The sequence below is a fragment of the Lissotriton helveticus genome, chromosome 11 (assembly GCF_964261635.1).
Source record: "Lissotriton helveticus chromosome 11, aLisHel1.1, whole genome shotgun sequence".
NCBI classification, from domain to species: Eukaryota; Metazoa; Chordata; class Amphibia; order Caudata; family Salamandridae; genus Lissotriton; species Lissotriton helveticus.
The window spans coordinates 695,159,107-695,231,195 of record NC_136072.1 but is presented as its reverse complement, the minus strand read 5'-3'; positions in this window follow the sequence as shown (position 1 = coordinate 695,231,195).

The following is a 72,089-nucleotide window of genomic DNA, read 5'->3' as shown; positions in this document are numbered from 1 at the left end:
AGACATGGTCAATTAAAAGATCAAGGGCGTTAAGAAAAAAATTTGGATCTCATTTCACATGAATGGGCGTTCCCGTATGTTGAGGACAAGTATTACGAGACCCCTGTAGAATAGCCACGCCATCAGAGTTTCCAAAGTAGGGGTCAAAACTTTCATCGGGGTGGCCAAAAGCAGAGGAGACGTACACCAAATAATTGGGCTTTTGATAATACTAGTAGCGAGGAGGAGGAACCTTCTGATCGCCCACCAACTTTGAATCAAAACAGAGTTAATTTTGCACCTGAGACAAGGACTGACGAGGATCTAGGGGTGTTGCAGAGAGCTTTCTTAGGGCAAACCCAGAGAGGCACACGAGGGGGAGGAGGGCCGACCCACAGAGTAAGAGGCAGGGGCAGGACCCAGTTTCAACCAACATGGGAGACATACTCCCCCCGCATAACACGCAGCAGAGGCAGAACATACCAGTCCTATATCATGGAAATAACAAACAACACAATGGCACTAAGGATATTGTGGTGAATTTATCTTGCCACGAATTGACAGCCGCTGAGTTAAGAGTAATAAATAAGGGTCTTGGCTTTGTTCCGACCCCGAGGCATGATACTTTCACTTGCAGGACAGAATTGTTCGAAATGATGAGGAAGATCAAATTACATAAGTTCTTTGCAGATAAAGAAAGTGTTGTCCAATCTGTTTTTGCAACTAACTTACATCGCCCCTCTAGCTTCTGTCCACCCACCTCCTCACTAGGTCCTGAGGTGGCTGTTTTTGGACAGCGTGTGCTTCACGATATCGAAGTGTTAGAACAAACCCAGGAACAGAAACACACTAGTAATATGAGTAAGGAAAATTGGTCGGCTGTAAAATCGTTGCAGGATAACAACCTTGTGACGATAAAGCAGGCCGACAAAGGGGGGTACTGTAATTGTGCTCAACACATGTGACTATGAAGCTGAGGTGTTGAGACTATTGGGGGTACACACCAATTAGCATCCTCTGGTGCGGGACCACACGCCCAAACTCCTCGATATGATTAAGAGCATGGTGGCGGACGCTGTAGAAAAAAAGTGGATAACATCTAAGGAGGCTGATTTTATTGTAAACAAAAGATCACGGGTTCCGGCATTTTACATCTTGGCTAAAATCCATAAGCCTCAGTGTCTGCCTCCAGGACGCCTGATTGTCTCGGGCATCCAATCTGTGTTAGAGCCACTGTCTCAATTTGCAGATTTTTTCCTTAGGGAGGCAGTTATCACACAAGATTCATATGTGCAGGATACGACTGACATTTTGAACATCTTGAAAGACGTTGAGTTTGACCCTGAAAATCAATTGCTGGTGACTATTGATATTGAATCACTTTACACGAGCATCCCCAAGGACGCCACGCTGGTGGCAGCAGCGCGGGCACTGGGGGAACTAGAATGGTTTTATGACACACCCCAGTCTTTCGTTATGCAATGCATTGAATTGGCATTGACAAAAAATGTTTTTGAATATAAGAACCAGTTGTACCTACAGGTGTCGGGGACTTCTATGGGGGCCACATTCGCACCAAGTCTGGCCTGCATTTATGTGGGCCAGTTTGAGGAGAATAGCATCCACCACCCCGGGAACCCTTTAAAGAGAACATCTCCATGTGGCGGAGGTATATTGACGATGTCCTCTGTGTCTGAACAGGTACAGAGGACAACCTCCAGAGGTTTCTGACGTGGCTGAATCAGGCTGATGATTGCCTCCGATTCACCTGGTTCATCAGCAATACATCGACTGTATACTTGGATGTGGGCATTGTGGCTGTGGAATGGAGGCTGGCTACTAATGTCCATCACAAGATAACGGACAGGAATTCCTTGCTCCATTATTGGCCATTCCACCCCAGAGCCCTTAGGGATAATCTCCCTGTGGGCCAGTTTTTGCGCTATCGGCACAACTGTTCCTCGACTGGGACATTTTTGGAACAGTCAGAGGAACTGGTGAAGAGACTTGAGGTGAGGGAATACCCCATCAAAATCAAGCAAGCTTGTAAACGAGCCTAGAATACTCCACGGGAAGCCCTTTTGGAGAGGAACACTAAGGCAAGAATGGAGTGTATACAAGTGGTTACAACTTTCGATCCCCTCTCTACCAAGATGAGACAGATTGTGAGGAAACACTAGTCCCTTCTTGACACCGCCGTGAGCAGGATGCCTCTGCCCCGGTTTGAGTTCAAAAGAGCCCCTAATCTTAAAGATAAGTTGGTCCACACACCCAACATAATATCGCAAGCTATCTCACTTCCGGCTGGACACTATCCTTGTGGGGGCTGCCTTGTTTCTAACCTTACTCAAATGACCAAAGAGTTAATGTTACACGATGGCAGAACATGGTTCCTTACTAAATTTAGTAATTGTAAAACATCGAACGTGATTTACAGACTGACCTGCGGCTGTGGGTTACATTACATTGGGTTGACATCACGCAAGGTGAAGGTGCGAATACAAGAACATCTCAGCACAATCAAAGCCAAAAAATTGTCTACACGGCTGGTGCAACATTTTATTGAGAAGGGACATGAGGCTAAGAATCTGAGGTGGACTGTCTTAGAGAGGGTGCTGGGAGAAACATATAACATCGAGAGTATATTCGCAAGGAAAGAGGCCAGATGGATTTTTTCCGAATAAGCGGACCGGGTGGGTCTGAATGACTCCATTGAATGGAATAAGATCAGTAAATTTTTAGCTGGCGAGACAGATAAGCACATTCCTGATGGGGGACGGGATTCTTGACAGAATGGGGTATTCATACATCACCAGAGAGGTGGCTTAATCCTTGTCGGCATCACTAGGTTGTGACTTATTCTGGTTGGTCTATACTACTCCTCCTGTCGCAATGGATTGGGGCATCTGTGACATGTGTTGGCAATGTAAAATCTGATGGAGACAGGATGAAATGATGGCCACATATGCATGTTAGAATGGCTAAGATGTGTAGTTTCTTCAGTGCATGATCTGTTTGCCTATGCACATAGAATGAGGTTTGGTTGATGATGTGCATTGCACTTTTATTGAATTTTATTTGAAATCGATTAGATACATAGAAGTATACCTGTTTACACATTATGAGATTTATAATTGCCTTTACACTCTGGGATAGACAACCCGATGTGCATATCAACATTTGAACATCAAAAACTTTATGCAGTCTTCGTCCCGACTTAAGATGGAAGCCGCGGTGGCTTGAGAAAATGTGGGACGAAGGTATAAGTGAGGACTGTCTCATACGATTGATTTATTTAATTAACTGGAAGAGAACATTGGCGATTGCAGTGCCATGATCACTGTGTCAAATTGTAATATCTGAATCGGTGGCTGAATGAAAACATGATTCATGTTATAGATATGTGAGGGAACACGGCACTTGGTACCCTCTAAAATGCGCTGAGAAATAGGTTGGGGTTATGAGGAATGAGGATTTTTATGACACATGGGTAATGTGTACTGGAACATACTTTGTGCAGAATAACTCCTTTTAAAAGATGTCCACCATGAATGTAACGAACTTAGGACGCCAGAACGATGACGCAACGTCAGGGCAGGGTCATCGCACATGTAAAAACACACGGCGGTTGCAGCTCACAGCTGGAGTTTCTAACACGCCGGAGGGGCGCGGCAAGGGTAAGGTCGACCGACCCGGGCGGGAAGTTGACTTTGTGAATGGGTTTTTGAATACAGTGGATGCGAGCATGTCGCTTTAAAGACAACGCGAGGAGAGTGCGCTCTCTGATGGTTATGTGCGGCCCGGGTGAAATTAGTCTGCATGCGTTGTTGCCCTATTGCTGAAGTACATGAGAGGCATGGGCATTGTTTTAGAATGTCTTAATGAGGAACCAACTGACGCTCCAGTATTAGCAGGGGAGAAGACACCCACCCTTCTGTTTGCCGACGATACCCTCCTAATCTCTAAATCCCCAGGCGGACTACAGAAACTGCTCAATAGATTTGACCAATTCTTTAAGGTGCAGGGGTTAACCATCAACACCAATAAAACCAAGTTGATGACCATCAACCCATCCAAGCGCTTCAGAAATAACATCACCTTAAATGATGCCCCACTAGATATGGTTGATTCCTTCGACTATCTGGGGATCAGAATCATGAAAAGTATGAAGTGGGCCTCCCATCTATATAAGATGCTTCTAAATTACAGGTGGGTGTCTGGGTCTATCGTCAGAGAACAGAGCCTCTCTGTGAGTAGGCCGATTCCCCGGCGCTCGCCATTTATGAGGGGAAAGCATTATCTTCGGCCCTCTATGGAGCAGAATTGTGGGGTATGGAAAACTTGGGAGACTTATCTAGGTCTGAAAATAAATTTTTAAGAGCGCTTACCTCTCTTCCTGCCTCTACTCCCCTGAAGCCTTTGTTTTATGACACAGGAAGGAGGCACATACAGGACATTGCTAGGCTTCGTCCTTTGCTTTTTTGGGCTCGCCTCAAGAGGACCACCGAGTTGTCCAATTATGCCGCGGCTTTTGATGAGCTGCTGGCACTCGACACAGGACGTAGGATAAAATGGATAGATGACTTCAGACATTATACTGGCAGTATTGGACTAAGTGAGGCCTGGGCCAGGCAGACACCGCCATCCAAACAGGACGTAAAGCGTGCCTACTGGGACTGGGTGTCGAAACGTGACCTATCCATCCAACAGCCTGGGAAGCTTACCGAGGGGTTCTTCGAGCATAAAAACATCTGCAGACTGGAACCCTATCTCGACTTCATTCAGATCCCTAGGGATAGGTCCCTGTATATGAAGATGAGATTTGGAACTCTGCAAGTTAACACTGTAACATCGTTATCAAAAGGGTCAAATTTGGTACCGGCATCTTGTCGAAGCTGTGGACATCATGAGGAGTCTATCGCTCACTTTTTCCTAGTATGTCCGGCGTACACAAATGCCAGAGAAAAGTGGCTCAAGCCAGCATGTAAGGCTTTAGGCTTTATGAGCCACATTGCTGCCCTGCGTATCCTGAAAACTGACACCTCCTCTTTGACAATAGTCTGTGGAGTTGCCAAGTATCTAGGGTGCGCCTGGTTAATACGTCTAAAAGCCCTGGGGAAAAATGTAATGTGTTCCTAATTCTGTAAGATATGGGCGACGGACTTGTTTTAATATCTGGTTTTTATTCCTTTCTTATGTATCTGCGACACTAGTTATATGAAATTGATGTTTATCCTCAATTGTATAGTGTGGCTTTTTAATGTTTTTTATTCTTATGATCATTATGGTATCTGTGCTCCATTTCTTTAAAATGTATTCTTTTACCCTATGATATTATTTTTTTATTCTGTAAATGCTTTTATGATAAATCTTTTATCGAATAAAGCTTATCTACTACTACTAGAATGTATACAGTGGATGGTGAACCAGAGGAGTGTGTCATGAATACATAATCAGAATGAAAGGTCTGGAAGAAAAGGTACATGAATAACGGTTTACCGATGACCACCTATGTAAATCAGTGTACACTGTGACAAATCAGAGTGGTTGAATGGATCACACTCGAGGGAATTGAAAAAAAGAATTGAAAACCCTGGCCTTGTCATTTTTGTTAGGCCTAAGTGTATTTAGGTGAGGCCCCTAGTTGTTTGTAATGTTGTGAGTGGGGGGGCGGCCTCTCCTTTTCTTCCCCCTTGGCTCCGAGTAGATTGACCTATCCAGACTGGAAAAAGGCAATCCAAAATTCACATAGTGCCTGTAAAAGCGTCCCTACATATTGCCTGGAATGGTCTTATTAGTTTACCAGTATAAACACATTACTTCATTTCTGTCCGATAATGACTGGCTTCCTGTTGACGGGAGATCCATTTTCAAAGCTGCCTACTTAATTCACAAAGTCATTCACTCTGATCAATCATACAAACTAACCAAGAAACCAAAACTCTGGGATGAATCTAGGTAATTTCAGAGTACTGACTCTCTACTACTTGAAATCCCAGCCTTCAGGAAAAAATGAAGCTGTAATCAATCATTTTCAAGATATGCATCCAGAATCTGGAACTCGACACCCATAGAATTTGCAGGTTAACTTCTTTATCAGCGCTAACAAAACAACTCAAAGACTTTTCAATAAGTTCCTTCCCAGCTCCATCCTTGCTCAGCCTGGATATATGCTCCAATATATGTGAATGAATTTCCCTGTGTATGTAATAGATGTGTCTCCATCCTTGTGAGTGGAGCTGTTAGAGAAGGAATGACTGTGACCAGTTATGCGTTGCCGCTGGACATTTCTTGTATATTTATTGTTGATTTTTACTTCATGATGCGTACTTACAATTCTTCTCCCTAATTCCTATCTACATATCCTTGTTCTGTAATGTTTGTACCTATATATGTTCTCCAGTATTGTGCAAACTGCTCTTACGCCCTAGTGCCGAATACGAGATTGATAAAAACCTAATAAATAAATAATATATAGGGTGCACAGAATTGAAAGGCAGAGACTTAGCTATGTGAAGTTGTTAACGTCATCCTCAACACTGGGTGAAGTTCGCATTCCAGACCATGTTGGTTTTCTGGCATGTTTGGGATACGTTCTATAGCTGTGCCATTTTGTATAACTCAATGACCACTGTTTGCAATCTTGTGGCAGATGTATGGAATTTGTAATGGGTTTAGCTGACAGAGTGGCTCAATTGGTGGGAATGAGCATTTTATCCTTTGCCTGGCCCAAGTAAGTGAAGGTGTTGTGGTTGTACTATCAGTGTTTTTCCTATGACGGTGTTTTGGAGGGCAGGGACACATCCTGAGATCCAACAATCTGAACTGAAAGAGTGAGATTTATGTCATCGAGTATTCCTTTGATTATGGTTGTTCACCTATCCCATGTCATCTTTGGATATATTTTCATTTTTGGCTCCCCTTTTTCTGTAACAAACAAGGAATACATTGGTTGAGCAGGGGGGTGTTCTGATGTCAAAGTGAACACTTGTTCTGTTGCTCCTGTCCCTGGATGAGTTAAGAGTTGTATTCCTGTCTCATTGCAGGCGATGCTCTACCATAATACCAAGTGCATGATATTGTCCCATAAAGATATTAGCACCAGGATTTCTACTAATACTCTATAATCAATGTAAGTACACACAAGTAGGTAAGTATATAGTTATTTATTATAGAAAAATAATAAGTTAGGAAACATGTGCACTTGCCATGACAATATTTTGTCATTTGATATTGTGACATAAAATATGCTTGAGAGCTGTTCCCAAGAGGACAACATAGGCAGATGGACCTCGCTATACCTATTCGCTAATTGATACATTTACCTCCAGGCAAAGGCAGGTCTTGCTGCACCCCCTTCCTAATCAATAAACATGTCTGTAGAAACTAAAGTTGCTGGAGGTTGATAATAGGGAAATCTAGGGCATTAAATGTTGCTCATTTCACTAATCAGTCAGGGGTTTTGGGAAGATAAGAACTGCATTGGAGACAAAATTCATTGATGAGTTGTTATGAGACAAGTTTTGACCATATCTGATCTCAGGCTGCGGGGCCTACACACAGGCTGCCAATTTTTCTCCCTTATAAGTATAGGCTGGTGGGGTGACTAATACAGTAAATCAGCTGTTGTCTAGGCCCAACCAGGGTTTGGATATTTTGTGATGCCTTAGGGATACCGTTAGAGTTGTGATAAAGGCTGCAGGCTGCAGAAAGCTGTCTGTTTCCCACTACCATTTCTGAGCAAAGTAGACAGCAGTGTCAGCAGACACACAGTATCAAGTTCTAGAAACACAATCACACAGGCATAAATGCACATCTTCCTTATTACATTCCCGGCTTATACTTACTTACTTACTTACTTATACTTACTGACCAATTGTCCTGAGAATGCAGCATGTATGTCCTGGCACATGAGGTACCTAAAGAGATAACAGCAGCACCTACGCAGAGTCAGTGTGACCAATGAGGGACTAGCATTCTCTTAAAGCACCGAGGTGAGTAAGGGAAACTCTTCTGACAGGGATCACTGAATTTGAATGGAAGTGTGTGAAATTGTCATAAGTAGTGTGTGTTATAGGAGGGTCTGGAAAAGACTGATGGAACGAGAGGTGAAGGCATGTCAGTGCTTAGGGAGACTGGGACTCTAAGTGTAGTGTAGGGATAGAGGCACTTTATGTGATGTTAAATAAATATTACATATTATGCCATGTTAGTGAATGTGAAGGTAAATTGTACTGTGTTACATTATTTTGTTACTTTTAATGCCTTTATGTTTATTGGGCTAAAATGGAAAATATTCTTTGTTATTTCTTTAAATGTTGTGGCATGCTATGGCATGTGATGGTGTGATGCATTCTGATATGGTGTGTTTTGGTATGTCAGTTATGGCGTATCACTGGGTGGGATGGTGTGGAGTGGAAAGCTTTAGTGTGCTATGTTGTATTATTAGTGGAAAGTAATTGTAATGAAAGTCAAGTCAATGTAACTTTATTTGGTTTATGCAGACAATAAAAGATGAACATACATACATAGAACAGTAAAATAATTTCATGTCCAATTTATACAATACAATTACTAAGATCATTAAAAGCCCAGAACCAAAATATTTTATTCAATTTGCAATTTACAATTTAGTTTACAAAAACTGAATGTCCTGCTCCTGCGTACTCACAGCACTACACAACAGGCTTTTAGTGCCTCCTATCACATTTCATCATATCAGTATATGATAAAAATGTAAAACCAATTTATTTATTACACTTCATAAAGTTTTCTTATTGACAGTGCAATTCTTATATAATTAGATATGGCAGTGCAAATGGAAACGGTAGACAAGGAGTGTAAGGAATTACAACCCTTCTAGTAAGTACAAGGGCGGATTTCTATCAAGATTGGATTCAGGAACCATGCCCATGGCTCTTTATAGAGTGTGCAAAACAGCATAAAGTGCTACGTGCTCTGTGCTGCTAAATTGTCGCATGGACAAGCAGTGAGTTTATCACTCCAGCCTGACTGTTTAGGAAAAGCCACTAGAAAGTGCAATGTACAAGACAGAATCTAATCATAATGAAACGAATCTGTGCATTAATAGTAAACGATAAATAAAATTGCTGTTGTGTGGGGGACATGACTGAGTTACATTGCGTTCCCAAGTGCCGGCGATGCATATTTGCCTCAGCATAGTATGCTTCTTAAAAATCGTTTTCATATTTGTATGAATGCTAGCAGGGTTGTTGTAATAGTGCCCAGACCAATCGCATTGAATTTTTCTTTAACAAAATGAAACCATGGGATCGCCAAGGCATTATCAAGATACATACAGTCCCGGATGATTTCCCTTGAGAACACTAAGGGCCATATTATCAAGCAAGGGCGATACATTATTGCCGCTTTTATCGGCAGGAAACTGCAGCTAAAGCGGTGATAATGGGCTTGATATTAGGCCCTTGTGAATTCCCATAGAAGCCCAGGTTCTGGTGTTAACCTGGGCTTCTATGGGAATTCACAAGGTCCTATTATCAAGCCCATTATCTCCCCTTTAGCGGAAGTTTCCTGCCGATAAAAGTGGCGATAATGTATCGCCCTTGTTCGAAAATATGGCCCTAGGTCCTCAGATGCCCAGATTTTAGCCCAAGCAACCAATGGGGCAAAAATAATACTGTCCTTTATATATTCCAGCCCTATCTCAGAATGACAAAAGGCTGGGGGGCGCTTTTGGGGGTCATCAGCTGTCTTTTTATAAATTTATTTTCTAGAATTTGCGGTTGAGTGCTTTTATGATGTCCCCACACTCCTGCCCCATAGGATGCAACAGATAGGCATTTCGATTTGTATAAGGTAATCAATTCTGTTACCGGCTTATGACCTAATTTACAGGCGAAGCGGAATAGACCCTCCACTACCCGACTAGTATGCTCTGCCCTTGCTGTAACAAGAAGGTCCCAATTAAATTTTTTATTAAAAACATTCCCAAGTTTATAAAATTAGACACCTTGGCAATGGTCTTATCCTTTACAGTCAATTTTCTTGTTTTGGTTTGGTTAGGGCCGCACAGCATGATATAAGACTTAATAAAATGTACTTTTAGGTCCAGTCTGACATAAACTCAGTAAAACTGTTCAATGATTTTTGGAGGCTATTTGCTGTTAAAGCCATTAACACGGTATCGTCCACATATGACAGCAAAGGGACAGGGTTGTCTCCTATCCTGGGAAAGTCAAGTGTCTTTCTTCTCTGTTGGGAATGCCTCTAGGCCATTGGTATACAGTAAAAAATGAAATTGGGCCAGGATGCACCCTTGCCGATCACCTTCTGTGGAGGCAATGGGTTTAGTCTTCTCCCCCCTAAGGCATTATCGTATGGCAACAGTGGTGGACGCATGCAACCTATGCAGGAGGGAAATAAGAGCTTCTTCAATACCCATTTTCTCCAGCTGAGCCCACAATTTCTCCCGGTTGACCGTGTCAAAGCCACTGGATAAGTCCATGAAGGCCAGGTGGATAGACCCTTTCTAGCTTTCATGTACTTCCCTATAATCAAAAACAAATTAAGGTACTGTTCATTTGTCCCCATCCCCCTCCTAAAACCATATTCTGTTTGGGACATAATCCCAGAATTACCTGCTCAGGTCTCGAGGCGTGCAAGAATAACCCTCCCTAACACGTTTATAGTGGCATCAATTAAGGGGATAGGTCATTCCTATTACCCTTTTTGTATACTGGTAGCACTAGGGCCTCCTTCCAAGATGTTGGGATGGAGCCAGTTATCGCTGCCCTGAAAACGCTTGTCAGCAAAGGCGTCCCATGGTGAGGATTGCTTTTAAAGAGTTCTAAAGGAACCCCATCAGGGCCTGGGGCATTCAAACAGATGCCCTTCACCAGGGCATCAACAACCTCAATCACTGTAAGAGAAGCGCTAAGTTGGTAAGCCAAGATTGGATCTGTTGGAGCCTCTTCTCTTAACTCCTGGGGTAAAATACCAGTTGGGTTAAAAATGTTTGAGAAATGAAGTTCCCACACTTCCCCCAGTATAGTTGAGTCCATGCCCCTGATGTCTTCCGAGAATAGAGGGTGTTTAATGACCTCCCAAAAGCTCTTGGTGTCTTTAAGCATGCTAGCTCTCTCGAGGTCTTCCCAGGCTAACCTCCTCAGTTCATCTTTCCTTTGATTGATGGTATTTTTATAAACCTGTCTTGCATTTTTAATTTGGGTTTTGTCACAAGGGTTTGCATGCAGTGCCTTTTTTTAGATCCTTTTTGGGCTCTTCCACACTCAATGCTAAACCATCTTGTCTCCTGAACTTCCCTTCTCCATACTGATCTAGTTAAACTTTTGCTACCTCCATGCAAATTATTTGGCACCACTGTATAATCTTATCTGGTTGAGAGTCAGGTTGTAAGCATTTCAGAATAGAGCTTGGGGTTGCCTTGAGGATTTTTACTCAAATTCACTTGGATTTATTTTACCCCATTTCAATCTTAACCCTTGGTTGTTACTATACTGAATGGGGTAGTCATCACCTTTCCCCTCTTGGGATATTACACATAGGGAGGCAGTAAGGGGGTTATGGTCACTTGAATTATTCAGCTCCACCCCATAACTACCAACAAGGGAGGCAAACTTTCTTGATATCAACATGAAATCAATAACACTTTCCCTTCCGCCTCCCACATAGGTGGGGAACTGTGTTGTGGGGCTACTAACCAGAGTATCAATTTGGCACAGATCATTTACAATAATGATGTCATTTAAGGCCTCGCTCGGCGGTGTATGTATAAAATGCGGCAGCGGTTGGCCCTCTGTGTCCACCAGCCCAAACACTCGATTTGAACTATACAAACAAAAGGTGAAATTAAAATCCCCACCCAATCAATACACAGGTGCTGCCACTTCCCTGCTATCTTGTTAATTTCCGCCCTAATGGTTTCAATCACCTCACAACTGTTTTGATTAAAGATATTATAACACCAGGTGATCAGTAACAGCTTAACCTGAATCAGGTTGGAGATGAAAATGAGTTAATACCAGGTGGAATCTATTATAACCTCTGCTTTGACAGACCTATATTTAACTGAAATAAAGGCCACCAGCCCTCCTTTTGCCCTCCCTGATGGTGAAAGGGTCGCGTGGACAATAAGAGAGCAATAACCGTCCAAACCGATGTCATCCTTATGCCAAGTTTCCTGAATACAAATGACATCAAAGGCATTAACATATTTGAACCAAACCCTGTCCGATAATTTCAGGTGGATGCCTGCATTATTCCAGGAAATGATTCTGAAAGGACAGATTTTATGGCCCAGGATTACTGAGTCCGCCCTATTACGATTAATAGCAAGCCTAGCAGGCATGGTGACCGAGTCAAACCGCCCTCCTGGATTGTGGGTGGGAGGTGAAATAGGCAGGTAGATACCAGACTCAGATTCATTTGCATCATTGTACATATTAATAATGCTAAACAAAGAAGGACCCAGGGAATTATCGTCCAACCTATCCCCAGTTATACTAGCAACTGCATTAGGGTCTCTCCCTGGTTGGACGCTTGTTTTCTCCAGTTCAAATAGTCTGCTCGATTGAATATATATATATATATATATATTCTTGAGTGGCTGCCAGGCTCGTAAAAGACCCCTGTTGTCGAGGATAAATAAACACAAGTGATGAGCCTGTATCTGCTCAGTGAGAGAGTCTCTAAGTTGTTTCAAGGCAAGGACAGTGCACATCTGTGCGAAAGTGGCTCTATATATACTGGACTAGAAGGAAGTACAGTGTGTATAGAGTCCACCAACCCCAGAGGTATAACAGAGGTTAAAGTCAGAACTGACCTTACTCTCCAAAGTGGTAGTCGAGTAATAGACCCTCCACTACCCGACTAGTATGCTCTGCCCTTGCTGTAACAAGAAGGTCCCAATTAAATTTTTTATTAAAAACATTCCCAATTTTATAAAATTAGACACCTTGGCAATGGTCTTATCCTTTACAGTCAATTTTCTTGTTTTGGTTTGGTTAGGGCCGCACAGCATGATATAAGACTTAATAAAATGTACTTTTAGGTCCAGTCTGACATAAACTCAGTAAAACTGTTCAATGACTTTTGGAGGCTATTGGCTGTTAAAGCCATTAACACGGTATCGTCCACATATGACAGCAAAGGGACAGGGTTGTCTCCTATCCTGGGAAAGTCAAGTGTCTTTCTTCTCTGTTGGGAATGCCTCTAGGCCATTGGTATACAGTAAATATTGAAATTGGGCCAGGATGCACCCTTGCCGATCACCTTCTGTGGAGGCAATGGGTTTAGTCTTCTCCCCCCTAAGGCATTATCGTATTATCGCAACAGTGGTGGACGCATGCAACCTATGCAGGAGGGAAATAAGAGCTTCTTCAATACCTATTTTCTCCAGCTGGGCCCACAATTTCTCCCGGTTGACCGTGTCAAAGCCGCTGGATAAGTCCATGAAGGCCAGGTGGATAGACCCTTTCTAGCTTTCATGTACTTCCCTATAATCAAAAACAAATTAAGGTACTGTTCATTTGTCCCCATCCCCCTCCTAAAACCACATTCTGTTTGGGACATAATCCCAGAATTACCTGCTCAGGTCTCGAGGCGTGCAAGAATAACCCTCCCTAACACGTTTATAGTGGCATCAATTAAGGGCATAGGTCATTCCTATTACCCTTTTTGTATACTGGTAGCACTAGGGCCTCCTTCCAAGATGTTGGGATGGAGCCAGTTATCGCTGCCCTGAAAACGCTTGTCAGCAAAGGCGTCCAATGGTGAGGATTGCTTTTAAAGAGTTCTAAAGGAACCCCATCAGGGCCTGGGGCATTCAAACAGATGCCCTTCACCAGGGCATCAACAACCTCAATCACTGTAAGAGAAGCGCTAAGTTGGTAAGCCAAGATTGGATCTGTTGGAGCCTCTTCTCTTAACTCCTGGGGTAAAATACCAGTTGGGTTAAAAATGTTTGAGAAATGAAGTTCCCACACTTCCCCCAGTATAGTTGAGTCCATGCCCCTGATGTCTTCCGAGAATAGAGGGTGTTTAATGACCTCCCAAAAGCTCTTGGTGTCTTTAAGCATGCTAGCTCTCTCGAGGTCTTCCCAGGCTAACCTCCTCAGTTCATCTTTCCTTTGATTGATGGTATTTTTATAAACCTGTCTTGCATTTATTATTTGGGTTTTGTCACAAGGGTTTGCATGCAGTGCCTTTTTTTAGATCCTTTTTGGGCTCTTCCACACTCAATGCTAAACCATCTTGTCTCCTGAACTTCCCTTCTCCATACTGATCTAGTTAAACTTTTGCTACCTCCATGCAAATTATTTGGCACCACTGTATAATCTTATCTGGTTGAGAGTCAGGTTGTAAGCATTTCAGAATAGAGCTTGGGGTTGCCTTGAGGATTTTTACTCAAATTCACTTGGATTTATTTTACCCCATTTCAATCTTACCCCTTGGTTGTTACTATACTGAATGGGGTAGTCATCACCTTTCCCCTCTTGGGATATTACACATAGGGAGGCAGTAAGGGGGTTATGGTCACTTGAATTATTCAGCTCCACCCCATAACTACCAACAAGGGAGGCAAACTTTCTTGATATCAACATGAAATCAATAACACTTTCCCTTCCGCCTCCCACATAGGTGGGGAACTGTGTTGTGGGGCTACTAACCAGAGTATCAATTTGGCACAGATCATTTACAAAAATGATGCCATTTAAGGCCTCGCTCGGCGGTGTATGTATAAAATGCGGCAGCGGTTGGCCCTCTGTGTCCACCAGCCCAAACACTCGATTTGAACTATACAAACAAAAGGTGAAATTAAAATCCCCACCCAATCAATACACAGGTGCTGCCACTTCCCTGCTATCTTGTTAATTTCCGCCCTAATGGTTTCAATCACCTCACAACTGTTTTGATTAAAGATATTATAACACCAGGTGATCAGTAACAGCTTAACCTGAATCAGGTTGGAGATGAAAATGAGTTAATACCAGGTGGAATCTATTATAACCTCTGCTTTGACAGACCCATATTTAACTGAAATAAAGGCCACCAGCCCTCCTTTTGCCCTCCCTGATGGTAAAAGGGTCGCGTGGACAATAAGAGAGCAATAACCGTCCAAACCGATGTCATCCTTATGCCAAGTTTCCTGAATACAAATTACATCAAAGGCATTAACATATTCTAACCAAACCCTGTCCGATAATTTCAGGTGGATGCCTGCATTATTCCAGGAAATGATTCTGAAAGGACAGATTTTATGGCCCAGGATTACTGAGTCCGCCCTATTACGATTAATAGCAAGCCTAGCAGGCATGGTGACCTAGTCAAACCGCCCTCCTGGATTGTGGGTGGGAGGTGAAATAGGCAGGTAGATACCAGACTCAGATTCATTTGCATCATTGTACATATTAATAATGCTAAACAAAGAAGGACCCAGGGAATTATCGTCCAACCTATCCCCAGTTATACTAGCAACTGCATTAGGGTCTCTCCCTGGTTGGACGCTTGTTTTCTCCAGTTCAAATAGTCTGCTCGATTGAATATATATATATATATATATATTCTTGAGTGGCTGCCAGGCTCGTAAAAGACCCCTGTTGTCGAGGATAAATAAACACAAGTGATGAGCCTGTATCTGCTCAGTGGGAGAGTCTCTAAGTTGTTTCAAGGCAAGGACAGTGCACATCTGTGCGAAAGTGACTCTATATATACTGGACTAGAAGGAAGTACAGTGTGTATAGAGTCCACCAACCCCAGAGGTATAACAGAGGTTAAAGTCAGAACTGACCTTACTCTCCAAAGTGGTAGCTTGGTCGAGCAGTAAGGCAGTACCAGAGGACAGTGTAAAGCATTTGATGTACCCACTCAGTCAGCAAAAGGTTTCGCACATCAAGAACTGAACTCCAGGCCAATTGTTTGTATATCCAAAGATATGGTTGTCTTATTTTTGGAACCAACAGTTATAAAAATATACTTTTCACATTACGAGTACTCTCATGTAGATACTCTGCAGAGGAGCAACAAGTTTGTACACGCAATAATCACAGGTTAGCTAATAGCAATATAGTTCTGAAACACACTCTAGCATTGAGCTCAATGGGTTTTCATAGGAAAGTACAGTTGATTACTTTATGGCTTACTTTGGTAGTTCCAGGACTAGATCTTGGATTCAGTCCTGGGGTCTAAGCTGAAACCAGATTAGCAAAAACGTTTTAGTTACAGTGATGACTTTTCCTGAATATAAAGCTGTTTTAAAAGTTCACACTTAGAAACTTTTCGAGGTGCTTCTCACAATGTTATTCAATGGAAGGAAATTCAGGTTACAGGTAAAGTACGATCGCGTTACTTTTGTAACCCAGCACTAGTCTCCTAGGGCCAGCACTGGGGGCTTAAGTCGAAACAGGTAGGTAATTGCGTTTCAGTATTCCGTACGATTTTTAAAGAATATTTGCAGTTTTCAAAAGTAGACAGAAGAAATTTCATAGAAAAGCAGACAATGGGTTCCTATGGAGAAAATACAGGTTACTAGTAAACCCGCAAGGGATTACTTTTGTGGTTCATTACTGGGCTGAAAGGTACAGTACTGGCTTCTCTCCTGATCACAGGTGAGTATTTTCAAATTCGGGCTTTGGCTGATTTTATAGGAATATTTTCAGTTTTCAAAAGTTCACACAGAAAATTTTCGAGTCAAAAATGGGTCAATGTTATCCAAAGGCAGGTAAGTGAATTACCGGTTTCCAGGTGAGTACTTGGTTGGTCAAGTTAGGGTTCTGGGCATAGACTCAGAGGTCCCCCAGGGTCAGGTAAATACAGTTAGTTCAGTCCCAGCGACGCAGGGGCGGCCGGGTGCAGAGGTAGGTAGGCCCAATGTTATCCAATGAGGGAAAGAGCGCCTTCGGTTGGTGGCTGCTGGCTAGCAGGCCACGCGGCTCTGGGAGCTGGGCTCCTTGTCACTTTATCTGGGCAAGGGGGGAAGTAGGATAGGGCAAAGAGATCACAGCCAGCGGCACTCGGGCGGCTGGGTGCAGGGTGCTTTTGAGCCGTCGGGCACTCAATGTTATCCAATGAGGATCTTGAAAAAGGAACAAAGGCTGCAGGCTCGGGGACGGTGACTCTCCAGGGGCGACCAGCACTTCGAGAGGTAAGTTGGGATGTTGAAGCACAGGTAGGTACCCCAAAGGGAGGCACAAGGGGCTGTAGGGCGCCGGGTGCAGGGGTGTCTTTGGGTGTCGGAAAAGCTTACCCTCGGCTGGTCGAGGTTGGGGTGGCCCCTGGTTCTGAGTCTGCAGGCGTCGAGGAGGGTCTTTGGGCACTGGACTTTGGGTCCCAGTCGCTGGGGGGAAGTCCTCATGGTCTTGGTTCGGGTTGGCCAGGCCCGGGCTCGGCTGGTGCAGAGTGGGCTGGTCCAGAGCTTCCTGGAGGGCACCAGGTGGGTTGTTGCAGCAGAGCCTCTGCTGATGGGAGTCCCAATCATCGAGAGGGTCAAGGCAGGCAGGTCCTCTGGGTGTCCCAAGGTTGATGTCCGTGGAGGTCGCAGGGTTTAGGCAGGAGCAGGTTCCAGGATCAACAGGCCGGTATGGCTGGGGCCAAGTCAGTTGTTGTTGTCCTGTTGTTAGCAGCCGCACGGCGGGTCTGACGAAGGAAGGTTCAGGGATCCCCTAAATACTAAATTTAGGGGCGTTACAGGTAGGGCAAGGGCAGGGACCAATGGGTCTCTGTCCTGGGGTGAGTACACCCCCTAGCCTGCTCCTCTCCTGTGGGAGGGGGGCAGGAGCTTAGCTGGGATTGGGCAGGACTCCCCATCTACAAGATGGCCGGAGCCCGGGGTTGTGCTTCACCTCGCCTCCTCCACCTGAGGGGTGGAGTTGGCACAGGTTGGCACACCCCCTTTCCTGACGTAGTTTTTCCTGCCAGTCTTCCCTTCATAGGGGGGGTAGGACTGGTGGGGGGCTGGTTGTTGGGTACAGCAAATGGTCTGGAGAAGCTCTCAGTGGCGGTATGCCTTTGAAGCTTACCCCTGTCCATCCTGGGGGAGGAGACATAGCACCTCGCCCAGGATGTGCTTTGTTGCAGACCCAGGAGGGTGGGGGGCTCTCCACCCAGGGGTCCAGCAACATGTCTGCTGGGTGACAGCCCCTGCAGCCACTCAGCCCAGACATGGATTGTAGGTTCGGGTTTTTGAAGTGCTTCTCTAAGATGCCCTCTCGTGCATTTTACACTAATTCCCAAACTGGCATCAGTGCGGGTTTAATGTGCTGAGAAGTTTGGTACCAAACTTGTCAGTCTTCAGTGAAGCCATTATGGTGCTGTGGAGTTCGTGAATGACAACCTCCCAGCACCATATACTCTTAAATGGCAACACTGCACTTACAGTGCCCAGGAATAGCCTGGGTACTGTAGGGGCACAGGGCTCATGCACCTGGGCCCTCACCTCTGGCATAGGGCACCCAGCTAGAGGGGTGACTGAAGTATGCCAGGGCAGTGGGTTCTGTGGGAATGGCACACAGGGATGTGTGCCATGTCGACTCTTGCTTTAGTTTTGTACTCAGGCACTCAGCCTGCAAAGGCATTGTGTGGGAACCAGGTACAGGCCCCCTGAGCTGCAGCCCTCAGGTGTCTTCTCTGGTCACAATGCCCTGGGTACCTAGGGTACCATTTACTAGAGGCTGACAGGGGCCAGAGATGCCAATTGGGTATTTTGTTTCAGCATAGCTTTTCTTTGTAGGGAAGGAACACAGGCCCTGGGTACCTGATTGGCAGGGACCCAGGGCACACTCAGTCAAAGTACATCAGCAGTTCAGAAAAAAGTGGGAGCATACCAAGGCAAGAAAGATGGCATTTTCACACAACATCCTATCATTAAAATTCAGCACTACACAATACCCTTCTCTATTTTTGGGTGTTTTGCCCAGCCAACTCACCCACCTTGCCATAACAATGTGTTTGGGCCAATTTATTGGTGACTGGATTTTATTGGTGCACCAATGGGCTGATTTTCTAATGAGGGTCTGGCAGCTTTCCTGTTATCCAGCTTGGATAGTCGTGATCCCTGTCAGGATCAAGGTATAGGGTGTGCACTCCGGGGGTAGATTTAAGATGTTAAACTCACCCTATCTACTTAACGGACCAGGAGCAACACCATTTATGAGCGTGTTTCCTTTCAACTGATTTACCTCCCTATGGGGGTCAGTTCTCCCATGATTAGTGACCCCTTGCTCCCTGCTAGCAATCTCATCTTGTCCAGGTGCCCTCAATAATGATGCTGTTAAGTGATTAGTGCAATTGTCCCAGGTTGAAGGGAATGCATATGTTATTAGTGCACTATGAATGTTTATAGGCCCACTTATTGTGACCCGCCCACCCTCAAGGATGCTCGAGCAAGCGCCGGCTCCTGTACCACTAGGTGTGAATGTCTTACCGTTTCGCTTTTTTTGCACCACTGATTTTCCAATAGTCAGCCGTAGTCGATCAAGCTGCTCCTCTTTACACCCTAGGCGGGATAGAATGCGTTCCAAAGTTTCTAGCACCATTTTACTGATTTGGTTGGCCAATGTGTCCATTTCAGTCCATGACATAATATTTCCGCCTCCGCTACGGGATCTTTCAGCCGTTCCAGGTAGATTTTGCTTTGTTCTTTTTACCCCTAGGCAACTGGCCCCTTGCTTGATGGTCGATCCATGCCAATTCAATGTGTTTCCATTTACCCCTGCTGTGCTCTGGGCCCCTATTTTCCCCTTAGATGAGTGTGTGGCAAATTCCACTCCCTTTGACAATGCGCCTGGATCACCCTGGCTCGAAATTATGACAGTGGGTGAACGTGGGAGTGGGGTGGGGGTTGTGCCGCAGAATCAGAAGATGTTATCGGTGTGACTAGGTTGAGGACCCCAGTGGCAGACACAAGCTGAACAGTCAGACCAGCGGGTGGGAATAGTGGAACTAGTGAGAGTCTACATTTAGCAACTTTAATTTCGTTGTTAATAACCCACACTTCTTTCTGCAAAAAGCCATCCAGAGTAGCATCCGTGCTTTTAACAGCTGCCGTAACGTTTCTTTTCCCCATTATATAACAAATAAAAAGGTCTTATATGCACGAACTTAAAAACCTTAAATTAAAAAAGAGTTAATTTACTGTGACACCCCTCTTCCCGGTTGGGGCTTGACACTTTACCGAATGTGTCAACCGGTAAAACCAAGAGGGATGGCCCAGCCCAGCCTCCTCCGGGCTCGGGCAGACACAGACAGGGATACCCTTGGCCCAGGCTTATCCCGGGCACGGCACTGGCATGGCACGGGCCCGCAGCCGATTTTGTAGCACCTCCAGCCATGAAGTGGTGATGTGGATGGCTACGCGCCTCAAGGAGAGCAGGAAGTCATGGTGCTACCCCCGGTCTCCGAACCAGCAGGAGTGGAAAAGATCTTCAGACAGGCAGAAAGTGGGTCCCAGGATGCGGGAGCTCACGGCCGATTTTTTAGCGCCTCCTGGCACGAAGTGGTGACGTGGGCTACAACGCGCCGCAAAAAAAGCAGGAGGTCGTGGCCCTCCCCCAGTCTCCGGACCAGCAGGGATTGAACAGACATTCAGGCAGGAAGAAGGCAGGTCCTATGCTGCGGGTGCCTGTGGCCGATTTTGTAGCGCCTCCTGGCGTGACGTGGGGACGTGTGCGGCTACGCGCCGCAAGGAAAGCAGGAGGTCGTGGTGCTCCCCCGGTCTTCAGACCAGCAGGGGTGGAAAAGACCTTCAGGCTGACAGAAAGCGGTTCCCCCGCTGCAGGAGCATGTGGCCGATTTTATAGCACCTCCTGGCACGAAGTGGTGAACTGGGCAGCTACACGCCTCAAGGAAAGCAGGAGGTCATGGGGCTCCCCCTGGTCTCCGGACTAGCAGGGGTGGAAAAGACCTTCAGGCAGGCAGAAAGCGGGTCCCGTGCTGCGGGATCCCGTAGCCAATTTCGTAGCACCTCCTGTTGCTATGTGGTGACGTGGATGGCTACGCACCACAATGAAAGCAGGAGGTTGTGGGGCTCCCCCTGGTCTCCGGACCAGCAGGGGTGGAAAAGACCTTCAGGCAGGCAGAAAGCGAGTCTTAAGGTAATTACGTGGCTTGTTTGACTGTTATTTTATTATTATTTTTCTATGATGGTTTCTTTTAAGTCTATATAATTTACTATTATTGTTATTAGTACTTTGCTATGGTGTGGAATGGAATGATACAGTTTAATATGTTTTGGGACAGTGTGTCACTTCTGACGTGGAGTGGTTTAGAATGGTGTGGTGTGGAACACTGTGGTGTGTTGTATTACAGGGTGGAATTAAATATTATGTTATGTCATAGAGCAGTGTGGTATGTTGTGCTATGCTGTAGTCAGAAATCTGTAATGCGGCACCTTAAACTGTTATTTTATTTAGTATTGTTCCATTTTATATTTTTTGTTGTGTTATGCCATGTTGGGGGCGGCATGGTACGTTTTGCGCAATACAGTCAATATAAGCCACTTTTATTCACAGTGAAGAATGAAAAATAGATAGTCAAGATACGAGTCTGTTTTTACTCTATCAAGAAAAACAGCTCAAACATTGTATAAACCTTTGGCTTCATGGACAACTTTTTGACATTTTCGGTTAGTAGGCATGAAGGGCCATATTATCAAGAAAGGGAGATACATTATCGCCGCTTTTATCGGCAGGAAACTGCGGATAACGCAGCGATAATGGGCTTGATAATAGGCCCTTGTGAATTCCCATAGAATCCCAGGTTCAGGTGTTAACCTGAGCTTCTATGGGAATTCACAAGGGCCTATTATCAAGCCCATTATCTCCTCTTTATCGGCAGTTTCCTGCCGATAAAAGCGGCAATAATATATCGCCCTTTCTTGATAATATGGCCTGCAGAAATTAGTTGCCACTGGCTTCTGAAGCACAAGTTGATATTCCCTTACAACGCAGAACTATGTGCACTAACATAATTTAACGCGTTGCACTCTTGGAATTTTAAGAGAGGAAAAAATATATAACAGTAAATGAAACAGAGCATTAAATACATACACTACTGATGTAACAGTTCGGCAGTGTGAAAGTCAGCAATAGCACAAAGAATATTTTTTAATTTTGCATAGGAGCATTTTCAAGATTCTGGCTGCTTACTGCGGGAAACAACATTTACAACGCAACTTTTACAACGAACTACCATTACAACGAATTTTTTACAACGCAAAAACTTTTACAACGCATACCATTACAACGCAGGATTTTACAACGCAAGTACCTTTACAACGCATACCATTACAACGTAAGTATTGGTAAGTATATAATTATTTTTAAAATATTATATGTTTGGGTTTTTGGGTAAAGGGGTATTTTTAGGGTTCAGGGTCAGTTTTCAGTTTTTGGGTAAAGGGGTATTTTTAGGGTTCAGGGTCAGTTTTCAGTTTTTGGGTAAAGGGGTATTTTTAGGGTTCAGGGTAAGTTTTCAGTTTTTGGGTAAAGGGGTATTTTTAGGGTTCAGGGTCAGTTTTCAGTTTTTGGGTAAAGGGGTATTTTTAGGGTTCAGGGTCAGTTTTTAGTTTTTGGGTAAAGGGGTATTTTTAGGGTTCAGGGTCAGTTTTCAGTTTTTGGGTAAAGGGGTATTTTTAGGGTTCAGGGTCAGTTTTCAGTTTTTGGGTAAAGGGGTATTTTTAGGGTTCAGGGTCAGTTTTCAGTTTTTGGGTAAAGGGGTATTTTTAGGGTTCAGGGTCAGTTTTTAGTTTTTGGGTAAAGGGGTATTTTTAGGGTTCAGGGTCAGTTTTTAGTTTTTGGGTAAAGGGGTATTTTTAGGGTTCAGGGTCAGTTTTCAGTTTTTGGGTGAAGGGGTATTTTTAGGGTTCAGGGTAAGTTTTCAGTTTTTGGGTAAAGGGGTGTTTTTAGGGTTCAGGGTCAGTTTTCAGTTTTTGGGTAAAGGGGTATTTTTAGGGTTCAGGGTCAGTTTTGGGTTTTGGGGGTACAGGGTTAATTTGTAAAAATAAATTAAAAATATATTTAAGTTAAATTAATTAAATGTAATTAAATAAAAATTATTTATATTTTAATAATTTAAATTAATTTAAATTAAAAAAAATATTTTTAGGGTTCAAGGTCAGTTTTGGGTTTTTGGGGTACAGGGTTAATTTGTAAAAATAAATTAAAATTATATTTAAATTAAATTAATTAAATAAAATTACATAACATTTAATTATATTTTAATAATTTAAAATAATTTATATTAAAAAAAATATTATATACTTACCAATATTTACGTTGTAATGGTATGCGTTGTAAAAGTACTTGCGTTGTAAAATCTTGCGTTGTAATGGTATGCGTAGTAAAAGTTTTAGCGTTGTAAAAAATTTGTTGTAATGGTAGTCGTTGTAAAAGTATGCGTTGTAACGTCATACATCCGCTTACTGCGATGTCATTCATAATGCGTAAGCTTATTTCCTGTTAAAAAAACAGAAACAAAGATTAGCACGATTGTCATTATTAGCACATGTTTAAAAAGAATATAACAAATTAAACACATTTTTAGAACCAAAATATGAAATGCATAAATCACAAGTAAATTAATATTGAAGGCAACATGTAGTATGCAAACTTGGGAATTGACCCCCAACATTTCATGTCGAGTTTCCATAAAGAAAAAGCCAATGCAGAGTTTCAAGTTGTGATTAAGCTTACATTTCCCTAGCTCAGAAATGTAAGATTCAAAGTGAAACTTGATTTTTCAGTCATAAATACTTTAACTATAGTTTTAATGGAGCGATTTTAGGCACATTTCCTTTGCACATGTTTAAAAAGAATATAACAAATTAAACACATTTTTAGAACCAAAATATGAAATGCATAAATCACAAGTAAATTAATATTGAAGGCAACATGTAGTATGCAAACTTGGGAATTGACCCCCAACATTTCATGTCGAGTTTCCATAAAGAAAACGCCAATGCAGAGTTTCAAGTTGTGATTAAGCTTACATTTCCCTTGCTCAGAAATGTAAGATTCAAAGTGAAACTTTATTTTTCAGTCATAAATACTTTAACTATAGTTTTAATGGCGCGAATTTAGGCACATTTCCTTTGCTAAGTGCATTCATTCTTATTGTCCAGTTCAGTCAAAAAAAGTAGTGGATTTGTATAAACTATGTTAATGACAATATTAAACATTTATGCTACTTGAAGTGGGTTTTCTTTCCGCCACATAAAAATGGTATGACTTCTTTTCAGTAACTTGTAAATTGTGCATAATAGACTTAAACCTCAAAGCAGATTTTATCCAGTCGCTTCGACCTTCTACATTTCATTTAACATTACAAATGCATGATCTCTTAATGATAACAATAACCTACCGCCATTTTAAAATGAGTTTGTGAATATAGGGTAGAGAAAACGCATGAGAATCTGCAGGAAATGTAAAACACAAAATACAACTCTTGATATATTGCTTAGAGGCCATTCCATTAAAATGAAAATATAAAAAAAAAGTTTAAGCTGCCTTGCTGCATGAATGACAGCTGACATCCTGGAAAGGATCAACACTTTTCTCCCTTACGTCCCCTCATCCCTTGCTCCACTGACGTTTAAGAACATTAACTCTTAATGGAAACCGGGTCCTCGTGAGACTAGCAATACATCTCTCTTGACAGTAGGCCAAGCATTGATTCAGTTTTAGTGGATAGCACATAAATCATTTGTACCAAGGTCATATTCTATTGTCCTAATGGAGGGTCTGTGTCACTTAATTAGATATGGAATACGACACCAATGAGTAAAGGTCTTTTGAAAACATTCGGAGGTGGATAACCTGATTGTAGCATATGACTATGTAAGAAAATGTTTAACACAAGATTGCTATTGACCAATGTTAGGCAAGATTTACAATGCAGTAAAGTGTTCAATTTAGCAAAAAAAACTAGAGTTAACATTTATAAATGACTAATTGCCAGATTCTAACATTCACCTATGAGCAGCCTGTGTGGATGTATGACGTTAAAACGCATACTTTTACCACGCATGCCTTTACAACGCGGTATTTACAACGAATACCTTTACAACGCATAGTGCTTTGGGGCGCTGGATAGTGAATGGTTTAATTTACTATTCCAACTCCAGTCCCCGTGGATAGTAGGGAAGGTGTTGGATAGTAAATTAAATCTATTCCCTATCCTAGAGCGCCCCCCAGCGCAATACGTTGTAATGGTTTGCGTTGTAAAAGTTGCGCCGTAAAGGCACTGCATGGTAAAAATTGCGTTGTAAAGGATGTTTACCGCCTGTGTCCATCTACCTTACTGGAAATATAGATTCCTGCATCTTGTAAATTAAGATTGGTTTTCCATGATTGGCGTGTCAGATTTTCTGGTAAGTCCCTAGTAAAGTGTGCTATGTGTACCAAGTGCCTGGAAATCAAATTCTACTATTGGGCATGCAACACTGGCTATGCCACCCACATGAGTATCCCTGTAAACTTGTCTCAGGGTTGCCATTGCAGTGTCTGTGAGTGCAGTTTTAATCTGCCATGTCGACCTGGCAAGTGCAATCCCTTTCCAGGCCCAAACCTTCCCCTACACTACATCTAAGGCACCCCTAAGTTAGGCCTAAGGTACCCCCACCTCCCTCCAGGCAGGGTGCAGTGCATGCAAAAGGTAGGACATGTAATGGTGTGTTTTAAATGTCCTGATAGTGAAATGCTGCTAATTTCATTTTTCACTATTGCAAGGTTTATATCTCCTATAGGGCAACATGAGGATTGCCTTGAAATATCTCTTAAGTGTAATTTCCCTTGGGGAGCATATAGAGATTTGGAGTTTAGGTTCCCACAACTCAATATTTGAAAATACATCTTTTAGTGAATATGTTTTTTAAATTGTGTGATTGAAAATGCCACTTTTAGAAAAAGGGATAAACGACACAGGGTCTTGACTCCTACCCCAGCAAGGCTAAGTCAGATATAAGTAATAAACAACACAACTGCCAGCACTGGACTTTGACTTACAAAATTTTCTATTGGTACCTATATGAATAAAGCATAACGGTCCGTTTTTTTAAACGTCACTAGTTTATTTAATTATTTAGTTTCACTAGTCATTCTCTTTTTACTTTTTTTGTTTCTCAGAACCACTTTTGTGCATATACAAAATATACAATAAAAAACAATTACACTAACATGTATTCACTATACATATTTACAGCTAATTCAACTCATACACACCATACTTTGACTAGTCCATTCATCATACAATCAAACACACACCTGCATAAAACGAAAAAAAAATAAAGTATGGCCCTTTGCCAAACACAACAGTTAAAAAATACAATTTATGTACCCTAATAAACACCACTATTGTGACTATTTTGAATAGAAATGTATAGTCGGAACCTAATTTCTTAGTATCCTAACACAGTCATTCTAATTTTATTATTGACACAGGGCCAAAAAAGGGTCGACGCGTTTCAAACCCCTGATTGCGGGGTTCTCCTCAGGACCTTTACGTTCTACAAAAAAACAAAAGACAAATGTACCACATTAAGACACCTAATTCATAAAGCTACCTTTTTGTATCAACATATAGCCACCAGCCTACTCACTTACGCCTACCTTATTTCTGTGGAAATTGGAGTCCCTTATGTGATCATATGGTGTAGTCACAATGTTCTAGACAAAAAACAATTACAAAGAGACATGTAATTATACATCAGCGAGTCCTCCATGTATATTTCCCAATGGGTCGACTCGTGGAAAAAGGCCATTACTACTCACCTAATTCACGATGAGAGAAGCGGTGGCACTAGATGGAAAAGAACTGGGCATTAATGGAGGGGCGGGCGACACAGAACAATTGCCAAATTACTCAAGGCTACACTGACCTTAATGGTGCGGTCGAAGGGCTCATAGTGCCTAAAAGGAGGACAAATGCCAAGGATTACTACCTCAATTACGCCTTGGTCCAACACCATTTAGTAAGGTCAAAATCAGCCTTCATTTGAGCCCCTGTGTGGGTATAAAAGGACCAAGCTCCTTCCATTCAGTGTGCTACTTCATACATTACCGAAGGGTTCTGTGTGAATGTAGTTCCACCTCTAAAGGTTTAATAAACTCTGTATTTTCTATTCCAGCTTCTGTGCCTACTTCTTTCTATTGGTCTGAGGACTCTGTGCAGAGAAGGGAGAACCCCTAGCACTGGTAGGCCTTGCTGAGGCCCACTACTATGGTGCGGCCACTTGAACCCCCCCGCCAAGCCTTATTAGGCCCACCATCCTCTGGGCAATATTTGTTTTTTAAAAAGGGGAGAGGGCCACACAGCACTCTCCCAGAGCCTTCATAGGCCCTGGGGATCCTATCTCATGGGGCCGTACCTCATTTTAAAAAGGAGCGTGACATGCATTTTTGGCCCCAGGTAGAGTCCCTTTGGGTTCCCACAACAGGCCTAGGAGTTAGGGTATCAAATGTCATTAGCAATGCTATCAGTGATACCACCGAGTACATCATAAGTGTTGTAATATGTGAGGTAATAAGCAGTGTATCATGAGGGTGTGGGTTATATTTACTTTAGTTGTTACTGAAATGTTCCCCTAACTATAATCTTACTTTGACATTTAGGGCCTCATTATGATGTTGGGTGGAAACTTTCCACACAATACCGACTGGAATCGTGACCAACTGACTCGCAGTGGGCGGTTCCATCCGACCGATTACGATGCGACCAAACACTATTTCAGTTGGAGTCCTATTGTTCCCTATGGGAGCCCTTGTTCCGTTCAACAACACAGGCTCCGATGAGGAAATGAGGGGGAGGTGTGGCGCAGCGGCTAAGGCGACTGACGCCGGACACGGGGGATCATGGTTCGATCCCCAGCTCTGGCTGCAGGGGTCTGCCCAGCACCATGCAACTCTGGGCAATAGCTTGTTTACTCTTCTCAATGGATCCCAGCACCGGAATACCCCAATGGGGTGAGCCGTGTGTTATACAAGTCCTGGATTTACATTTTACATTTTACATTTAACCCTGTACCCTGTCGCAGGCACCCTATTGTGCCTGCTATACAGTGCAGGGTTTTACAGGGGTCCCTTAGGGAGTCCCTCAGCCTCCAATCGGAGGCCGCAGGATGAAGGGGGCCATGCTACGGTCCCCAAACTTAATATCCGACATCCTCTTCGTGTCAGGGAGGCCAACTCATAAAGGCTGTTGGCAATAACCATCGTAATCAGTCAGACCGAAATGCAGTCCATTGAGTTAAATGATGCTGTTCCAACCAACACGGATACTCCGAGAGCCATTCGGAACCAATTCAGAATGACCCCACGGTTTCCTTTCCGACTGCGATCCTAATCGGACGAGCGGATTGTGAGTCAGCTGAGTCGTTCGGAAGGGTTCCGATGCTGTTTAGGAATTCCAACTGTCGGGCAGAGGCTTTCCGACTGACATCATAATGAGGCCCTATGTTTTTCCATAAATTTCCATTTTAATTTTAATTTCCTAACTATAACTTCACTTTTCTTTGCTTTTCAGTGAATTTCCAGGGTCTTTAAATGTAAACTATTATTTTATTTCCATACTAACGTCAACCCAATGCCATGCACGGCCAGACCCTGCGCCCAACCCCCTGCAAGCCCTGTACCCTCTGCTGGGCACAGGCTTCGGTTGTGCACAGTGTGGGGTTTGGCACATGTTGCCCAAAGCCCCACAAGTATCCTACCTCCTGAAGCACACAACCTACTGGCATGCACAGCATGTGGTTGATCTCACAGACCCTGGCCACACTCAAGCAGACTTACTGAATTCATCAAAGAGCAACAACACAATAATATGAAAAGTGGGCTTATTGTCTTTATCAAGGGGGGAGCATGTCAATATGTATAAAACAGATTTAGCATTTTTGACCAAAGATCACTAATATTTTCAATCAAATGTATATTTCAGAAATGCACAATGTTTAATAACATTGATTATTATGAAAACACAATAATGTTATAGTTTAAGACAATAAAACCAGCATGTCTGTGAGTCTTTGTTTTAACATAGTTTGTATGACTGCATTTTGTGGACTGAAAATTTATAAAAGGAAGACTCAGATTATTTATTTTTCAAAAACAAAACCAACATGTCTCTGAACCTTTATTTTATCATTTTCCAGCCCACAATGTGCAATCATAAAACCACCACATGAGGGCCTTGCACTCCACCTGAAGAGCATAGAGCTCCAGCTAGCAGTGGTTTTCAAATATTTAGTAAGTTCTTCTGTGGTCATGGATTCAATGACTGAGGAGACTAATTTTTTTGTATTTTCTTGGTGGCTTCTACTCTCCCTGCAGCCCCCCACAACATTATTATTATTATTATTATTATTATTATTATATTTAATTTTATAGAGCGCGCAGCTACCCGGAGGTTTCCCGGCGCTAAACCAACAAGGGAGGTGAGCTTGCCGAAATAGTTTATTGATTTAATAACCAAGTTTTCAAATCCCTGCGGAACTTTAGGTAATTAGGTTCAATCCGAAGGGATAGAGGGAGAGAGTTCCACAGGGATGGGGCCAGAAAAGCAAAAGAGCGACCACCCATTCTGGCTCTCCTAATCCTGGGAATCTGGAGTTTGTGATGATTGGATGAACCAAGAGTGCGGGAGGGAGAGTACAGATGAATCAAAGATCTCAGATATTGAGGGGCCTTGCCAATATTAATTTTGTGTATAAAACAGAGAGCCTTAAATTTACAGCGACTATCAATGCAAAGCCAATGAAGGCTACGGCGGGAAGGGAAGGTAGAAGACTTGTAGGGTAGTTTACATAGCAGACGGACTGCCATGTTCTGAACCGTCTGCAATTTACGGATTACCTCTTTGCCCGCCCCCAGAAAAAGAACATTACCATAGTCCATGCGAGATGTTATTAGCGCCTGGACTACGTTTTTCTGGGTGTCCAAAGGAAGCATCCATGTGATTTTCTTCAACCATTTGAGAATAGTTGCGCAAGTGGAAGAGACTCTAACAACATGTTGCCTCATGGACAACTGGTCATCAAAAATGATGCCCAAGTTGCGAGCTGTTTTAGATGGGTTAGGAGGGGTGCCCATTTGAGCAGGCCAATGAGAGGGTCCCCATAAGGCGGTGTTGTTGCCAAACAGAAGAAGTTCTGTTTTCCCTTCGTTCAATTTTAACTTGTTGTCATGCATCCAGGAGCCAATGTTGTTGAGACCATAGCAGAGGGAGGATGTAGTGGAGTGATGGCTGGTGGAGAGTGAAAAGATGATCTGTGTGTCATCTGCATATGAATATATGGAGAGCCCCGCTTGCTCTGCAATAGTAGCCAAGGGTCTGACATACAAATTGAAGAGAAGGGGGCTCAAGATGGAACCTTGGGGAACACCGTATGCTGAATTGTAGATTTTGGACGCAGAAGTAACCGAGAAGACTCGAAACGTCCGGTCAGACAAAAAGCTGGTAAGCCATCCAAGGGCAGAATGAGTGATGCCAGAAGTCTTGAGGATGTTAACCAGTATGGGGTGGGAGACCGTATCAAATGCAGCACTTAAATCTAGTAGAATAAGTGCCACGGTCTCCCCTCTGTCCACCAGATGACGAAGGGTTTCAGGGACTCCTAGAAGTGTGGATTCTGTATAAAAACCCGAGCGAAAGCCAGATTGTGAATGATGTAAAATATTATGAGATTCAATGTAGCTGGTGAGTTGTTTGTTTACGTGCTTTTCCAGAATCTTAGAATAGACTGGAAGAAGCGAAATTGGACGGAAATTGGCGGGGTTATTTGGATCTGCATTGGCCTTTTTCAGCAATGGTATAACCATTGCATGTTTCCATGAATTGGGGACCTTGGCCTCCCTGAGTGACGTATTCAATAACTCCAAGATGAGCTTAGGAGAGGAGGAGTCTAGGGTTAGCAGAATTTGGGGAGGGATGGGATCCAAAGGGGAACCGGATTTGATACTTCTAACTATGTCATGTAATGTAGAAAGGGTCAAGGGGTCCCAGGCAGTAATATCCAATTCCGCCGACTGATGATCGCACGGAGTGGTGGATATGATAAGCTCAGGGGGAAATGGGGGGGCATTAGGGGGACCAAAGTCAGCATATATATTCTCAATTTTAGAAACAAAAAAGTCTGCTAAGGAGTCGCATTGTGCTTTATCCAAACACGGGCCTTAGGTTGACAAGTGGCACCAGAGATTTCCTGCACCACCTTAAACAAGGGTTTGGGACGATTTGGGGCATTTAGAATAGATGAGTTAACATATTCAGTTCTGGCTATCTTACAAAGGGAATGATATTTTGTTAAAGCAGCTTTATATTGCAATATAATGTGAGGGTCGTAGTCAGAGCGCCACTTCCGCTCGAGGTGTTTACAGATGTTTTTTTTCTTTTTTTAGAAGGTCATTGAACCATGGTGCAGGGGGTGATGTACATTAAATGTCTGCTTTCGAAGTGGAAGACAAGTATTAACAGCAGAAGTAAACCAGTGGTGAATAACGTCCACTTGATCAAGCCTACTGACCTCAGTAAGAGGCATAGAGTTTAACAAAACGGAATTAAATTTGTTGTAATCAAGATTCTTCCAATTGCTGGTCACTCTAGGTTTAGAAGCCATTGCAAGGGGGCTGAAAGATTGGTCAATCGTAATGGAAAATTCGACAATAAAGTGGTCAGACCACGGGACAGGTAAGGGAGACTTACACATTACTGCTTCTAGATTGGAGAAAATTGGGTCGAGCAAATTACCAGCCTTATGAGTGGGGCCCGAATTATGCAGGGTAATGTTCATGGCTGCTAGATCAGACATCAAATTGGTACTGATAGGGCAGGTTTTATCATTAAAGTGAACATTAAGATCGCCAACAATTAAAAAGTTAGTCGCATTCAATAGTAGAGGACCTAAATGCTCTGGAAGAGATGAAGCCCAAGAACTGGCCGGGCCAGGGGGGGCGGTAAATCAGGGCACCTGTAAGGGTGAAATTGGGGGATAGAAGTATCTTAAACAGCCCAGCCTCACAATTAGGAACGGCAATATCCTCCCACTTACAAGAGAAGGCTCTTTTAAAAATAATAGCTATTCCTCCCCCTTCCTTACCCCTTACCCCAACATTAAATTGGTAGTGCCCCTGCCTCGTTTAGAGACATCACCAAGCTCCAAACAAAAGTTTAAATAGCTCTTGCAGGGCATTATGGGGCACTCCTTCAAGGAGTAGAGAATAATAAATTAGCGGCTCTTGCTGCTCATTTATTATTATTGTTTCACTTTTATTTTGGGTGAGTAGGTGCCCTCCCCAAGCCTTAACAAGCCCTTGGGACACATCCCTGTGGCAATAATATATTCATTTACTAAGGGGAAAGGGAACACTTGGCCCTTCCTTTATGGGTTTCTGGGACTCAATCCCCTGTGAGCATATTTTTGTTTTATGGGAGATGGGCATGTTGCACCCTCCCAAAGCCTTTAGCGCCCCATCTCCTAGGGCCTAATACGGGTGACCCTGTGCCCACTTGGGGCACCCACAACACACAATGTCGGGCTTTGTTGGAACGACAGGTTCCCCGTGGCCTATCAGCTCTACCCATGCACCCATTCTGGGAATTTCTCCCAAGAGGTGAGAGCAGGTTATTTTCTCTGCTTCTGTCGATGGGAGCAATCTGAGTTTCTCTGCAAGCAAGAACATGGAAAGGAAATCAAATGTCTGCTCCCACTCGTTCGGAGCATTTTTCCAGCTACCACTGGGTGGGAACACACAAGAATTCTCCTCTGCCGGTGCTACTGCAGACAGGGAAACGGTGTCCCTGGATAGGCATCCTGCTACACAACAGAGGGGCTGGCCCCGGGGAAAGGGGTCTCCGGGACCCTAGGAGACTCAGAGGGGGCAAGTGCCACCCTCTCCTTTCAGAAGCATGCCAGACACAGTAGGGTCAGGTCCCAGGGCAGTAATTGACTCAGGAAGGAGGGCCATGTGTCACTCTTCCCTTACCTATTTCACAGTACATAGCACACACTGGACCGCGATCAGCGTTTTTTAAGTGTTGGTTCCCCCTTCTCTCCCTAGATCACTGGATTTACTGACCTACTCCAGGCGGCATAACAAATTAATTTCCAATTCTATGTGATTCACGCACCCGTTTTTTAGTGAGTATCTCTGATAGCTTCCTTATTTAAATCATGTTGCAAGGAACTCACATCGCTGGAATTGATTTCTTTTCTCCTCCACTAGACCCATGTGAGTCCCATTCCCTCGCTTTTTGGAGCCTATGGGCCCTTCTGCAGCCATGAAATTCTCTGTGAAACTGATTATCACGGTAATTTTAATTTCCAAATTTACATGCATTATCTTTTATATTAACCAAGTTGCTTACTGACCTAATGCTATCCGTCCCCAGGCCTGTGAGCCCACACCCTTCACCCCCATGTCCTGAAGAAGACCCCGGCCTAAGGTTCCACACTTACCTAGATTAAGTGGGGTTGAAACGTTGACGATCATCCTACGTGCTAAACGTCAACCGCACTATTGATTGATTCATAATGGTTGTTTTCTTTATGATGGCTTGTGATATGATTGTATGAACATTCATGTTTAGAGTGTGGCTATATACTTTCAAATAGATTTGGGGTTGTGAGATGCACTCCTTGGTACTCTTGCTTTTTTTAATCCACTTATTTTAAGTCTCTCTTCAACAGTTTCAGACTCGTTTTGGCGTGCGATACTGAATTCGCGCTCCGTCCAATTGCGCTCGCAAGTAAACAACAACACACAGGGACCCATTACGCTCCCCTATCAAGTCGCACAGCCTGGTCCGTCACTTAAATAGATCCAATAAATCAAATTGGTACATGTACTCCTTGTTTCTTCTTTTTTCCTTTTTAATCCAATTTCCTTTTCTACGACTCTGTACTGGGACCCCCTATCTATGTACCTCACTTCACCCAGGTCCCAGTGACTTTTTGGGTATACCCTTATTTTGGTAACACTTTATGAGCGGGTGCTCACCTGTGAGGTATCTTTTCTGATACGAACTTGGCATCATGGTAGAAAGCGAGCTACTGTCTTATACGGAGGAGTACATCAATCAACCCTTACGTGACCAAACCAACACTTTTTATCCGCTAGTACTCCAAACATAGACTTTTATCTCAACGACAAAATTGCACGGCTTGAATGACTCCAGAAGAAACTGATACGGACCAGATTACATGGCCATTTACTGACTTATTACCTTCACTCAAACATAATACCTATGGGTCTCCAAATTCGTATTGAACCTGCTATTTTTGTAGATGTGCCCAAATTCCGAGAGGGGTTCAGCTTTGTCGCCAACAACTGCTCCCGGCACTGGATGGTGCTGGGAGTGTAAACAGGTGCCGAGCAGGTACAAGTACTGACAAGAGAGATAGCAGCCCTTAATGCGGAGATAGCAGGGGTTTCCACACTTTCCAATGCTAAGGACGCACTCTAACGTCTGGAGGCCAAATTGAAATATTTTTAGACGACCACACAGACCAAAAAGCTTGAGAAACTTGCACGGGCCGTCCAAGCTTACGACAAGAAGACCACCTATCCATATCTGTCAGAGGACTATTACAAACAGGACAACCAAGGACGATTTACTAATCGTGATGGAGGTACCTACAGAGGACGGATGAATTATACAACCTTCTCTGATTCCTCATACAGCTCTGAAGGTGAAACTGACCAGGCTGGAACTAGCACTGGGTACGGATATCAAGAGTAAGTTTTTTCCCAACAGGGTCCTTTTTTAGGATCAGGCGGATGGAGACCACCAAGAGGACGAGGGAACAACTGGTCGCGCGGCCAACAGCGCGGACAACAGTCATCCAACACGAACTGGGATGGGGGCGAGGACGAGCTCCGAAGCAGGTCTGCTTCCAACCGGAGGAACATGGCGAGATCTCAACCAGGAGGAAAGTATACCGGTGGTGAAGCCTGCACTCAAGCCAGTAGTCAACATCTCAACATACAGACTGAAGAATGAAGAACTACAACTCCTGAGCAAAGGACTGTCCTTTGTGCCAACGGCCTTTCCCAACAAGTTCACCATTAAAGCTGAACTACATAAGTTATTCAGGAAGATCCGCCTCCGTTACTTTTACTCTGAACCCCAACCAAGGACATTGTATACTGGTTTGAGGACTCCATCCATCTTTGTCCCCCCCAGGCATACTGTGACCAATACAATTCTGGCATATGAAGATGTAGTGCTGAGAGACGTGAACAAACTACTTGAGAAACCTAAATACATAAGATTGAATATGAGCAGGATGGACAATACAGCCATTACATCCTTGAAGGAAAACAAATGTGTCATCATCAAACCCGCCGACAAGTACCAAGAAGAAGTACTGAGGCAACTACAGGATGGGGTCAGCTACAAGAAACTCAACTCGGATCCATCCAAGGAGTTGGCCCTTGAAATCATGAGAGTCACTGAAACAGGCAGGGAACAAGGTTTTTTAAGTGACCATGAGAACAAGTATCTGAATTTAAAAAAAATGAGATTACCTACAATCTATACCTTGCCCAAGATACACAAGGACATCGTATCTGGTTGTGGGTCCATCCTGGAAACTCTATGCAGATAAATTGATCATTTTTTGAAACCCATTGCAGAGAGCACCCAGACATATCTCCGTGACACGATGCAAACTATAAACTTGGTGGATGGTCAACCTTTTTATTCTTCTAAACAACTGCTTGCCACTTGCGACATAGTCTTGCTATACACCAGTATTCCACAACAATCTACAATGGATGTGACTGAAGTAACCCTCAATCAAAGACCAGCCCCATGTGCAGTACCCACTGATTTCATCATCGCCCTACTAAGGATCACAATGATGCACAATTTCTTCATTTTCCAAGGATCTTTCTATTTGCAAACGAAAGGTGTGGCTATGGGGGCCACCTTTGCCCCTGATCTAGCCATTATTTATATGGATCATTTTGAACGAACACATGTACTTCACAAATCCAATCCTTTTCAATCAAACCTGAGTCTATGGAGGCGTTACATAGACGATATTCTCATCATTTGGTCTGGAAGTACTGTTGAACTTGAAGATTTCCATGTCTCGATTAACCAACAAACTCCTGACATACAATTCACTGTACAATCTGACGTCCACAAGATTAACTTTTTGGATATCACCATCTATGAAGAAAATGCTGTGCTTCACACCACACTCTACCGTAAACCAGCGGAAAGGAATTCCCTAGTCCAGTACACCAGCTACCACCCCGTGGTTTAGGGGACAATCTCCCTTTCGGACAATTTCTCCGTATCCGGAGAAATTGTTCCAAAAAATACAACTAAATCTGAGGATTTAATGGACCGTCTACGTGAACGTGGTTATCCGAGGAGACTGGTCAAACAAGCAAGGAAACGTGCATGATTCAACCCACAAGAGACCCTGGTACAACCTAAGGAACGAGAGAACCCCAACAACCAGAGACTGATTTGTGTAACAACTTTTTCGACACGCAGCAATGCTATAAAGAAAATTGTAAACAAACACTGGAATCTGGTGGCGGACGACATAGACCAGGCTGCTCCACCGATGCATTCTTACAGAAAGGCAAAAAGCATCCGTGATCACATAGTTCGATCCTTCTTGGACACCCCTTAATCACCAACAATACAATCAATGTGAAACCTTCCGCCCATCGTGGGGCACCACCGATGTGGCCGGTGCAAGGCATGCTCCATGGCAATACAAGCCAAGGAATTTGAATATAGACATAAAAAGATCAGACTTAAGAGGTTCACTAATTGCAACACTGAAAATGTCGTATACGGGATCGTATGTCCATGCAGTTTGGTATACATTGGCCAAACTCAAGAAAAAATCAAATCCAGGATTCTCCAACACTGCCGCAGAATTCGCTGCGAAGTGGTGGGAGCACCGCTTGTTGTCCATTTCAAAATGATGGGACATCCCCCTGAATCCCTTTGTTGGCTGGTACTTGAAAAGGCAACTCTGGGGCCTAGGGGAGGATCAATCCAAGCCATATTGAACATTAGAGAATGTAAATGGATGTCCATCTTCAACTCCATTGAGGACGGGCTCAATGAGATCGACAGCAGCAATGCCCAACTGGCCAATCTATGCCCATTAGTCCTTCTCCTCCTGTAACTTTGAAATCTTTAAATCTCTTTCTTTCTCTGTTTGGGTCATGACATGATACTTTTGGATAATGTGACTTTTTAATATGCATAGACGCTTTTACCCTTCTATGACGAGAGGTACGCGTCTTTAGAAATTTGTCTTATCTGCACATAGTATCGTTATTGAATCTGCTATGATTGATTCTGTTTCGCGCAATCACGCTATGCCCTCCTTCGACGCCTTTTTTCTCCTATGATGTGAAGAAAGTGCTCTTATAATATTGTGGTCACCACATTTAATCACTGTAATTGATTTTGATGCTAGTGAGTATCTCAGTAAACGCTTTACCCTCCTGTATAGAGAGGTACGCGTTTATTTCCATTTGCTTTTTATTATTACTGCGATTGTATGCAGACATTACTGACAATATTGTAGGCATTTGTACAGTAACTCATATCTGGTTACCATCAAGCCATCTAATTATTTTGGAGTCATTTGTCCTGCCCGTGCACTGAACGCCTTTCGCATCAACGTTACCTAAGTAACCGCTGGGACCCGAGTCAATCCTGGCTCGATGCGCCACAGGCACCCCTGCCGCCACTGCACGCATCGTGCGTGGCGTAACGTGCACGCTCTGAGCCGATATCGGCTTTCCTCATAAACCCCCTCTAGCCACGCCCTACTCAGGAATGAGTCTAGGACTGCTACAGCGCTCTTCTAGGTAAGCAATTCTGCAAAGCCTTTCCTTCTGAATCTGGCTGTGTTGAGAGAGTTTATCCATCAGGCACGATACTGGCCCGCAACCTTCCTAAGAACGAGCCCCGCCCCCTTTTTTCTCAGATCACACTGTTCTCCGGCCCGTGCTAGGCGGCTATGAACCCCTCTGACTGAATGAGATCGTTCAGCTCGAAGGAGCCAGTGAGTATTGCATTCCATTCTCCTCTCACCCGGCCACACGGATATGCGCCACTATTTCACAGTACAAAGCACACACTGGCCGCGATCAGTGTTTTTTAAGTGTTGGTTCCCCCTTCTCTCCCTAGATCACTGGATTTACCGACCTACTCCAGGCGGTATAACCAATTAATTTCCAATTCTATGTGATTCACGCACCCGTTTTTTAGTGAGTATCTCTGATAGCTTCCTTATTTAAATCATGTTGCAAGGAACTCACATCCGCAACACCGCCGCCCTACTGGACAACCTCGCCAACCTCGGACTCCAGCAACTGGCCAACACCCCCACCCACTACGCCGGCCACACGCTTGACCCCGTCTTCTCATCCAGCAAGCACATCACCTTCAGCCACTCCACCGGACTTCACTGGACCGACCACAGCTGCGTCCACTTCAGGTTCAGAAGAACCACAACCCACCACCACCCGCCCCAGGTTCCCAACAGAAGCTGGAGCAAGATCACCGCCGACCAGCTCACAACCTCCCTCAGCCAGAACCCACCTGCCAGCACAACGGACCCCAACGAAGCAGCCCGCAACCTCACGCAGTGGCTGACCGCCTGCGCCGATGACCTCGCACCACTGAAGGACCCTCCCAGCAATCCCAGAAGCAAGAAGGCAACCTGGTTCACCGATGAACTCAAGGACTCCAAGAAGACCTGCCGCACCCTCGAGAAAGCCTGGCTCCGCGACCAGACCACCGACAACATGACCGCCCTCAAGCACGCCACCCGCAAGCACCACCAGCTTATCTGCACCACCAAGAAGAAATCCCTGAAGGAACGACTGGACATCATTGCCCACGACAGCAAGGAACTCTTCAGCATCGTCAAGGAGTTCTCCAACCCCAGCACCGGCAACAACGACATCACTCCATCACAAGACCTCTGTGACTCCCTCGCCTCTTTCTTCCACCGCAAGATCGCCGACATCCATAACAGCTTCAGCGCACCACCCACGCACCCCACCGTCGAACCAACGCCCCCCACCACCACCCTCTGCACCTGGACCACGGTGACCACCGAGGACACAGCCCTCACGATGAACACCATCCACTCCGAATCACCGACTGACCCCTGCCCACACCACGTCTTCAACAAGGCCGACTCCACCATCGCACCACAACTCCGGAACATCATCAACACCTCCTTCAACACCGCCAACTTCCCGGAGAGCTGGAAGCACGCCGAGCTCAGCGCCCTACTAAAGAAACCGACAGCGGACCCCACCGACCTCAAAAACTTCCGCCCCATCTCGCTCCTCCCTTTTCCTGCGAAAGTCATCAAGAAGATCGTCAACAAACAGCTGGCCGCCTTCCTCGAGACGAACGGATCCCTCGACCCCTCGCAGTCCGGTTTCAGAGCCAACCACAGCACCGAGACCGCCCTCATCGCAGCCACCGACGACATCCGAGCCCTGCTCGACAACGGGGAAACTGCTGCCCTCATCCTCCTGGACCTCTCTGCAGCGTTCGACACGGTCTGCCACCGCACCCTAGTCCAACGCCTCAGCAACATCGGCATCCAAGAGAAGGCACTGAAGTGGATCACCTCGTTCCTCGCCGGAAGAACACAGAGAGTCCGCCTCCCCCGTTTCGATCCGAGGCCACCGAAGTCATCCGCGGCGTTCCGCAAGGATCTTCACTTAGCCCCACCCTCTTCAACGTCTACATGAGACCTCTTGCAGCCATCGCACGCCAACACAACCTCAACATCATCTCCTACGCCGACGACACCCAGCTGATCCTCTCCCTCACCAGGGACCCCGACACCGCCAGAACCTGCCTACACGAAGGGATGAAAGACGTCGCCGAGTAGATGAAGAACAGCCGCCTGAAACTGAACTCAGACAAGACGGAAGTCCTCATCCTGGGACCTCCGCCTGGGACGACTCCTGGTGGCCCCCCGCCCTGGGCACCGCACCCAAGCCAACCGACCATGCACGCTCCTGGACTCTTCCCTCTCGATGACCAGACAAGTCAACGCCGTCTCCTCATCGTGCTTCAACACCCTGCGTATGCTCCGAAAGATATTCCGTTGGATCCCGACCGAAACCAGGAAGACGGTCACCCAGGCCCTCGTCACCAGTCGACTGGACTACGGAAACACCCTCTACGCCGGAACCACAGCCAAGCTACAGAAAAGACTCCAACGCATCCAGAACGCCTCCGCCCGACTCATCCTGGACATCCCCCGTCGCAGCCACATCTCTGGCCACCTGAAAGACCTGCACTGGCTCCCCGTCAACAAGAGGATCACGTTCCGCCTTCTCACCCACGCACACAAATCTCTCCATGACCTGGGCCCCAAGTACCTCAACGACCGCCTGACCTTCTACACGCCCACCCGCCAACTACGGTCCACCAGCCTCGCCCTCGCCGCTGTACCACGCATCCGAAGAGCCACCGCCGGAGGAAGATCCTTCTCCTACCTGGCTGCCAAGACTTGGAACTCCCTCCCCATCCACCTTCGGCTGACCCAGGACCACCTCGCCTTCAGGAGACAACTCAAGACCTGGCTGTTCGAGCAGTAGCACCCCCCTCCCACCAAGCGCCTTGAGACCCTCCTGGGTGAGTAGTGCGCTATACAAGTGCTATGATTGATTGATTGATTTCTTTCTTTTCGCCTCCACTAGACTCATGTGAGTCCCATTCCCTCGCTTTTAGGAGCCTCTGGACCTTTCTGCAGCCATGAAATTCTCCGTGAAACTGATTATCACGGTAATTTTAATTTCCAATTTTAGATGCATTGTCTTATATGTTAACTAAGTTGCTTACTGACCTAATGGTATCCGTCTCCCAGGCCTGTGAGCCCCCGCCCTTCACCACCATTTCCTGAAGAAGAACCCGGCCTAAGGTTGCACACTTACCTAGATTAAGTGGGGTCGAAACGTTGACGATCATCCTACGTGCTAACGTCAACCGCACTATTGATTGATTCATAATGGTTGTTTTCTTTATGATGGCTTGTGATATGATTGTATGAACATTCATGTTTAGAGTGTGGCTATATACTTTCAAAGCCAACACACTTGTAATTAACTATGCGATTTGGTCATTCTGACCGGCACCCTCCCACCCATTCCTGAATTCCGCTCACTTTTCTAGCACTGAACCCCCCCCTTTTCCCTCGCCCTTTCCCTGGGGCACTTATTCATACTCAAGTTTATTTTTGAAATATCATGATTAAGTAATTGTGTATTCATTTCATGCTTTGATTCATTGTGATTAAATAACAGTGAATCTACCTATTCTTTGTGAATATTCCTCTTTCCTTGAGAATCCAATTTCCTTTTCTACGACTCTGTACTGGGACCCCCTATCTATGTACCACTCTTCCCTTTCAGGTGAATGTTGGACCCTTTAGGATGGGTCATTAAGGCCGTAATCAACTCTGGGAGAGGGGCTGTGTGATCCCTCCACTTTGCAGCTTGGAGGTTGGAGTTCCTGTGGGGCTGTAGTCATCTCACCCCCATCACAAATATGTATTGTGATTGATCCCCCAGCCCTGGCCCACCCCAGTGATTATTTTAATTAGAACATGAATGATGGTCGCAGTTTTTCCCCACGATCCAGCTAACGTACCATGTGACTGTGGCAAAAACATTTCTAAACATTTTGTTTCCAGTGAGGTTGCTCTGGGACACCCTGCACAAGGGCTCGGGGAGCAGGGTATGCCTACCATGCACCCATATACGTTTTTTTAAACATTTTGAAGACAGGGGACCAAGTCCCTGAATCCTTTAATGTCAGCCTTATCATTGTGTTCAACCAAAACTACCAGGATTAGCAAAACGTTTTTACATGCCCTTTGTGGGGTTTTCTTCCTAACTAGAACCCTGAAAGGGAGACACTTGACACCCTTCACTTCTGTGCTAAATGCATGGTGGCACTGTGGCTATTAGGAGGAGTCACCTTTCCTTGGGCAATCAAGAAGGAAACTTGTGAGATTTTCACAGGATCCAGTCCTTTACAGAAGCCCCACCATTTTATACTCTACACATCTGTATGAATGGAGATCATTGGACTGTTTCTACCGCTGACCTGATCAAAGAAATCTACACAACCCCTACAAAATTAAAGTATGTTCTCTTAGTATTGACCTTAAAAAGTTGCATACAGAAGGGTCAATGGAGACGACATTTATAGTATGTAGTTTCCATTGAAGTTCCATAGGGAAATATTGGGAAGTCAGAAAATAAAACAAAAAAAGCATGCCTATTTGGTAATAGAGGTAGGGGAGTGCTTCCTAGGTACAGTGCATGCCAAAGGTGACTTCCTATGGCATGCACTGAGCTTAGCTGTAGCCACTAGTCACTGGGAGCATGGTACTGAGCAGAGTGAGCAGCTTGGCCAAGTCTTCTGCACAATTTTTGCTATGGATGGAAATAGGTAAGAATGGGGAAGTGAAACATACAGGGCCTGACTAAAGGTATATGTGGCCAGAAGCTATTGGGTTAATACAGAGATTTGATGACGATCTTACAATAAGCGGGAAATTTCAAAAGCAGCACATAGTTAAAAGGTAGGCCCTCCACCCCAAAAGGGTAGGGGGCCGAAAATTGAAAAGCAGGGATTAGTTAAAAGGTATGCCCTCCACCCCAAAAGAAAGGGGAGGGGGGCTGTTGCTGGAGTATTATGTGTAGGTTGAGCCATGAGGTTGTTGCGAATCAATGAAAGAAAAGTCATTCCCCACGTTCTTTGGAGCCTCTGGACTGGATCCGGTGTTCAGTTGAAGCTCGTGTCCTTCACTCTTAGTGATCTGGACTTGTCCAAAGGACATTCCATATGTGATTTAAAAAAAGGCTGACTGAGTTCAACGCATGACGAAAGGCTATGCCTTGCACATACTAAACTCAATTTCACTGAACTCAATTGCACCTCTCAATTCACCTTGAACACATATCGCAGACACACATGCCTACACATACACACGCAAACACACTCAGGAAAACATACTTTGAAGCACACACAATTTGCATTCCAATCACACTCACCCTCATTGGGAGTGTGCAATGCCAATCCTATATATATTTTAGTGTGGGGCATCCAATCCCTGCATAGAATGCCCATTTTGTGTATTTCATGAGCAGCACCTGGGCTATCGCCCTAAAGTGAGGTATTATATCCTAACTCCCCTCGTGATATTTTCGGTAAAAGACATTTGCCAGATTAGCCATTTAGAAGAAATTGCCATTATTTAGTGTCTTTTGAGATTTTGGTGAATTTATGGGTAGTGTTTTTTCTTCCTTTAAAAAAAAATAGAAGTTGTCCATTCGAGTGTAATAAAGTGATGCGAAAAGTTTACCAATATCCAATAAATCTGAATTTTAGGAACTCACCTTCAAATAGGCATAGGCTGTGTTTTTTCATATCTCAAAAGACAGATATTTTCAAATTTTCATTAGGTTTATGAGCACAGGAGATGTTTTCACGAATTATTGTGGAAAAAAGCTTTTTATATTCTAATTTATAACTTCACTTTATCTCAAAGAACTATTGTACCACTTTGCACTCACTTGGGGTTGGTTTAACATGTTTTTTTTTAATATCGAAAATCAGTCCATCAGTTTCTTTTAGCTACCATAAACCTGGTTTTTGAAACTTTGATTTATTTTGATGACTGAAGTGAGCTCTTCTACCACATACAGCCACTTTTATCCGATTTTCACAAAAAACTATTGGATATAAAATCAGTCATCCAGGCAAATGCATTATCGAAGCTCTGAGGGAATAGCGTATGTAATGTGTTGAGCTTTATCCCTCTTATGGGCTGATTTTGATGGCCTGGGGAAGATGACCGCCCTCCTAGAAGACGGCAGTCCGAAAGAGGTGATTACAATGCGTTTGCCACCACGGTGGCCACAAGTGCCATTTTTAGGTCGAGCCTAGCGGCAGGGCGCCAGCGCTGCTCGATCTGCGAGACTGCTGTAGTAGAGTATGAGAGAGAAGCTGGGTCCTCTCTCTGCCCGTATTTTTCACTGGCTTGTGTCTTTGTCTTTCGCAAATTCTGCCTTCGGATTCGTTAATACTCTTGTTAGTCCCTCCTTAGTATGGCCTTGTCTACATTTGTAACCTCTTATGGCTACTGGGCCCTTTACTTCGGTTGTTACATGGGACCTGCTATTTAGTCTAAAGCATTATTTACTTTATTGAGTTTCTCTTGCCACAGGCCAGACATGCTCTGCTTCAACTGAAACCTGTTGTGTTTTTTTAAGCAGCATGGCCACCCCATAACACGGGCGCCTGCTTTCTTTAACTTTAACCTGGCATCATCTGGTGTCTGTTTCAACCCCCCCCCCCCAAGTAAAATGGATTTAGAAATGAATAGCAAATTAAGGCATGTAAATTCCAGGTAGCATATAATCATGTGCCATAGGACTGAACCAAACAAAGCACTAAGCCACCTGACTGGTTGTTTTCAAAAGCCTGTTTTAGTAACAACACCACCACCAATACCACCACCACTAATACCACCACCACCACCAATACCACCACCATTATTACCACCACCTCCAACAAGACCACCACCACCACCAATACCAATGCCACTACCACCAATACCATCATCAATGCCACCACCACGAATGCCACCACTAATACCACCACCACCAATACTACCACCACCACCAATATCATCACCACAAATACCACCACCACCACCAATACCACCACGATCAATACCACCACCACTAATACCACCACCAATACCACCACCGCCAACACACCACCAATATACCACCAATACCACCACTACCAATACCACCGCCACCAATACCACTACCACCAATATCATCATCAATACCACCACCATCAATGCCACCACTAATACCACCACCACCAATACTACCACCACCACCAATATCATCACCACAAATACCACCACCACCAATACCACCACCACTAATACCACCACCAATACCACCACTGCAAACACATCACCAATACCCCCACTACCAATACCACCAATACCACCACCACCAATACCACTACCACCAATACCACAAATACCACCACCACCAATACCACCACCAATACTACCACCACTACCAATATCACCACCACCAATACCACCGCCACCAATCCAATACCACCACCACCAATACCAATACCACTGCCAATACCAAAACCACCACCAATTCTACCCATGCCACCAAAACCAATATCACCACCACCACCAATACCACCAATGCCAATACCACCACCTCCACTACCACCACCAATACCAGCATCACCAATATCACACCACCAATACCACCACTAATACCACTAATACCATTAATACCACAACCATCAATTCCACCAATACCACCACCAATAACACCACCAATACCACCACCACCAAGACCACCACCAATACCACTACCAATATCACCACCATCACCAATACCAATACCACCACCACCACCAATACTGCCAATACCACCACCACCAATACTAATATCATCACCAATACCACCACCACCACCAATACTACCACTACCAATACCACCATCACCACCAAAACTGCCAATACCACCACCACCAATACAATACCATCACCACCAATACCACCACCAAGTCCACCACCAATACCACCACCACCAATACCACCGCCACCAACAATACCACCAACAATCCCACCAACAACAATACCAATACTACCATCAATACCACCACCACCAATACCAGTACCACCACCACCAATACCACCAACATTCCCACCACCACCAATACCAGTACCACCACCACCACCACCAATACCAATACTACCACCACCAATACCAGAATTATACATAGAAGCTCGTGGACGACGTAGGGTATATTTGGGTGCACTAAAAAGGGTTATTGTCAATCAGTAGTGTTAAAGTACACTCTACCAGCTACTGGGGCATCGTCCCAACCCCAGACTAACATATAAATATTCAAAGAATGAGCTGGGAGTGCTAAATTATCTCAGAAAAGTCCAATCATTTAATCATCAAAGATATACAAATGAATCAATAGTCAAGCGATACACATGAAACAATATTAAAACAATGTTTCAGTCACAGAAGCAATGTAATTCTTGTGTTTCAAATATTTTTCTTTATATTGACCGCAGCCGACAAGTTTCGTCCTAGAGGCAGGACGTCATCAGGGCAGCAAATACAAACACAAAATACAATTGCATAAGTCACATGATCAATCTTGATTATTCTTGCTGAAAAAAAGACCAAGTCATTAATTTACATTTTCTTGAACACAGCCCATTGCACCTGGTGCTGATAAAATAAAGATTATAGATAGACTGCCTTATTGTAGTATTTGCTTTTGCTGAACTGCAAGGTAGAATGTTTACTTTTGCCCGGGGCTATGATGAGGTGGCCAAACCTAAAACTAAACCTAATCAAACTTCTGGGACAATACAAGCAGGTGGTCTGAGTACATCCACGAATTACAGTAGCTCTAGTATCTCTTCTACTGATGAGAATATAACTGTAGCTGTGGGAGGAACTCCCAAAACAAATTCTTCTTTTTGCGACGAATTAAAAATGATAAAGAAAGGTCGGAAAAAGTTTACAGGAGGACTAGAAGGGGGAGGAGGAAATCCCACAAATACCAGGATGGGTACCAGGAGTCAAAACAGAACAAAGAATTAGATCAGGATCAGGCTAATCAGGGAGAATTAGAAGTCATCAATTTGTCAGATAGGCGTTTGAATGAGCATGACATTTCTGTACTAAAAAAAGGATTGAAATATTGTCCGGTATATAACTGTGATTATACGGATCTTCATATTGATTTGTTTAAGTTTTGTAGAAATCTAAAACTTAAAAGTTTCTTTTCAACTTTGGATGTAAATGAACAGAGTAAAATACTGAATAAAAATTCTGAACTGACCACAGCAGAATTAGAGAATGTTCATTTGTTGATGACTTTGTCGGGGGAAATGGATTTGAACTTGGATGATGTAGCTAGTCCCTGTGATATAGAAACAGATTACCATTGCACAAGTGGGTTACGTTGTAAATCCAAGTTTACTCCTCATGGTATCCAGTACCTAGCTATTGATTTATTCATGGAAAAAACTCTACAAGAGTTCCACAAATTACAAGATAAACCTTCACGAAAAAGTCATCACAAAGATAATTTGTCCCAACAGGAAAGATTAGCCCTATCAAACCTCAAACAAGATTCATCAATCATAATCAGAGAAGCAGACAAGGGGGGCAACATTGTCGTTATGAATAGAATTATTTATATATCAGAAATACGAGAACAATTGAGTGATCACAACTGTTATGAAAAAATAAGAGCCAATCCTATGAAAGAAGTAATTAAAACTATATCTGAACATCTTTATGTATGGAAGGAAGAGGGTCTGATCGATGGATCAGAATACAAGTATCTAAATGTTAATCACCCCGTTTCTCCATTTTTATACACATTACCCAAAATCCATAAGTGCAGGGATAACCCGGCAGGAAGACCTATAGTCTCCAGCATTTGCAGCGCCACAGAACATCTCTCAGAATTTGTAGATGGTTTCTTAAAACTCTTAGTGGTAAACGTACCCTCATATGTGAGGGACACCACGGATATTCTAAATAAATTGAATGACTTTAAATGGGAAGAAGGCATGATTCTGGCCACGTTAGACGTGGTAGGTCTATATACCTGCATTCAGAAGGAGAAAGGTATAGAAGCGTTGGAACATTTTCTTAGTAGCAGAAGTGCGAGTTTAAGACATCATTCTAGAATGCTGGTACAAATGAGTCGGTTGATACTGAATAACAACTATTTTTTATTTGAGGATGAATGGTTTCATCAAATCAGGGATACTGCGATGGCTTCCAGGTTTGCTCCCTCGTATGCCAACCTATTTATGGGTTGGTATGAGAGGGAGCATGCCTGGAGCCGCAGAGCAGGGGAATGGATGGATCTGGTAGTTTTTTGGGCCAGATTCATCGATGATATTCTAATAATATGGAGAGGCACCTCTGATGAACTGAAAAATTATCTGCACTATTTGAATGATAATGATTTTAATGTAAGGCTTACGATGAACCAAAGTTCATCGAGCATAGAATATCTGGATGTGACACTAATGGCGGATGGGGACAAAATAAATAGCAAACTGTTCAGAAAAGAGACTGCCACCAACTCTATCTTGAGGGCAGACAGTTTTCACCCAGGAGCTGTTATTACAGGTATACCATATGGAGAAATGGTTAGAATTAGAAGGAATTGTAGCCGTGAGGAAGACTACTCCATAGAATTAGACCAATTACAACGAAGACTCAGCAGGAGAGGTTATGCCAACAAAGATTTAGCACGGGCCAGTGAGAAGGCATTAAAAATTAACAGAGAAACTACTTTACTCCCTAAAAAGAAAGAGATAATTAAACATAGACCATCTTTTGTTACTACATATTGCATGCAAATAGATAAGATTAGGCAAGCTCTAAGTAGAAATTGGACTCTATTAAAAGGTGTGCCGGGCTTGTCAACAGAGTTGGACGACAAGCCTATAATAATTTTCAAAAGATGCCCTACAATCAGAGATAGGATTTCTACCAACTATATCCGTCCAATGACTACACATACTCAGGACTGGCTTCCGCCACAGCCTAAAGGCTTTTATGTCTGTGGCACGTGCATAACATGTGCACATGGTATGAACAAAACCAAAACCTTTCAATACAATGGCAAGAGACAATTCCGTATCAATGAATTTATAAATTGTAATAGCATGGGAGTTGTTTATGCTATTGTATGCAGTTGTAGCAAAGTATATATAGGGAGTACTAAAAGACCCCTTAAAATAAGGATACAAGAACACAGGCGGGCGATCATGAATAGTGACGTAAAATCCCCACTGTATGTACACATGGAGAAGGAACATGGTTCCAATAAAAGTTTTAAATTTCATGGAATACAGAAAGTGTCTCAACATGTGAGAGGTGGGGACTGGGAATTACGAATCCGTCAAACTGAAGCGCGATGGATAATCAAATGTAGAACTATGAAACATGGTTTGAACATTGATTCTGAATTACATCATTTTTTGGCATAATCGCATATAAATTCTGAATCAAAATGAAGTATGTGAACAGTAGTAGTAGATGTTAAACTCGAAGAAATTAATTTTGTATTTTTGTTTTGTACACATACTGGGATAAATTTCTAGGCAAACGGTTGCATATACACAATATATTTAATTAAAATAGGCAGTACCTAAATTTAACATCCGGTAATAGTGATCACACAGTCCACTGCGCTCACTCCATGGATATACTGCTCGTTCCGTGGGATCTATTGGGCTCACCAATGCATCATTGCCTTATTTATTTGTTTCTATATTTTGGAATTGATAAAAGCTGACAATATGGCAATACAAATCGATCGTTTCTGATGCCATTTCAGATGGGCTGGTGACAATATAGTTATTAATTTATAGAAAGTAATTGGTTATTTCACCAGAGTATTTCTGTGCAAATTCGACCTTGGGATATCGTGAACACCCGTGGGTACACTTAATGTTATTTGCAGGTCGGACCGGACTGGGAGCTAGAATGGAATTCAATGTTTTGGGTGCGCAGTAATGGGAGGCACGTTAAACAGACTGTGAGACTATTGTACGAATTCACATAGACCGGATGTTATTCGCAGGGCGTGTCCGGACTGGAAGTAGCAATAATACTGAATGTTATCAGTAGGTCGGACCGGACTGGGAGCTAGCATGTAATAGAATTTTTGTGGTGCGCAGGAACGGAAGGCACGTTAAACAAATTGCAAGACTATTGAATGAATTTACATAAACCGGATGTTATTCGTAGGTCGAGCTCGGATTGGAAGCTGTTATAATATCACTAATCGTGAGTTGCGCAGGAACGGAAATAGCCTGGAATAGACCGGAAATAATAGATGTAGTGGACCATGGTGGACACTGATAGCATTACACAGATGGTTTGTATTACATTTCACGCGGGAACTTTAGCAGGTTGTGATTGGATACTGGGCTCCTTATAGTAAATGGGAGTTTGTGGATGTCTGCTGTCGGGATTTATCGTACCCGGGCGGCGGCGGAGGAACATGAGGCTTCGTTAGTGCTGGTAAGCAGAGGGAAATAAGAGGAATCTTGCAAATCAGACAGCCTTCTTAGATGACATCGACAGTGCGATGCATTTGTCTGTTTCCTTCATCTTTGCAGATATTGTCGGGTTGGAACGAAGAGATAGGATTGGATTAAAGGAGAATATAATTATTCCTTTTTTTAGAAAATTGAGTTTGGGTGAGTGAATTTCGAGGCTATAGTCATTCCATATGACTGCAATACTTTCCATACACGATGAGTTTGAAGTATTGTTTATTTATTTTTAGGTGTGACACTTTTCTGGTAAAGTGCTTTGAAGATTCATGATCTAGAAATAAGAACTAGAGCGAGTGGGGGTTTCTATTGGCTAAGTGGTCACAAGGTATGATTTTTTTATGGTTGTGACTTACAGTTGGGTAGCGAATATGGAAATCAGGGAAACAGAGACACATTATGGATCTTTGACTGACTGGTCTCCCCTTGTTTACCTCAATTCTAGTATGGTATTATATCAGTAGATCATTGAAGAATCGGGCCTCATGCGGTGAGCATCCTTGATTTAAGGTTCAGAAATACATGCAGATATGGAAGAGATTTAATATAAACATTCAAGATGAGCATGATCATGGATTTTTTCCAGTGTGTTATATTTTGAACGGTTTGCCGTCTTTATCCCAGGATGTTTAATAAATCTTTATGTAAATCAAATGAGTTTCAAATGATGTTTTGTAAATATGTGTAAATAGTTCCCGCAAGTTTTGCAGTTCAGCAAAAGCAAATACTACAATAAGGCAGTCTATCTATAATCTTTATTTTATCAGCACCAGGTGCAATGGGCTGTGTTCAAGAAAATGTAAACTAGTGACTTGGTCTTTTTTTCAGCAAGAATAATCAAGATTGATCATGTGACTTATGCAATTGTATTTTGTGTTTGTATTTGCAGCCCTGATGACGTCCTGCCTCTAGGACGAAACGCGTCGGCTGAGGTCAATATAAAGAAAAATATTTGAAACACAAGAATTACATTGCTTCTGTGACTGAAACATTGTTTTAATATTGTTTCATGTGTATCGCTTGACTATTGATTCATTTGTATATCTTTGATGATTAAATGATTGGAATTTTCTGAGATAATTTAGCACTACCAGCTCATTCTTTGAATACCACCAATACCAGCACTACCAATACCGCCACCACCAATACCACCACCATCAATAGCAGTACCACCAATACCACCACCAATGCCGCCACAACCAATACCACCACCACCAATACCAATACCGCCACCACCAATACCACCGCCACCAATAGCATCAATGCCACCAACACCACCAACCCACCAATAAAGGCAACACCAATACCACCACCACCAATATCATCACCAATACCACCACCACCAATACCACCGCCACCAATGCCAATACAAATACCTCAGCGCCTCTCGCTCACTAGTAATAGCAAGGGCACTGTACGAGGCTGGAGTTGCAGCCGAAACCATCCCTCCCTCCCTCCGTACCTGCCATAAAGCAGGGCCCGCCCTGCATCAGGAGGTGAAGCTGGTGCCCTGATATAGCTGGAGTGTTTTTTATTAGGCCAAAGATAGCAATGTCAACGCAATGCCACACTGCGCACTCAAATCATGGAGAGGGCAGGAAATAGCCCCCCCCCTCCCACTCTTCCTCCTGAGCCACAGAGCAAAATGTGTTGGAGCTCGTTGTTAGTTTTATTGCTCGGATCATATGTAATTCTCACTTCACACTTTGTCTCTGTGTAATTTACAACACTTACATATCTTCTTCACTGCACTATTTATCACTACTTTGAAGACGTCGCATGCCGTTCTCTTCCTCTGATATATACAATCTAACAAGAGATCGAAAAGGCCCTTTAATTCAGTGCAATAGGTCTCACATTTGCAAGAGTTTACGTTCTTAGTGATGCAAATTACAATGCCTTTTATTTATGTTTTGAAACCAAAAATATTTTTTTAAAAAGGCATTGTCATTTACAATGCCAATAGCTCAAACTTGTGTGACTGGGAGACCTATTGCATTGCAAAGGCTTGTTTCCATTGCGGCGGCTGCTGCAGGCTGCAGCACCCACCGCAATATAAACAAAGCACATTCAGCATTTCCCTGCACTACGTGGTGCCTGCCACATGGTGCAGAGAAATGTAGGAGTGCAAAGCTAGAGTGCCCCTGCCTAAGGGGGGCCCACTACGGGCCCCCAACGTCCATCCCCACCAGCCTTTCCATGGCAGGTGAACTGCAATGGAAAGATAGGCAGGGATGGGTCATCCTAATCCCTCGGCGGTGTTTGATAGGTACCGCCACCATTCTGGGGATGTGGAGCGGTCCGACAGGCAAGGGGAATGATTGCTACTGTCGGACCCGTGGCGGTCCGGCTTTCTGTCCGCTCGCACACGGCTTCCATCAAAATATGGCAGGCAGGAAATGGCCTCACGATGATGGTGAACCAGCCTGTCAGTGGTGAGTTCGCTGCAGAGTAGTCAGCCCCTTAGTACCTATCAACGTGCACCAAATTTGATTTGAAAAAAAGCCCTTTCCTATGGACGTGGATTATTTACCTTAACTAAACAGCTGCCCCAGAAGACAATCTCGATCTTCGTATACATACATTACTATATAGAAAATGCGATCTATGGCACTGTTGAGAAAGAGAAGCAATTAAAGCACTTAGCCGCGAATGGGAGAGAGGTTCATTGAACAAGATGGCAAAACTTTCAGCAATGTCAGGATTATGGTGGTGTGGACAAGAGAGACAATTATGCTTATGGTTCTCTGCATTGACGGGTGGTATGGATGTTCGAAACATGTATTTGTGACTGATTTCTTTGCTCTGAATTAGTCAATGAATATGGTAACTTCTGAAGGAAACAATTCTGGATACATGTCCAACTGGATCTGTATGTTTGTGTGGATGTATGTGTGTGTGTGTGTATGTATGTGTGTCTGTATGTATAGATGGATGGATGGATGCATGTATGTATAAATATCTCCTACAGAAAAACTCTCAGATCACGAAGCATTACAGGAACATATGCGATATATGGCTTCATTCCTTAATTTCCACCTTTTGAGGTGCAGTTCTGGAAAGACAGCTGTTTCATGCCCTTTCCTCATTTGACAGGTATGTCATTAAAATCCTTCGACATCTCAGGCGGCTCAACTGATATACCCTCTCAGCTCTGAAAAATGATTGCATTTACATGAATGAAAGAATGTATTATTTCTCAAGGGCATCGTCTGTCAGCGCATACCAGTGTTGCCTGTCTGTCAAGCCAAGTTCTCATTTTGGCAGGAGCATTTTGACAGCTCTGTAATTTCACTGGAAATTCTTGTGGACAGGAATGTCAGATCATCCTGACACAAACTGCAACAGCCTGCAATGTTAATTAATCAGGACCCCATCGCCTTGAGTCACAATTTACTTTGCTATTTGATAGCTCCATGTGACTGTGCTGGCATTCAGCATAACTAGTACAGCCTTGCATCAAAAATCGGATACACATGGTTATACTAAATGAGTCATTTAGCAATCAAAGGCCGCTTCTTTCCTGATGCTACATTTTACAGTGGCCAAAAATGCTAACTGATTCATTTTGGGCCGAGTGCTGCTTTAATGAAGAAATTGAGCACAAAAGTTGCACGTACCACAGATCGAACTAATGTTCAGCACACATTAGGGTTAGATCAGTGGGTTCTGCACGCATTCATATGCAAAATCATATTTGGCAGTACCAGTGCAATGGCATGCCATTTCCAATTCTTATAACAGTGAAGTTAGATTAGTACTAAATATAACAGAAAAGTTACATTTAAACTGTACCTCTGCTGTGACTGAAACCCTGGAAACTGAATCTGAACCTGAAAGAAGTTAAAGGAAGGTCTGAAAGATACTTTTTGACATTAACGTGTTAAGTCCTGCTCAAATGTTGCATACTGCTTGATAGATTTGCTGCGGCTTTTCATATAACTCTCGGGGAACACTTCAAAGAAGCCTCCCCTATAATAAGCAAATGTTAGCTGACACTTGGGCACGGCCCTTCTGTTATCTCCCTAGGCAGTCATGCCCTAATCACATTGGACCTATTTTGACATTGGAGTGCCACAGCCAGTTTGCCAGGTCTGCTGTGTTTACATATACAATTTGGGCCACACTTTAAGGAAGGCAAACAGAATGCCATAAAAATGTGTGTGTATCCACTGTCTGGTTGCTGAAAGCTTAGCTGTGTCCAATCAAAGTTCTGTCTCTGAGGTTGTTGTGGGTACAGGAACTGCCTACACCTTGATGTTACTGTTAGATATGAGTGGACAACAGGAGTACTATGGTACACTCCCCAAGCATACACCCAGCCCTAACAGTTCAAGTTTAGTGTGGCCAAAGACTTTGGACATCTTCCAAATGCCTAAAGTGGGTAGGGTAGCCACCGAGAATTGTTACCCCATTAGTTAGGTTTGTCCCCAAGGGTCATTCCCACCCACTACCTTGTTTCTGGCATGAGTGTGGCATTTTGAGACACTCACTTTAAAAAACTCCTGGATGTGAGAAAGATCAGAAGAGGACTGAACCTGCAGTCTGCAACTATAGAAGAGCAGTATGGGACTAGACATGATCCCTTTCTTGTACCAAGGACACAGAAGTGGGCACAAAAAGGCTGAACTCTTGTTCAGTGTACAGGTATACAACAAGCTACAAGACTCCTTTCCTGAAACTTCCCAGCTCATTAGTGGTCTCCAATATACTCTCCTGAGGTCCTGGGTGTCTTTAGAAGTTCTCTCCTGTGTTGTATTGGGACTTAAAGGACTAAAGTCAGAAGGCAAACTCTTTGAACAAGACATACCTGGTTTGCGCCTAGATCACGTTCTACTGTGATCATTGAATATCATATGTACTTTGTGCTTCTTAGCGATATCTTTAGCTCCCCTTATTGGATTTTTGTGATTTTGGTGTTGTTCTGTTTATTATATTTTACTCTATTTTGCTAACTCTATTTTGGCATTTTTATTGTTTTGCATTTCATTTTTATTGCTGTTTTATTAAACAACATACAATTATAAATGCATAAATACTTTACTTATTGCCTCTAAATTAAGCCTGTCTGCTATTAGGCATAGCAATCAGGGGGCTGAGCTCAGGTTCATTTAATGACTTCAGTGGTACACACTGACAAAAATTGTTGATAGTTCTTGAAATGTGTGCCTACCCCCAGAACTAAATCCTAATGTCCTGCATATAGAGTATCCAAAGTACACCTATGGCATGGGCAGTTATTTGTCACCTATATACTACAGCACTACTCTGGCATCCACTACTGTGACAAAGCCAACCTTACTCTAGGCCTGCCACAACTGCATTGCAGCTCCAGTTTAAAACTGCAACCCAACCTTTCAAAATAAACTGTTTTGACAGGAGTCAACCTTCCTTTTTCATATTAATGGGTCACCCGTGTGTAGGCCATGTAGCCCACATGGCAGGGTGCCTGGTATTTAAAAGTGGGACATGTAAATGAGTTAAGTTAACATTTTGTTACAATGACTAGCATCCAAAAGCTATTTTCACTGTAGCAAGGCTGACTGTTTCCATATCAAAACACTGGGATGCACTATTACATTTAATAATGTTATATGCGGGTAGGAAACAGATAGTGTCATTCTTGGAATCTTTGTAATATTTATTAAAATCCAAATTCACCGGTAAAGTCAGATTTGTAATAAATTGTAAGGAAAAGGTGCCTTTAGAAAGTTTCATTTTCCCTGCTTAAAATCTCTGCAGGCTAATTTGCATTAGCCCAGAGCTGCAGCTTTCTGAGCCCTCAGTCCCTGAATGAGGTGTAAAAACTGCTCCCAGAGTAAGATAAAGGCCTGCGTGTGAGGGTTGTTTCTGTTCCTCTGCCAGGATGAACATTTGGCAGTTCCCATGAACTTGATTAAAGTCAAATGTGCCTCCTCTGACACAGGCAGAAGTCAGATGACACCTGTCTTAGCCCTTTATTTCATCCCCAATCAAGCAGGCTCCAATCACAGTGAAGAGGTAGCTTCCCCCAGAACTGATATGAAGTGACCACAGGTGGGCTCTGCACAAGGGGAGAAGGGATTTAACATTTTGGATTTAGTGAGAAAGGGACATTGTGGGATTCTTTGCTTTAGGGCACACAGGAGCTTCTGCAAAAGTAGATAGGTTTATCTCTGGGGCATTTTTCCCCTTTTGGTTAGGGAGAGTTTTGCAGCCACTCCACCCACAAGGACATGCCAGCCATGCATGTCCCATCCTTTGGCACACTCCTTAGAACTCTCTGGATCCGAGGAAGAACAGAAGCAGGCTGCACTGGCTGATTGAGACCTGCAAGGACACCTAAAGTACTGGAACTCCTCTTACTTGTACCCAGGACAAAGAAGTGGACACCCATGCTTTGTTGGCTGATCAGCTGTTATGCTCAGTGCTACAACAAGCTGCAAGAATTATTTTCCTGAACAGCCCAGATAACCAGCTAATGACTTCTGCTGGACTGAGTCTTGACATTCCCAGTGCTGTCCCTGAGGCCCTGAGATTCCTGGCTGCACCAACGTGAAGTCATCCTAAGATCCTGAAAATCCGGGTCTCCAAAATGTTTTACCTCCAAAGATCTCAGGAGGACCACAACAAACCTGCAGGAATTGATCCAACCAAGGTGCATTGCTGCTTGGGTGATGGTTCAGGGTTCTTTGGCTTGGAGCTTCTCTGAAGCAGCAAATCTATTTCAGCAAAACACTGCGGAGAAGGTACCCGGTCTCGTAGAGCACTTTTCATCTACAGCCTGCAGCCTTGTCTTTCGGAGAATCAGAGCCACAAAAAAGTGAAAGTGTAGAAAACTTTACCGGGTGAACGTACAAAAACTATCTGGACAGCAAGAGGGCTTCCTTGGGTGCAAATTTAGAATTTTCCCTCTTTGTGTTTTTCCTACCTAAACCAATGGATTCACCAGGATCTTGTCCAATGCCTCTCTGATGTAGTGGAGCCCTTCTCGGATCCACCCTGTTGCCATTTCCCCCTGAAGGAGTTTAACTTCCATTTTCAGGACTATATCTGAAGGTAAAATCTCTGACCAGTTTGAACCTGGTTGGAGTATCCGGCTCATGTTCCATTGAGGTCTGCCTCAAATCACTCCTAGGTCCCACTCTACCGCAACCAGTTAAGCTACATTGACACAATACATTTTAGAGTAATTTTAATTAATACTTAAAACATTCATACGTCTGGTTCCACTTATTAGATGTTTGGCATTTTGTTTATTAAATGAATCTCTATTTTTTTAAATTGAAGTGCGTGGGAGTTTTTTTGTGTTGCATTTGCTACTTTTTTAATGTTTTGTTGCTTTTAAATGCGTTACGCATTTTCCTATGTTAAATCTTTCTTCTCTGTGCCACACCTACCAGGGGTGGAACTCAGGATTAAATAATTGAAAACGCTACTGGATCTAACAAGATATTGACCTTATTGTTTGTGGTGGACTCTATTCAACCCCATCAAATAGCACACGTTATCACTCATTGCTACTCGCCTGCACTGGATTTATATTTCCTCCGGCTTACACCTCACCTCTCACCTCACCTGCAGTAGGCCCACTATTTTTCTGATATATTTTAACATTTTGGTGTTTAGCCTATTCTTAAATATCAATTAAAATATACATGATCATATGCACGTTTTCTGAAGTTAAATTCAATGAGAAAACAATCAATGACAGAGCCGTTATCCTTTGACTTTTATTCAATCACAAATGCATGATGGCATTCCACATGCGCTCATCAAGCACGCCTTAGGAACGCCATCATTAGCTGAACATGTCTTTAGCACGCATTCGTTCAGCACGCAAGTGGTTATAACGACTTGCCTTAGGGGGGTGCTGGATTTTGGAATAGTTTAATTTGCTATTACAACTCCAGTCTGCACAACAGCAGGGAAGGTGTTGGACTTTAATTACAACACCATTCCACCAATGCACCCCCTAAAGCAAGTCATTGTAACGACTTACGTGCAGAACAAATGCATGCCTGGGACGCGTTCATTTTGTTGCAGGCGCTCTGAAGGCACATCGTGATTGGGGGCTTCATCCTAAAGGACGTTTCCCTTCAATCACATCACTAGAATTGCAGTTATGCAATGCTGTTATGTTATTATTCACCATGCTTTGTCTTTACTTTTTTTCGGCACCTGGATTACTTTGCTCCTCACCATCCACCAGCCTAAACCCAGAGACCCTTACTTCAGAGAACTTGACGTCTACCATATGACCCATTTGTCCTTATCATTTACAATGACTACCCACCTGCACCAGAGTTTCAGGAGTTCTGAAGCATCCTATTTATATTCGGCACATTGCAACTTGTGAGTGTTTGACAGCTAACAAAATTAACAAAATCTCTACCAAGACATAATTATTTGTCAGTTTCTGAGGAATTGACATCTGCCTTTCGTGAGACAATTTTCTTCTCTGTGACTGACACTTCCCATACCACGTCACAGGATATTAACAATGACATAACTCCCAACCATTCAGCATCACACAACACTCCCCCTCCCTCATTTTCTCTAAATTATGTTTCCCCATGTCTATCTTGCTTTCCTGATGGTATTCTTTCTGTCTGAAATATGACTGTCTCCAGTGAGGCAGGGGTTAAAAGAAAAAGAATTAGCTCCAAGTCATTGTCCTTGAAATTTCACCCACATCGCCCAGCCTATCAGGAGGTGTTCCACCAGGATATTGAGATTTAAAAATTGTTATACTTATAAATAAATATCCTGATCCGCATAGGTAAACTTGCACTTTTTTGTAAGTTTACTCTTTTTCGGTATTACCAAACAATTTATAGTAACTTTCCAACTGCAGAGACTCCCCAGTCGGGGCATAGAACTCCGCACCCAAATATATAGGCCAGTCCTTGTGGGATCTCAAACTGGGGTTCTCTTGCCCTGCCTGATAATGATGGACCTCTTTATTTGGGGGACCTTTGTAGCTTTGTTTCCTGATGTCTCAGTTAAGAGGGTTTATTTTCACTTGAGGGTTTCTCCCAGACTAAGGGGGTTTGGTTGGTTTTCTATGCTCTGTTGCTCTCTCCAGTGTGTTGTCTTCTTCTGATAACCACTTTGGGGCTGGTTTACTAAGCTAAGATTTAGCATGCAACTGATGAAGAGGAGCAAAAAGTCTTGAAAGGGTATTTTTAGTCTAGTGCAAAACACATTTTGTTTTGTAAAGGTCTTCTTTTCTGGGCACATGTTAGTGCTTTGTGTTGTTTTGTGGAACATAGGGGCAGATATATCTAGGCAATTTTTAGTCGCAAACGCTGCGATTAGCAAAACATCGTTTGCGACTAAAAATTCACAAAATGGTATGTAGTAGGGAAATCGCATCGCAAAATTAAGGAATCGCAAAATTTGCAATTCCTTAATTTTGCGTAAGCATTTAAGGAATCACAAGTTGCGATTCCTTAAATGCTATGCAACAAGCATTTAATTTTTGCAAATTCTCCTTAAGAAATCGCAAATTACCACCAACTTCATGTTGGTGGTAATTTGCAATTTCTTTCACAAATGCACTTTTTGGCATTTGCGAAGGTGCCATATGGCGCACATACATGCCCTTAGTGCAAGTATGTGCGCCATATGCGCACACATGTTCATTTCAGGGGTGCATCATGGTGTTCTTATGACACCCTTGCACCCTTGAAATTATTCTCAATTTGCGATTCTCAACTTGCGAATCGCAAATTGAGAATGACTTCACATTCATTCCTATGGGAAAGTGGGGCAGATGTATCAAGGCAATTTTTAGTCGCAAACTCTGCGATTCGCAAAAAAGCAGCGTTTGCGACAAAAAATTCGCAAAATGGTATGTAGTAGGGATATCGCAATGCAAAATTAAGAAATCGCAAAATTTGCGATTCCTTAATTTTGCGTAAGCATTTAAGCAATCACAAATTTTTGCGAATTCTCCTTAAGAAATCGCAAATTACCACCAATTTCATGTTGGTGGTAATTTGCAATTTCTTTCACAAGTGCACTTTTTGGCTTTTGTGAAGGTGCCATATGGCACACATACATGTGCACCATATGCGCACACATGTTCATTTCAGGGGTGCATCAGGGTGTCCTTATGATGCCCTTGCACCCTTGAGAGTATTCTCAATTTGCGATTCTCAAATTGCGAATCGCAAATTGAGAATGACTTCACATTCATTCCTATGGGCCTCCTGGCCCATAGAAATGAATGGGAAAGTGGGGCAGATGTATCAAGGCAATTTTTAGTTGCAAACGCTGCGAAAAAAGCCGCATTTGCGACTAACAATTCGCAAAATGGTATGTAGTAGGGAAATCGCAACGCAAAATTAAGGAATCACAAAATTTGCGATTCTTTAATTTTGGTGAGCATTTAAGGAATCGCAAATTGCAATTCCTTAAATTGTATGCAACAAGCATTTAAGCTTTGCAAATTCTCCTTAAGAAATCGCAAAATACCACCAACTTCATGTTGGTGGTAATTTGAGATTTCTTTCACAAATGCACTTTTTGGCATTTGTGAAGGAACCATATGGCGCACATACATGCCCTTAGGGCATGTATGTGCGCCATATGCACACACATGTCAATTTCTGGGGTGCATCAGGGTGTCCTTATGACACCCTTGCACCCTTGAAATTATTCTCAATTTGCGATTCTCAAATTGCGAATCGCAAATTGAGAATGACTACACATTCATTCATATGGGCCTCCTGGCCCATAGAAATGAATGGGAAAGTATTCCTTAATTGCGATTTCACAATTTGCGAATTGCAATTAAGGAAAACTAAGAAATCACTAAAAAATTGCGATTTTCTACATACATCCCTTTTTGCAATTCTCAAATAGCGATTCTCAAAAAATCGCTATTTGAGAATCGCAAACGGGGATTTTCATACGTATGCACCATAGTATTAAGGAAGCATTACATAGATGTTAAATGGGAGGATCGCCATATATCATTTTGTGACACACGCACAATGTGCTAAGATGGTTAGACCTGGCTGACACTTTCTTGAAGCAGGCATCAAATTACAGAAATGCGTTTTGCTCTCTGTAAAGCACACATCAAATTTGTGGAATATATTACACGTTATCTAGGAATCGTATTGTTCTTAACAAAAGTATGGTTCCGTACTGAATGCTATGCTAGACTTCACACACACATCAACACCATGTTACAAAGTTTGTGCATAGCAATACGCAAACTATACGTGCACCAACGCAAGGGTTGACAGCAGGAGGCCAATTTTAAGGAATGTGGCTGCCAGCTGCTCACTTTGCCTTTTGCAAGACAGTGCAGACACATTGGTTGCTGATTTGCATGAAAAGTTACTACATCTGCTCTTTTGTTCATTGTTCCTTCTTTGAGGGAATGGAGTGCCACTCACTGATCAGACATTGGGGCAGATTTACTAAAATATAGTGCAATTCAATTGACACTTTGTGTTGTATAAGGGGGAGAGAGCAGCACAGAGCCATATTTACTGATTGTAACCTGCTGCTCTGTTTTGTTGGTGCTGGCACACTAACAGCCTGTCTAGTGTCATGCAGATGTATGCATGAAGTCTAGCAAAAGGTTTTGTTTGGAAGTATACACTTCCAGTATAAAATCCTACGCCTGGACAATTTCTAAAACAGTTCATGGATATGTGCTATGCAGTGGAGAATGCATGCAATATGTGAACTGTTTGGAGAAATAAATATATTACTGCTACTAAACACCTACCTGAAGGGGGCATAATTTATTGATGCAAAGCCTAGTCTGACAATTTCAGTCAATAAGGCTAATAAACATTGGTGCGTATGCTGAAACACCAAGTACCTCTCATGTAACACTTTGCAGAAAGCAGCACAAAAAAGTCACTTTTCAATTGTGTTAGACATTGGGTTGTTGGTTGACTGGGGTGTAAACATTAGTCAGACAGAAACCACAATCCTAGTCAGGGTAAGTGTTAGGCAAACCCTGAGTTAACTTTTTGCTCGCCTTCTGGTAGCTCGGCACAGAGCAGTCAGACTAACTTAGAGGAAGTGTGTAAAGTGTTGGTGCAGCACTTCAAATAGTAAAACTGAAAACACCACACAAAAAGATACCACACCAAGTTAGGAAAATGGTTTGGACTTTCATAATTAAAACAATACCAAAATGGAAATATCCAATAAGAAGAACTTTATATTTTAAAAGGTTTTAAGTAAAAATAGCATTAAGAAGTGTAAAGCGTGAAAATGGGATATCTGTTCGCTCCGGACCTGGACAAAGTAAAAAATTAAGGTCGACCGCAATGCAGCACAGGCCGGATACAGGGACCCAGTTAGGCCATTTGAACAAAAGTACCTTAATCTGAGTTTCTAAAGCTTTGCAGGGGATCAGTTCAAGGATGTGTTGTGCAGTTGAGGCTATATGTTAGCTCTGATAAGTGGGGAAGCTGTGATGTAGAGATTTAGCATCATTGTCAAGGCTCCTGTTGACAGGGCTGCTAGAACCTTGCTCCGGGAAGAGCATTGAACAGTACTGGTGATGCGTCATTGCGGATTCATGCAGCTGCAGCGATGAACCGGTTCTGATTTGTGCTGCGGCGGTGATGTGGTGGTTTGGCAGAGGATGATTCAGTTCCACAGGAGCAAATACCGTAGGCCCACTTCCAAGGTTCCAGTACTTGGTGGCACCACTTGTTCGTGCAAACTCACAGGTGACAGAGTCCAGGAAACAAAGGTGGGTGATTGGAATTCTTTAATGAGCCAGCTAGTCCTTGGAGTCTCTCTGGGTTGACATGATGCAGGTCCAGTCCTTCTCACCTAGGCAGGAGAACAGCAGTCAGCAGGGCAGCTCAACAAGGCAAGGGTCCAGCAAAGCAGCAGTCCAGCAGAATGGCAGTCCTTTCAACAGCACAGCAGTTATTCTTCCTGGCAGAGTAATTACAGTTCCAGAAGTGTACTGAAGTGGTGGTGTCAGAGGTCTAGTACTTATACCCAGTTGGGCATTTGAAGTGGAGGAAACATCAAAGACAGGCATTTGAAGTGCACACAGGTCCTACTTCCCTGTCCTGGCTCCAGACTCACTACAAGGGGCTATGCAGCTCTATGCGTCAGAACAGGATGCAGCCTATTGAGGTGTAAGTGAGGCTAGGTCGAACACCTCCCTCCCATCCTCCAAGGATGGCCCATCAAGTATCATCTGAGTTCCCATTGTGTATGGCTGTCTAGAGGTAATACACAAAGCCCAGCTGTCACCCACCCCAGGGAAGAGATCCGAGACAAGCAGCAGGCACCAAGTGGCTAAAGGAAGAAATGTAAACTGTCTGAAGTCATTTTCAGAATTGCAATTTAAAATCTGACTCCATCATAAGTTGTGATTTTAAATTGTGATTCCAGAGACACTAACCTTGAAAAGTGAATCTCTTCTGGATTGTGATTTACCATTAGAAGAGGTAATAAGGTCATCCCAATGTTATCCTAAGAGAGAGATAAGCCTTGCAGTAGTGAAAAACTACTTTGGGAGTTTTTTTACTACCAGGACATGTAAAATTTAATAGTGCATATCCTGCATTTTACATACACTACGCCCTGACGTCTTGGTTGTCTATGGCCTCCTTCGGGGGCAGCATATTTGTACAAAAAGGGAGGTATGGACCTGGCAAACAGTTTATCTTGCCAGGTCGACATCGCAGTTTAAAACTGCACAAACAGGCTCTGCAATGGCAGAACTGAGACATGGTTAGAGGGCTACTTCAGTGAGTAGCACATTCAGTGCTGCAGGCCCACTGGTAGCATTTAATGTACATGTCCTGTAGTGCACTTTTCTAGGGACTTATAAATAAATTAAATATGCCAACTAGAGATGAGCCAATATTGACATGTTTACGTAAGAAAGCACAATCACTTTAGCACTGGTTAGCAGTGGTGAAGTGCACTGAGTCTTAAAGCCAGCAAAAACGATGCCAGAAAAGAGGAGGGGGTAGGCCATAAGTTGGAGGAAAGTCCACCCTGAGGCTGTCAGGTGTAACAAAGTGCAAACAAAGTTTTGCTCTGGAGAAAAAAATACCCTTATAAGACCTTAAGCCACTTTCCAGTGGCACAGCACCATCATAAATCATTGATTTTGTGCCAGTGGGCACCACAGTCTTCCCACATAAATGTGCTTTGGCACGTTACCTATTGCTGCTGTTCATGGTGTAATCTTCAATATTTCAATCTGTTGTTCTCTGGGCTCCTAGGCACAACAATGTCATCAGCTGATGTGCTTGCAGTACCTTTTGCTGTTGCTTATAAATAATAAAGCTGCATTAATATTTGAATATTGCATCGTGTTTTGCTTACTTCAGAAATATCTGCCTTTTACCGACTTTAGATTCTGTGCATGCAATTCTTAATTTGCCTCTAAAAACAAATGCTAGAGGAATACTGAAATATGCTAAAGAGTGCTCTATTTGGTCTGTTAACATCATTCTGTAGTATGACTACTATTATTCATGGCAGTTATTGACCAGGGCAGTAATTGATGGCTTTCCGAGCACCACAGCAAGCAGGGGGTAACACTGCCTTTCCAGAATATTCTCTTCAGGCTGCTTTAGGAACTCAGGGCCAGATGTAGGAAGGCAAATACCGGTCGGTAACGGCAGATTTCGGCCGTTACCGACGGGTATTTGGAGTTTGGGATTTAGGGGCATGTTAAAATACAGATTCGGTAATTTTACCGAATCGGTAAAATACCGAATCGGTATAATTACCGAATCTGTATTTTGACATGTAGGTAGCACTGTAATCAGTGCTACAGGGGTGTAAGAATTCTTAATTTACCACCAACTAGAAGCTGGTGGTAAATTATGAAAACCCTTTAAAAAGCATTTCTTTTGCTTTTTAAACAGTGCCATGTTGCAGACATACATGCCCTAAGGGCATGTATGTCTGCAACATGTGCACCCAATGCACAATTGAGGGGTGCAAAAGGGTGTCAAAGTGACACCCTGCCACCCTTCAATGTTTCCCCCAATTACCGAATCGGTATTTACCGATTCGGTAATTGCCATTCATTCCTATGGGCCTGGAGGCCCATAGGAATGAATGTCAATTACCGGTAAGTACTGATTCGGTAATTACCGAATCATACCGATTCGGTAATTAAATCGGTCAAATTATCTACATCCCGATTGCCAGTTCTTAAATACCGAATCGGTATGATTCGGTATTTAAGAATCGGTAATCTGGGATTACCTACATCTGGCCCTGATCAGTCACTTCGCAAAATTATTTTTGTAAATGCGATATTTATTGATTGGCTTTTAACCTATCATCATCCTCATTTTAACCTAATATCATTTCTAAACATGATTTTTGAAACTCTGGACTTTTCATGGTTTAATAGGTCTAAGGGCCAAATGATGGTATTTGACATGCAATGACATGAAATATGTGAAATAATAGAGATTTCTGTGTTTTTTGTAAAGGGGTCGTTTCTGTTTAGGAAAGGGATGTGAATTCCACATTGGCATCACCTCAGTGGAAAAAACCAGGAAAAAACTCCCTTGTCACCCACCCATGCACTGGCCCCCACATACATTTACCATCAGCTCAGAGCAGGTGGTAATGTATGCAGGACGGCCTCTTGGAATCGGAGAACCTAAGTGGTTCTTTCACCAGAAAAGTCAGCCCCATAAGTTAATTACATTCCAGTGGAGTTTTACTCATAACTGCACACACGGAAACGGTAAAATCGCATGCGCTTTTCATATGGGAGAAAATCGCCCCACTAATCTGCAACTCTAAATTATGCCCTAAAAACCTGTTTAAATCCGGCAACTTGTTCCTATATTAAATAATCCTCGGATCTCGGACACAAAGCTTGTTCAGCCTTTAAATCGTGAGGAATAATGAAAATCCTACACTTTTTACATCCGTTTTTTCTCATAAATGATTCAATCACACCTCTAAACAAATGTATTCATGGAACATTAGAACTACACATACCAGTTTGAAATTAATGCAGCATGAATAGAAAGTTTAGAGAACACATAACCTGAATTCACTTCTAAATCACAATATATTGTGTAACATTAAGTGCAACTGGGAAAAAATAAGCTATTTTATTTCATTTTCAAAGTCTTTCTTTTAACCATATAGTTGCTGTTTAAGTGATTCTTTCGGTAGCATTATATGCATGTCCTTAGCATTATATTAACAAATGACTCTGACTTCTAATTTGTCAGCATGGATGATCGTCTGCATAATTATGCAAACATAATTCACGTTTTCAAAGTTGTGGGAGTGTAATCTAATTGCATCTTCTGTCATCTTCAGAACTATTCTAATTTGCAAATTTAATAGTGATGTCAACAGACTGAATGAAATTATAATGTATTTTCATTAAAATGCTTTGACGAGTTTTGTATTGCAAAATTATCAGTGTTGTTAGTTGCTGTTAATGCATTATTACATATAACTGTTAACGGGATGCCATTTGTCACCGTTGACCGCTGCCCTGCTGGTCCGTGGGTTGGTTGAGGGACTACAAGCCCCACAAGACTTCACTCTCCCAGGAGGGAGGAGCCACAACCGTGCTCTTAAGTGCTGCTGACATCTCGCGGCGCGGGACACAGTTTTCCACCGTTGCTGCTGCTCTGCTGGTCCATGAGTCCTTTGGGGGACCCCAAGCCCCACAAGCCTTCTCTTTCCCAGGAGGGAGGATCCACAACCATGCTCTTAAGCGCTGCTGAGATCCTGCAGGGATGCGCACGGGTGAAGCCTGGGCCAAGGGCAGGCCCATCCTGCACCCAGCAGTGATAGGAAGAGGCAGGGCAGGGCCTCCCCCTTGTCTCCGTCCTTAAATACTCCAAAACGAACTGTAAGTATTGGGGGAATATGCTGTTACACCCATAAATCCATTATTTAATCTGGTCTAACTGGTCACCCTAATACTCAAAAATAGGAAGAGAAAAGCATCAGATGAGAAGACAGGGGTAGGCAGCTTAAGGAAAATTCCCTGTCATGGCGCAGAAAACTGCACCCTCAATGAGATCGATGAACTCATAGAAGAGGTTGAGGGTTTGCTTGCCCCTAAGCCAAAAAACAATGGTCTAAGCAGTCAAGAGGAAAGGAACAGCTGAGTGGGGAACAGCCCTAAATAATTGAAAAGAATAATTTCGTACTTCAGGCCTACATCTGGTCCTTCCGTAGCTACAGCCCCTGAGCACCTGAGCCCATGTGATACGTCACACCCCCCTAAGCCACGTGACGACCCTACCTGTACTAAAGAGGATCATTTAGTCATCAACGTTGAATGCTCCAACTAGTTTAAGGTGTTGAAAAACTTAGAGAACATTGACAATATTGATAACAACTTCCCACCTGTAAAAAGGGGTCAGGCCAGAACAGGGCTACACGTGGTCCAGCACCCCTGTTCGGAGCTCTGTAGGCCTGGACGACAAACTGAGTGGTTTAAGGGATGAGATCGAGTCTCTAAAGGTGACTATCGATACGATGCCTAAGCTGTTAACTGACAAATTGGACATCTTATCTGCCTTGGTCAAGTCACAAATGAAAAACTTGGAAGGCACTGACACTGTGCAAACTATGTACCACTTGGCAAATACTGGGTCACATAACTCTCATCCTGAGCATCGTAAAAACGTGTCTAATAATACTAGAGGTCAAGTTGGGTAGGATGTGGGGCGTGGTTTCAGCGCCGAACGGGATGGCTGCGTGAGCGAGTTGCTCCGCGCCGAGTCCCGCTTTTATCCTGCTCAACCTGCCCTGGGTACCCATGGCAGCTTCAATCGTGATCCGGAAGGGTCACTGACCCAGAGTGGAGGGTCCGGATCCTCACGGGACCCCGGGAAACACAAGCGAACGGAGTTGGGAGCCCAGCCGGCCGCACTGACGGACAAAAGCAAGATGGCGGCACGGCCGGATCGGGAGCGCTAGAGCCCCGGCACCGCAGAGTACTGAGCGCTCTGGAGACTGCTGGGCGGCGCTAGTGGTACGGAAGGCTGCGGAGCGGATCGTGACAATAGATCCTGTGCAGCACAGCGGTCCGCAGCGGAGACCCGGTGAGAGCGGTGCCCCTCCCCCTTCCTGCTCTCCGGTCCCTGGCTGGGGGAATTGGCCTCGACTTAACCTGGAGGCGATGCTGTTGGCCTGTGCAGGTCGCCCGCAGAGGGGACTGCTGCTGATGAGCCCAGGCGGGCGGGGCAGCGCTGATTGGGGGCCCAGGCGCTCGGCTGCAGACCGCGCCGTGGTAGTGGCGTGTAGCGGACTGCCCCTGGGGTTGGGCGGTGACCCGACCCCCAGCGGTCCCTGTGTGCCCAGGAGAGCGGTAGAGCCTGGAGGTGGACGGTGGGCTCGCCACCAGTGGAGGGATCTGCACGGTGAGAGGCGCTGAGCTGCTGAGCTGCTGGGACAGTAGCTGGGAACTGATGCACATAGGAGCCCGCGTGCTGGGATGCTGACATAAGTGGAGTGCTCAGTCTGCCCGGATCCGCATTCGTCGGTTCTTCCTGGAAGGGCGCACTAGGCTCGCTGCCCCACCCATTGTGGATACCGGAGGCGCTATGCGCATATGGATGGCACTGCGCAGTACGCACCCCTAATTTGGCGGCTGGTGGTTGCACGCAGAAGGGGGCCCACTGGTCTCGAATAGTCAAGCTGGAGCTTGGGCAGAGGGTGCTGAACAATTCATTGTCTGCCGTTGGGCGGTGTTGGGGAGGGCCGGGCACGGTGCGGCCAGTAGGATTGCCAAGGTGAGCTGTGATCAGTGGCAGCGGCTCGGGTGGCGCATCTCTTGCAACCAAGATGGCCGCGCTGGGTGCAGGCCTCGCCGCGCTGCCAGCGCAGGGGGACGGGCATGCCTTGCTCCAAGATGGCGGCGCCCCGGCCCCAGTGGAGACCTCGCAGCAGGAACAGAGGCTGAACCAACGCCTGGACGCTATTCTGGACGCGATCACTGCTACAAAGGACGCGCTGCACCAGGACATTGTGCAGGTGGCGACGGGGCTGGGCCTACTAAGAGCAGACCACGCCAAGCTCTCTGATAGAGTGAAATCGAACGAACAACTGCTTCAAGAGCTGAAACCGGCGGTGGTCACCGCGGAGCATCAACTGACGGACATTATTAGCCGACTGGCGCTCCTGGAACGACGAGCGGAGGACGCGGAAGGGCGTAACCGGAGGAGCAACGTGAGGGTGGTGGGGCTTCCGGAGAAAATTGAGAAAGATGATGCGGTGGCATATATAGAGGACTGGTTCCGCACGGTGGTGGCACCGGAGGGTCTGTCCCCCTTCTTCTCCCTGGAAAGGGCGCATAGGGTGCCTGCCAAGCCGCCCCTAGAGGGCCGACCCCCTCGGCCGATGGTGGTTAGATTGTTGCACTATAAGGATCGGGACCTGTTAATACAGAGGGCGAGATCCCAAGGCCCCTTCCAGGTGGCCAATCGCAAGGTCACGATCTTCCCGGATTACACGCAGGAGGTGCAGCGGGGCAGAGCATCCTTCTTATCAGTGAAGAAGGAGCTGCGAGAGGAGGGGATCCAATACTCCTTGCTTTTTCCCGCCAAGCTGCGAGTGGTCGTTAATGACAGAACTCACTTTTTTCAAACACCCGATGAAGCATGGTCCTGGCTTGAACTGTATCGGGCAGGGACGGATCGTGCGCACAGACCCAACAAGGATCGGCAGCAACCGGTCACACTCAGGAAATCCCAGCGCATCCGCTCTCGGAACAAGCGCCAGCGAGCCGAGCGTGATGCACAAATGCTGGCAGATAGGAAGAGAGCGTTGGCGGCCACAGCGATCATCATGGGATCGCAGCAGGAGAAACCATCTGGAGGCTCGGCATCGGAGGCGGAGGAAGGGAAAACCGGAAACGACGACTCGGATGTAGGAGGCGCGCGGGGACCGGAGGTCACCCCACAGACTTCGGATGGCATGTTTAACGAGTGAGGACCGTGGCTATTGCCTGATTCCGGGGTGCCTGTCGGTATGGACTCTCCTGCCTTATATTGGGCTGCCGGGTATGGGGCTGCGTAAGCAGTGGGGGACAGCGGGCTCGGGGTGGTAGCTCTGCCGTTCTGGTTCGGGGCTCCATTGACCTCCTCAGACCCTTAAGGTCTTCTGTGGTGGCGACCACAGGTTAGTGTGATGTGTGGGGTGTTTAAGGTTTGGAACGGGGCTGAAGCTGGGTTACTAAGTCCTGTCCTGGGGAGGGGGGTGGAGGGCGTTTTGGGAGTTGTTTTCAAGGGGCTGTACAATTGCTGCAATGCGGGACTCATTTATTGGCTAGCGCCGCTGTGTAGAACGACACTTTATGGGGACGTTACCTAACTTGAAATGTATCACATGGAATGTCTGTGGTATTCGTACGATGGTGAAACGCCACAAGGTGCATGCCTACTTGGTAAGAAGGGGAGTTCAGATCGCAATGCTTCAGGAAACTCACCTGACTAAGAAGGAGTGCGGGGCATTACAGAAGACATGGCGAGGCCAGGTATTTGGCACGACATACTCGGCATTCGCCAGAGGGGTATTGATATGGGTACGGGCGGGTACGCCATTTCAAGTCACGAGCCAGAGAATAGATCCGGAGGGGAGGTATGTAGCGGTCGAGGGACGTCTCTGTGGTAGGGAGGTGGTACTGTGTAACATATATGCCCCCAACTCTGATCAGGCTCGTTTTTTTGAGGATTTATCGCGCTCACTGACGTATTATTTAGCAGGCCCTATTTTACTGGCGGGGGATTTTAATTCCATCTCTGATGTGCTGTTGGATAGGTCGCACTCACCACTAGTAGACTCCCCGGTTCGCCGGCTGGCAACCCACAGGTGGGATTGGCAAGACGGGTGGGGATTGTTGGATATCTGGAAGGCACAACATCCTGAGACCAGGGATTACTCTTATTTTTCAGTGTTGCACGACCTACACGTTAGACTGGACTCAGTGCTGTGTGGCAGCTCCTTGGCGAGTGTGGTGACTCATTCTGAATATCTGTCCAGGACAATTTCGGACCATAATCCCCTGTTGATCTCCATGCAGTGGCAACTGACGAGATCGGCAGTTCCATCGTGGCGTTTGCGTCCTGACACACTGGAAGACCCGGTGTTCAGCGACTCGATCCGTCAGGGCCTTGACAGCTACTTTACGGACAATGCAGGCTCAGCAGCCACGAGGTCGATTGAGTGGGATGCAATGAAAGTTGTGATGAGAGGGGTATGCATGAGTAGGTTTCTGAATGTGAGAGGTACGGTGCTGAATGACCTTGCGAAAGCGGAGGAGGCGCTAAGAGGGCTAGAACAGCGAAGACCCGAGAGGCCGGAGTTGCAGGACCAACTGATGCAAGCTAAAGAGGTGGTGGCAACTGAGACGGAAAGGCTGTGTAGTTATGACTATAAGTTGTATGTTGTTAAAGTGCATGATGAACGGGATAAAGTGGGCACACTTCTTGCAAAGCTGGCCGATCCGGTGCCTAGGGGATCTCCGATCATGAGTATACGACGCGAAGATGGGGAAGTGATTTATTCTCAATCGGCGGTCTTGGAGCGGTTCACATCCTACTATATGGGACTGTACTCGAGCCACCTGGTGGCGGGGGCTTCGGAGATAGGTGACTACCTGGGTCCGATCCCTTTACCGTTGATGGATGCAGAGGAGGCGAGGGACATGGGGGGCCCCATCACTTTAGCAGAGATACGAGGAGCAATTCAACATATGGCGCGGAATAAAACCCCAGGGGTGGATGGGTTCCCGGTTGAGTTCTACGCCAAATTTGTGGATATCTTGGCGCCCAGATTGCTGGTTGTATACGCGGAGGCGCACCGGTTGGGGCGGCTACCAGACTCCATGAGGGAGGCGCTGGTGGTGCCGCTGTTGAAACCTGGCAAGGACGCGTTAGACTTGACCTCTTACCGTCCATTGTCTATGTTAACGGTGGACTATAAGATCTTG